Source organism: Carcharhinus amblyrhynchos, unplaced genomic scaffold (assembly GCF_965287045.1).
Source record: "Carcharhinus amblyrhynchos unplaced genomic scaffold, sCarAmb.v2.hapA scaffold_900, whole genome shotgun sequence".
NCBI classification, from domain to species: Eukaryota; Metazoa; Chordata; class Chondrichthyes; order Carcharhiniformes; family Carcharhinidae; genus Carcharhinus; species Carcharhinus amblyrhynchos.
In genome coordinates, this window is record NW_027650640.1 from 1 (window position 1) to 55949 (window position 55949).

Here is a 55949-nt window from a genome sequence, read left to right on the forward strand (position 1 = left end):
TGCCCCTCCCCATCTCCCCCAGCCCTGCCCCTCCCCCACCCCCAGCCCTGCCCCTCCCCCCCACACCCCCAGCCCTGCCCCTCCCCCACACCCCAGCCCTGCCCCTCCCCCACCCCAGCCCTGCCCCTCCCCACCCCCAGCCCTGCCCCTCCCCACCCCCAGCCCTGCCCCTCCCCCCCCACCCCCAGCCCTGCCCTCCCCCACCCCCAGCCCTGCCCCTCCCCCCCCACCCCCAGCCCTGCCCCTCCCCCACCCCCAGCCCTGCCCCTCCCCCACCCCCAGCCCTGCCCCTCCCCCACCCCAGCCCTGCCCCTCCCCACCCCAGCCCTGCCCCTCCCCCCACACCCCCAGCCCTGCCCCTCCCCCACACCCCAGCCCTGCCCCTCCCCCACCCAGCCCTGCCCCTCCCCCACCCCCAGCCCTGCCCCTCCCCCACACCCCAGCCCTGCCCCTCCCCCCACCCCCAGCCCTGCCCCTCCCCCACCCCAGCCCTGCCCCTCCCCCACCCCAGCCCTGCCCCTCCCCACCCCAGCCCTGCCCCTCCCCCACCCCAGCCCTGCCCCTCCCCCCCACCCCCAGCCCTGCCCCTCCCCCACCCCCAGCCCTGCCCCTTCCCCCCACCCCCAGCCCTGCCCCTCCCCCACCCCCAGCCCTGCCCCTCCCCCACCCCAGCCCTGCCCCCTCCCCCACCTCCAGCCCTGCCCCTCCCCACCCCAGCCCTGCCCTCCCCCACCCAGCACTTTTTGCCCCTCTGCCTCGCACTGCCCCCCTCGCACTGCCCCCCCTCGCACTGCCCCCCCTCGCACTGCCCCCCCTCGCACTGCCCCCCTCGCACTGCCCCCCCTCGCACTGCCCCCCCCTCGCACTGCCCCCCTCGCACTGCCCCCCCTCGCACTGCCCCTCCTCGCACTGCCCCCCCCTCGCACTGCCCCCCTCGCACTGCCCCCCCTCGCACTGCCCCCCCTCGCACTGCCCCCCCTCGCACTGCCCCCCCTCGCACTGCCCCCCCCTCGCACTGCACCCCCCTCGCACTGCCCCCCCTCGCACTTCCCCCTCACCCCCCCCACCTCTGTGGGTTGACCTGTGATCTCTTGTGTTTGTGTGTGTTTCCCTTTCTCCCTTTGACCTTTAACCTCTGACCTGCCACCATGAGGGAGAGTGGAGAGCGATGGCTGGAGGGGAATGGGTTTTGTTTCTTGGCTACTTGACCCTCCCCCCCCCCTCCACTCTTACCGAGCACTCTAACACCCGGGGGGGCGGGGTGGAAGGGGTGGGGGATGTGGGACTGAGCCTGGATGATTTGGGGCAGAGATGGGGTCAAAGGTCAAGCATGGAGGGACTTTGAAAAGAAGTCTTGCATTTCTATAGCGCCTATCTCATCCCAAAGAGCTTTACAACCAATGAATTAACTTTAAAGTATGATCATTGTTGTAATGTAGGAAAATTGGTCACTAATTTACGCACAGCAAGGGGAGACGGGGAGGGGGGGTGGGGAGACGGGGAGGTGGGTGGGGGAGGCGGGGGGAGGGGGAGGGGGGGATGCCAGGAAGTGTTTTCTCACACAGAGCGGAAGGGAATTCTGGAACCTTCTCCCAGGGTGGTGCTGTTGAGGATGCAGGGGAGCTGGTAGATATTGTCAGGAGTCAAGGGGCTGAATGGCCTCCTGGTGTCCCTGTGAGTTGTGAAGGTGAGGGGATTGGTGCAGGGAGGAGAGGGAGCCCGATAGTGAATCCACTCTGCAGTGTCCACACCGGAGCCTCAGCTGGATCCCCCCCCCCCCCATTGGGCCACAGGAGAGGATGGAGCAGTGGATGTGGGTGGGGGGTGCACGGGGGTTGTGGGTGGGTGGGGTCTGGGTGTGGGTGGGGTATGGGGGCTTGGGTGAGGGGTGGTAGTGATTGCAGCAATGTAGGGAGCCCCAGTTAGAGATGGCCTGAGATTTCCCAATCCCCATCCCTCACCTTCCCCCACACCCCCTACACCCCTCCCCCACCCTGTCCCCCTCCCCCACACCCCCTACACCCCTCCCCCACCCTGTCCCCCTCCCCCACACCCCCTACACCCCTCCCCCACCCTGTCCCCCTCCCCCACACCCCCTACACCCCTCCCCCACCCTGTCCCCCTCCCCCACAACCCCTACACCCCTCCCCCACCCTGTCCCCTCCCCCACACCCCTACACCCCTCCCCCACACCCCCTGTCCCCATCCCCCACACCCCCTACACCCCTCCTCCACACTCTCCCCTCTCCCACACTCTCCCCCCTCACCCACACCCTTTACATCCCTCCCCCACAACTGTTCCCCACTCCCCTCTGCCCAATCCAACCCCCCCCCCACCCCCTTATCTGACAATGGATCTGGGGTCAGTGCATTACGGTGCGACACGGGGCACATATCCCCCCCACCCCCTCCCCCACCTCCCACCCCCACCCCCACCCCCACGCCCCTACCCCCACGGCCCTACCCCAACCCCCCCCCCCACCCCCCCCCACCCCCACACCAATGGCATCATTGAGAAATGTTCCATATGTTGTCGTCATAGTTACAGTGCAGAGTGCTCTGTGATTGGTGCTTTCATCTATCTGCCTATACTGGTTGCTATTGTGTTTCTATGGATACCGCAGGCCTGTTGCTCTCGTGATGGTTTTTTTCTGCTTATTATGGGTTGTTAAATATTGATCTGGATTGTACCATTGGTCAGGGCTGCCCCTTCCTGGGATTATCTGGGGGTTGATGGATATACCCTGCTTGGCAATGCCTTCAATGCTGCACCTACCCTGCTGCCTGTCTATCACAGCGGCCAGTCCCAAACACCCCCTCCAGACACACGGACTGACCGAGCCTCTGTCCAGTAACTGGGTGTGAACCATGTGAGAACCCCAGCCTTACACAGACAAACTGGCCTGTCTGAATTGACATCGCTGACCTGTAATGTTCAACTCAGGTCAGGAACCACAATCAGAACAGGAAAATTATACATATCAAACCAGAGGCATTGCTAACGGACACTGGGTAACGGGCACTGGGTAACGGGCACTGGGTAATGCGAGCGGACACTGGGTAATGGGCACTAGGTAACGGACACTGGGTAATGCGAGTGGACACTGGGTAACGGACACTGGGTATCGCGAGTGGACACTGGGTAAGGGACACTGGGTATCGTGAGTGGACACTGGGTAAGGGACACTGGGTATCGTGAGTGGACACTGGATAACGGACACTGGATAACGGACACTGGGTAACAGACACTGGGTATTGTGAGTGGACACTGGATAACACGAGTGACTCTGGGTAACAGATACTGGATAACGGACACTGGGTAATGCCAGTGGACACTGGGTAACGCAAGCGGACACTGGATAACGGACATTGGGTAACGCGAGTGGGGACTGGCTAACACGAGTGGACTCTGTATAACGGACACTGGATAGCGGACACTGGGTAATGCGAGTGGACTCTGGGTAACGGACACTGGATAACGGACACAGGGTAATGCGAGTGGACACTGGATAACGGACACTGGATAACGGACTCTGGGTAACACGAGTGGACTCTGGGTGATGCCAGTGGACTCTGGGTAATGTGAGTGGACTCTGGGTAACGGACACTGGGTAACGCGAGTGGACCCTGGGTAACGGACACTGGATAACGGACTCTGGGTAACGCGAGTGGACTCTGGGTGACGCCAGTGGACTCTGGGTAATGCGAGTGGACCCTGGGTAATGGACACTGGATAACGGACACTGGGTATCGCGAGTGGACACTGGATAACGGACACTGGATATTGTGAGTGGACACTGGATAACAGACACTGGATATTGTGAGTGGACACTGGATATCACGAGTGGACTCTGGGTAACGCGAGTGGTCTCTGGGTAACGGACACGGGATAACGGACACTGGGTAACGCAAGTGGACACTGGATAACGCGAGTGGACTCTGGGTAACGGACACTGGGTAACGCGAGTGGACATTGGATAACGCGCGTGGATTCTGGGTAATGGACACTGGATAACAGACACTGGGTAATGCGAGTGGACACTGGGTAACGGACACTGGATAGTGCGAGTGGACACTGGGTAACGACACTGGTATCGTGAGTGGACACTGGGTAACACAAGTGGACTCTGGATAATGCGAGTGGACGCTGGGTAACGGACACTGGGTAACGCGAATGGACTCTGGATAATGCGAGTGGACACTGGGTAACAGACACTGGGTAATGCGAGTGGACACTGGGTAATGGACACTGGGTAACACGAGTGGACTCTGGGTAACGCAAGTGGACACTGGGTAACGGACACTGGATAGTGCAAGTGGACACTGGGTAACGGACACTGGGTATCGTGAGTGGACACTGGGTAACGCGAGTGACTCTGGATAATGCGAGTGGACACTGGGTAACGGACACTGGGTAACGCGAATGGACTCTGGATGATACGAGTGGACACTGGGTAACAGACACTGGGTAACGCGAGTGGACACTGGGTAATGGACACTGGGTAACGGACACTGGGTATCGTGAGTGGACATTGGGTAATGGACACTGGGTATCGCGAATGGACACTGGGTGACAGACACTGGGTAATAGACACTGGGTAATGGACACTGGGTAACGGATACTAGGTAAAGTGAGTGGACACTGGGTGACGGACACTGGGTAAAGTGAGTGGACACTGGGTGACGGACACTGGGTAAAGTGAGTGGACACTGGGTGACGGACACTGGGTAATGGACACTGGGTAAAAGACACTGGGTAACGGACACTGGGTAATAGACACTGGGTAAAGTGAGTGGACACTGAGTAACAGACACTGGGTAACGGACACTGGGTAAAGTGAGTGGACACTGGGTAACGGACACTGGGTAAAGTGAGTGGACACTGGGTGTCGGACACTGGGTAATGGACACTGGGTAAAAGACACTGGGTAACGGACACTGGGTAATAGACACTGGGTAAAGTGAGTGGACATTGGGTAACAGACACTGGTAACAGACACTGGGTAAAGTGAGTGGACACTGGGTAACGGACACTGGGTAAAGTGAGTGGACACTGGGTGTCGGGACACTGGGTAATGGACACTGGGTAAAAGACACTGGGTAACGGACACTGGGTAATAGACACTGGGTAAAGTGAGTGGACATTGGGTAACAGACACTGGGTAATGGACACTGGGTAACGGACACTGGGTAACGGACACTGGGTAACAGACACTGGGTAACAGACACTGGGTAAAGTGAGTGGACATTGGGTAACAGACACTGGTAATGGACACTGGGTAAAAGACACTGGGTAACGGACACTGGGTAATAGACACTGGGTAAAGTGAGTGGACATTGGGTAACAGACACTGGGTAACAGACACTGGGTAAAGTGAGTGGACACTGGGTAACAGACACTGGGTAACGGACACTGGGTAAAGTGAATGGACACTGGGTAACAGACACTGGGTAACGGGCGCTGGGTAAAGTGAGTGGACACTGGGTAACAGACACTGGGTAACGGACACTGGGTAAAGTGAGTGGACACTGGGTAACAGACACTGGGTAACGGGCGCTGGGTAATGGACACTGGGTAACGGACACTGGGTAACGGACACTGGGTAAAGTGAGTGGACACTGGGTAACAGACACTGGGTAACGGGCGCTGGGTAAAGTGAGTGGACACTGGGTAACAGACACTGGGTAACGGGCGCTGGGTAATGGACACTGGGTAACGGACACTGGGTAAAGTGAGTGGACATTGGGTAACAGACACTGGGTAATGGACACTGGGTAACGGACACTGGGTAACGGACATTGGGTAATAGACACTGGGTAAAGTGAGTGGACACTGGGTAACAGACACTGGGTAATGGACACTGGGTAACGGACACTGGGTAACGGACATTGGGTAATAGACACTGGGTAAAGTGAGTGGACATTGGGTAACAGACACTGGGTAATGGACACTGGGTAACGGACACTGGGTAACGGACATTGGGTAATAGACACTGGGTAAAGTGAGTGGACATTGGGTAACAGACACTGGGTAATGGACACTGGGTAACGGACACTGGGTAACGGACATTGGGTAATAGACACTGGGTAAAGTGAGTGGACATTGGGTAACAGACACTGGGTAATGGACACTGGGTAACGGACACTGGGTAACGGACATTGGGTAATAGACACTGGGTAAAGTGAGTGGACATTGGGTAACAGACACTGGGTAACAGACACTGGGTAAAGTGAGTGGACACTGGGTAACAGACACTGGGTAACGGACACTGGGTAAAGTGAATGGACACTGGGTAACAGACACTGGGTAACGGGCGCTGGGTAAAGTGAGTGGACACTGGGTAACAGACACTGGGTAACGGACACTGGGTAAAGTGAGTGGACACTGGGTAACAGACACTGGGTAACGGGCGCTGGGTAATGGACACTGGGTAACGGACACTGGGTAAAGTGAGTGGACATTGGGTAACAGACACTGGGTAATGGACACTGGGTAACGGACACTGGGTAACGGACATTGGGTAATAGACACTGGGTAAAGTGAGTGGACACTGGGTAACAGACACTGGGTAACAGACACTGGGTAATGGGCGCTGGGAAATGGACACTGGGTAACGTGAGTGGCCCAGGCAGTTGTTTGAGCTTTGACACTGGCATTGAGTTAAAAGGAACGGGGCAGAAAGGTGAACGTGAGCTCAGTGAGATCACGTCCAATAACTGAGTGTCCACGCTGTGACTAACAGCAAACTGGCCCCGTGCCTGCTGATTCCAATTCTGATTTGATCATCCACTGTCTAGACTTCCCACTGCCTCGGCAAAGCAGCCAGAATAAATAAGGACCCCCCCCCCCCCGCCCGCCACACGCACCCCGGACATTCTCGCTTCCACCTTCAGTCAGGGAAAAGGTACAAAACTCTGAGGTCCCGTACCGACCGACTCAAGAACAGCTTCTTCCCTGCTGCTGTCAGACTTTCGAATGGACCCACCTCGCATTAAGTTGATCTTTCTCTACACCCTCGCTGTGACTGTAACACTACATTCTGCACCCTCTCCTTCTCTATGAACGGTATGCTTTATTTGTACAGAACACAAGAAACAATACTTTTCACTGTGTATATGTGACAATAATAAATCAAATCAAAACCCAGTGGGTGCAAGGGGATGGGTGTGAGAGGGTGCTGTGGGTGTGTGGGGGGGGGCGGTGGTTATTAGTGGGGGTGTGGAGCTGGGAGCAGTGTGTGCGTTGGGTGCGATGGAGACCAGCTGCTGGTACCGGCTCTGAGGTGGGTTTACAATCTGTGATTGGCAGGTTGAGTGCACACTGTCTGGCTTTTGTCGATTCTGTATCTGTTATTTTTGTGATAAATGTTGAGACGTTGAAATTATGGGATGTTCTGATATGTGTGCAAATCGATCCATTGCCCTGTGCCGGCTGATATATCACCGAGAAGTTTATCAAATAAATCAATGTGTAAATAGACCCCGTGGAAACGTTTCTGTCTCTCTGGGTTCGTTCTGATTCCAGTTAGTGACCCCGGGGCGGGGGCAGACGGGGGGCTGGGGGGTCAAAACCAGCTCCAGAATTTCATCAGAATCTTCAGCCTGGATTATCCCAGTGAGGATTGGAGAGAATTCCACACATGGAGCAGCTCCAATTGGGAGTGAAGGGGAAGGGAGAGTGATTGGGAGTGAAGGGGGTGGAGGGGAAGGGGATCGAGGAGGAGAGGGGAAGGGGATCGAGGAGGCGAGGAGAGGAAGAAGGAGAAAGTATTTGAGGAAGGGAGGGGAATAGAGGAGCGACAGGAAGGAGGTGAAGATGTTTGAGGAGGGAGAGAATTCAATGAGAGGAGGGGGATTGAGAGACGGAGGATCTTCAAGGGAAATTCCGCAAGGGCAGAGGGATCGGTCCAGGAGTTTTACTGGGCAGAAATCAGCATCAGAGCCAATCAAATGGATTATTTAACATGGGCTCCGGAATATTCCTCGTCTCAACTGACACTTGGACAAAGACACACAAACTCTTGAGTTCTCGGACAGCCAATCTCCTTTATTGGATTGGACCGTCACCAGGCATCAAACTTCACCACACACAGAGTAATGAACCTTACACACAATTATTCAAAATATATCAAAACTTCTCAAAATATCCAAACTCGTGACTTGCTGTTGGAGCTCCTCTCCACAGTGAAGTGAACGGATCAGATTCCCCGCTGATGGGTTTTGTTTTGGTGTCTGTGCCTCCCAGACTCGGGGCCTTGTTTCTAAGGATGTGGTCAAGAAGGCGTATGGTGTACTGGCCTTCATTAATCGAGGGATTGAGTTTAGGAGTCGGGAGGTAATGCTGCAACTTTATAAGTCCCTTGTCAGGCCTCATTTGGAGTACTGTGCGCAGTTCTGGTCGCCTCACTATAGGAAAGATGTAGAAGCTATTGAAAGGGTACAGAGGAGATTTACAAGGATGTTGCCTGGATTGGGAGGCATGCCTTATGAAGTTAGGTTGAGGGAGCTGGGACTCTTCTCCCTGGAGAGACGAAGGTTGAGAGGCGACCTGATAGAGGTTTATAAAATGTTGAGAGGAATAGATAGGGTGGATTCTCAGAGGCTATTTCCCCGGGTTGAAATAGAACATAGAACATAGAACATAGAACATTACAGCGCAGAACAGGCCCTTCGGCCCACGATGTTGCGCCGACCAGTTACAAAAACAATGACCCACTAGCCTATACCAATCCCTTTTCGTCCATAAACCTATCCAGAGATCTCTTAAACGCCCCCAAACTAGACGCATTTACAACTGCAGCAGGCAGGGCATTCCAATCCCTCACCACCCGCTGGGTAAAGAACCTACCCCTGACATCCGTCCTGTAGCTACCCCCCTTAATTTAAAGTCATGCCCCCTCGTGCTAGCTTTCTCCATCCGAGGAAAAAGGCTATCACTATCCACCCTATCTAAACCTCTAATCATCTTATATGTTTCAATAAGATCCCCTCTTAGCCGCCTTCTTTCCAACGAAAACAACCCTAAATCCCTCAGTCTCTCCTCATAGGACCTCCCCACCATACCAGGCACCATCCTAGTAAACCTCCTCTGCACCCTCTCCAACGCCTCCACATCCTTCTTGTAATGCGGGGACCAGAACTGCACACAGTACTCCAAGTGCGGCCGCACTAGAGTAGTGTACAGTTGCAACATTACACTGCGACTCCTAAATTCAATCCCCCTACCAATAAACGCCAAGACACCGTACGCCTTCTTAACAACCTTATCTACTTGATTCCCAACTTTCAGGGATCTATGTACACATACACCTAGATCCCTCTGTTCATCCACACTATTCAAAGTCCTCCGGTTAGCCCTATACTCGACACATCTGTTGCTCCTACCAAAGTGAATTACCTCACACTTCTCCGCATTAAATTCCATCCGCCACCTCTCGGCCCAGCTCTGCAACCTATCTAAGTCTCCCTGCAGACTATGACACCCTTCCTCACAATCTACCACACTCCAATTTTGGTGTCATCAGCAAATTTACTAATCCACCCACAACTATACCCTCATCCAGATCATTAATAAAAATTACAAACAACAGTGGCCCCAAAACAGATCCCTGAGGCACACCACTCGTAACTGAACTCCATGATGAATATTTACCATCCACCACCACCCTCTGTCTCCTATCTGATAGCCAATTCCTGATCCAACTTCCTAGATTACCCACAATCCCATACATCTGCATTTTCTGCAGAAGCCTACCATGGTGAACCTTATCGAACGCCTTACTAAAATGGTCGCTACGAGAGGACACAGATTTAAGGTGCGGGGAGGCAAGTACAGAAGTGATGTTAGGGGTAAGTTTTTCACTCAGAGGGTGGTGAGTGAATGGAATCGGCTGCCATCAGTGGTGGTGGAGGCGAACTCGCTGGGGTCTTTTAAAAGACTTCTGGATGAGTATATGGAATTTAATGGGGTTATAGATAGGTCTATAGATTGGTAGGTGTTGATGTGATCGGCGCAACTTGTGGGCCGAAGGGCCTGTTTGTGCTGTAGTGTTCTATGTTCTATGTTCTAAAGTGGTCGATCCAGGGTTACTGCTGCTGATATCCTGAAAGAAATCCTGCTGGTAGTATCCATGTTTCCAGGCACTTACTCCAAGCAGAGGCACTAATCAATCTCTGTCTCTTTAGTCATACATTCTAGAGTCGTGCCTCTGTCAGGGGGTTGTCATTCTCTCAGGAACACAACACACAGGACAGGCCAATCACTGTTTGTTCAAGGCATAGCAACAGCCAGTGTCCAATCAATTCTCATGTTCTTTCTATGGCTACACATCTTGTTCTTTGGTGCTCCCACAATCCTTAGCCTATCACAGAGTTAGCTCTTTGAACCAACAGGCTCTGCTGGTGTCTTTATGAATACTCATCAGAGTATAAAACCATCTCTGAACTTCCTCCAATGCTACTATACCCCTTCTTAAGTGAGGAGACCAAAATTGTATATAGATAGAGTAAAACATCCTGACTTTAATATTCCATTCCGTGTGCAATAAACAACATTCCAATTGCCTTGCTGTACCTGATTCATGTACCAGGACACCCAGATCCCCTCTGTACTTCAGAATTCCGCAATCTCTCTCCATTTAAACAATTTGCTGCTTTTCTATACTTCCTGTTATAATCCAGGTCAGAAACTCCAAAGTGTTTTATGAAATCCACATGGATTGTAAGTTTTGCAATTTGAATTTGTCTAGGAAATGCATGAGATGTTTCACTTCAGCTATGATTCAAACGACCCACTAGGGAGTTATTATCAAACAAAGTTTCTTTTAGAATATAGTTAACACAGAATAAGAAAAATTAGTAATAACTTCTACCAACTACAAACAAGGAAAAAAATGATGTTAGTGAATAAATCTTAACTAAATGCTCTGTTCCAATTCAACATACTTCTTGTAAACATACACCTGCCACAACTTTAACACAGAAAATACGAATGCCCTCCCTCAGTACTGACCCTCTGACAGTGTGGCACTCCCTCAGCACTGACCATCTGACAGTGTGGCACTCCCTCAGCACTGACCCTCTGACAGTGCGGCACTCCCTCAGCACTGACCCTCTGACAGTACGGCACTCCCTCATACTGACCCTCTGACAGTGCAACACTCCCTCAGCACTGACCCTCTGACAGTGCAGCACTCCCTCATACTGACCCTCTGACAGTGCGGCACTCCCTCAGCACTGACCCTCTGACAGTGCGGCACTCCCTCAGCACTGACCCTCTGACAGTGCGGCACTCCCTCAGCACTGACCCTCTGACAGTGCGGCACTCCCTCAGCACTGACCCTCTGACAGTGTGGCGCTCCCTCCCCAATATCCCCCTCCCTCCCCCATAACCCCTCCCCCTCCCCCCTCCCCCACCACCCCCCACCACCCTCCCCCCCCCCTCCCCATCTCCCCTTGCTGTGCGTAAATTAGTGACCAATTTTCCTACGTTACAACAATGATCATACTTTAAAGTTAATTCATTGGTTGTAAAGCTCTTTGGGATGAGATAGGCGCTATAGAAATGCAAGACTTCTTTTCAAAGTCCCTCCATGCTTGACCTTTGACCCCATCTCTGCCCCAAATCATCCAGGCTCAGTCCCACATCCCCCACCCCTTCCACCCTCCCCCCCCCACCGGGTGTTAGAGTGCTCGGTAAGAGTGGAGGGGGTGGGGGAGGGTCAAGTAGCCAAGAAACAAAACCCATTCCCCTCCAGCCATCGCTCTCCACTCTCCCTCAAGGCGGCAGGTCAGAGGTTAAAGATCAAAGGGAGAAAGGGAAACACACACAAACACAAGAGATCACAGGTCAACCCACAGAGGTGGGGGGGGGGGCAGTGCGAGGGGGGGCAGTGCGAGGGGGGGCAGTGCGAGGGGGGGCAGTGCGAGGGGGGAGCAGTGCGAGGGGGGGCAGTGCGGGGGGGGAGCAGTGCGAGGGGGGGCAGTGCGGGGGGGGCAGTGCGAGGGGGGGCAGTGCGGGGGGGGAGCAGTGCGAGGGGGGGCAGTGCGGGGGGGGGTGCGAGGGGGGGGCAGTGCGAGGCAGAGGGGCAAAAAGTGCTGGGTTCGGGTTAGAGGCAGGGCTGGGTGGAGGTCAAGTGCAGGACTGACCGTGGGGAGTGGCAGGGCTGGGAGTGGGGGAGGGGCAGGGCTGAGTGGGGGGGGAGGGGCAGGGCTGAGTGGGGGGAGGGGCAGGGCTGGGGGTGGGGGAGGGGCAGGGCTGGGGGAGGGGGAGGGGCAGGGCTGGGAGTGGGGGAGGGGCAGGGCTGAGTGGGGGGGGAGGGGCAGGGCTGAGTGGGGGGGAGGGGCAGGGCTGGGGGTGGGGGAGGGGCAGGGCTGGGAGTGGGGGAGGGGCAGGGCTGGGAGTGGGGGAGGGGCAGGGCTGGGGGTGGGGGGGGGCAGGGCTGGGGGTGGGGGAGGGGCAGGGCTGGGGGTGGGGGAGGGGCAGGGCTGGGAGTGGGGGAGGGGCAGGGCTGAGTGGGGGGGAGGGGCAGGGCTGGGGGTGGGGGAGGGGCAGGGCTGGGGGTGGGGGGAGGGGCAGGGCTGGGGTGTGGGGGGAGGGGCAGGGCTGGGGTGTGGGGGAGGGGCAGGGCTGGGGGTGGGGGGAGGGGCAGGGCTGGGGTGTGGGGGAGGGGCAGGGCTGGGGTGTGGGGGGAGGGGCAGGGCTGGGGTGGGGGAGGGGCAGGGCTGGGGGTGGGGGGGTGCAGTGGGTGATGGTGTGGGGGGGTGGGGGTGAACAGGTCAGGGTAAGGGGGCCTGAGGCCTGTCTATGGGGGTCCCACGGTGCTGACGGTGGTATAGCTGAACTTGGACATGGAGGTAGCAGTGGTTGCCGCCTCCTCCTCCAGATCCTTAAACACCCGGAGTGGACGCAGGCAGCGGGAGAAGGTGGTGAGGAAGGCCTTGCGGAAACGCTTGTTCATGAAGCAGTAAACCAGGGGGTTGACGCAGGAGGAGGTGTAGGACAGGAGGTGGATGAAGGAGATGGGCGCACCGGACAGGCGGCGAATGGCATTCAGATCGTCAAAGGCTCGCCAGGTGTTGACGCTGTAGATGGGCATCCAACAGATAAAGAACATCACCACAATCACAATCAGCATCCGGATCACCCGCTTCTTGGCCACCAGTTTGGACTCCGAGGCGTTACTGCGGACATGGTCCAGCTTGGCACTGCTGCTAGGGGTCAGGGTGGCCATCTCCATCGAGTTCCGCCTCTTACCCACTTGCAGGTAGCAACCGTCACTGTCCTCGTAGTGAGGGACACTGGCAGCTCCGTTACTGTGAGCTAGAAATAAAACATTCCGACAGGTTAACGGGGGAGAACAGACCCGAATAATCAAAACACTCATCCCATTCATCACCTCACCACAAACCAGCACATCCCACAGTGCGGCACTCCCTCAGCACTGACCCTCTGGCAGTGCGGCACTCCCTCAGCACTGACCCTCTGACAGTGCGGCGCTCCCTCAGCACTGACCCTCTGACAGTGCGGCACTCCCTCTGCACTGACCCTCTGACAGTGCGGCGCTCCCTCAGCACTGACCCTCTGACAGTGCGGCACTCCCTCTGCACTGACCCTCTGACAGTGCGGCGCTCCCTCAGCACTGACCCTCTGACAGTGCGGCACTCCCTTTGCACTGACCCTCTGACAGTGCGGCACTCCTCAGCACTGACCCTCTGACAGTGCGGCACTCCCTCTGCACTGACCCTCTGACAGTGCGGCACTCCCTCAGCACTGACCCTCTGACAGTGCGGCACTCCCTCTGCACTGACCCTCTGACAGTGCGGCACTCCCTCAGCACTGACCCTCTGACAGTGCGGCACTCCCTCAGCACTGACCCTCTGACAGTGCGGCACTCCCTCTGCACTGACCCTCTGACAGTGCGGCACTCCCTCAGCACTGACCCTCTGACAGTGCGGCACTCCCTCTGCACTGACCCTCTGACAGTGCGGCACTCCCTCAGTACTGACCCTCTGACAGTGCGGCACTCCCTCAGTACTGACCCTCTGACAGTGCGGCACTCCCTCAGTACTGACCCTCTGACAGTGCGGCACTCCCTCAGCACTGACCCTCTGACAGTGCGGCACTCCTCAGCACTGACCCTCTGACAGTGCGGCACTCCCTCAGTACTGACCCTCTGACAGTGCGGCACTCCCTCAGCACTGACCCTCTGACAGTGCGGCACTCCCTCAGCACTGACCCTCTGACAGTGCGGCACTCCCTCTGCACTGACCCTCTGACAGTGCGGCACTCCCTCTGCACTGACCCTCTGACAGTGCGGCGCTCCTCAGCACTGACCCTCTGACAGTGCGGCACTCCCTCAGCACTGACCCTCTGGCAGTGCGGCACTCCCTCAGCACTGACCCTCTGACAGTGCGGCGCTCCCTCAGCACTGACCCTCTGACAGTGCGGCACTCCCTCTGCACTGACCCTCTGACAGTGCGGCGCTCCCTCAGCACTGACCCTCTGACAGTGCGGCACTCCCTTTGCACTGACCCTCTGACAGTGCGGCACTCCCTCAGCACTGACCCTCTGACAGTGCGGCACTCCCTCTGCACTGACCCTCTGACAGTGCGGCACTCCTCAGCACTGACCCTCTGACAGTGCGGCACTCCCTCTGCACTGACCCTCTGACAGTGCGGCACTCCCTCAGCACTGACCCTCTGACAGTGCGGCACTCCCTCAGCACTGACCCTCTGACAGTGCGGCACTCCCTCTGCACTGACCCTCTGACAGTGCGGCACTCCCTCAGCACTGACCCTCTGACAGTGCGGCACTCCCTCTGCACTGACCCTCTGACAGTGCGGCACTCCCTCAGTACTGACCCTCTGACAGTGCGGCACTCCCTCAGTACTGACCCTCTGACAGTGCGGCACTCCTCAGTACTGACCCTCTGACAGTGCGGCACTCCCTCAGCACTGACCCTCTGACAGTGCGGCACTCCCTCAGTACTGACCCTCTGACAGTGCGGCACTCCCTCAGCACTGACCCTCTGACAGTGCGGCACTCCCTCAGTACTGACCCTCTGACAGTGCGGCACTCCCTCAGCACTGACCCTCTGACAGTGCGGCACTCCCTCAGCACTGACCCTCTGACAGTGCGGCACTCCCTCAGCACTGACCCTCTGACAGTGTGGCAAGCTGTTACGCTTGGTGAGTTGTTGCTGTGTATATTGTACGTGGTATTTGTTTAGTTCTGGATCAGACTCCCCGAGGTTTATTTTGAAGCCGGACCCCAAATTTACGATTTTGCCATTAGTGTGGGGATTGGATGCTTCACTTTAGGTGAGATTCTATTGACCGACTGGGAGGCTTTTAACAAAACCAACATTATTAAATAGCACAGTTTAACTATAACAAATGAGTTAGATTAACATTTAACAATTGAACAGTACTGATATAAACAATTCTTAACTGCTAACCGATCACTGAGTTCCAATTCATGAAAAGTTCTGTTACAGACTTGGATCATCTGTTTAAAACTAATTCGCAAAACACAGGTGCATTTGCTTGTCTCAAGTTAATGGCCCCAGAACTTACAGAATACGTCTACAGAGACAGAAAGAGAGAGAGAGACAGAGAGAGAGACAGCGAGAGAGAGAGAGACAGAGAGAGAGAGAGAGAGACAGAGAGACAGAGAGACAGAGAGAGAGACAGAGACAGAGAGAGAGACAGAGACAGAGACAGAGAGAGAGAGAGAGAGAGGGGGAGACAGAGAGAGAGAGACAGAGACAGAGAGAGAGAGAGAGGGAGAGCAAGAGATATTTTGCTTCTTTCACAACCAGGAAGTAACTTTTTGTTTTTATGATGACAGAGAAACTGTGTTTTTCTCTGCAAATGTAGCTCCTCCCACCAAACACATGACCTTGCCCCTGTTAATCACCCTGTTAATCAACCTAATCAAATTGCTGTGATGAAACCCTTGGGGTACCTAAGTAAACACAAATGCATTAGCTTTGCTTAATCACTCTGGAATTTTACCACCCGCCATGGGAATCAGAGCAGGCGAGAGGGTGGACCATGAAAAGGTTCATTGACCTCAGATGGGATTTTACAGTTTTGGGAAGAGTAAGGCTATAAAATCCTGCCTTCCTTGTTCAAAATGAATACTTCTCCTGTGCTGCAAGCTACTAATTTAAAAGATTTCTTAGACAAATCGACACCCTGCAAAACAGATCTGAATTTTAAACATACCCCTTAAAAGAACATAATCTGAAATATATTCATTAATGGCACAGTATCATCACAGTACACATGATAACACTGAGACTCAGTGATGGAGGGAGTGGATGTTTGTAGATGGGGTGCCAATCAAGTGGGGCTGCTTTGTCCTGGATGGTGTTGAGCTTCTTAAGTGTTGGAGCTGCACCCATAAGAACATAAGAAATAGGAGCAGGAGTAGGCCATCTAGCCCTTCGAGCCTGCCCCGCCATTCAATAAGATCATGGCTGATCTGTCGTGGCTCAGTTCCACATTCCCGCCCTCTCCCCATAATCCCTTAATCCCCTCTCTTATCAAAAACCCATCTACCCGCGTCTTAAATATATTTAGCGAGGCAGCCTCCACCACTTCAACGGGCAGAGAATTCCAGAGATTCACCACCCTTTGAGCGAAGAAGTTCCTCCTCAACTCCGATCTAAACCGGCCCCCCTTTATCTTGAGGCTGTGCCCTCTAGTCCTACCGTCCTTTCTAAGTGGGACAAGTGGCGAGTATTCTATCACACTCCCAACTTGTGCCCTGTAGATGGTGGACAGGCTTTGGGGAGTCAAGAAGTGAATTACTCGTGGCAATATTCCTGGCCTCTGACCTGCTCTTGTAGCCACTGTTTATGGTGGTGAGTCCAGTTGAGTTTCTGGTCAATGGTGACCCCAAGGATGTTGACCGTGGAGGATTCAGTGACGGTTACACCATTGAATGTTAAAGGGCGGTGGTTAATGTATCTCTTATTGGTGATGGTCATTGCCTGGCATTTGTGTGGCACAAATGTTACTGCCACTTGTCAGCCCAAGCCTGGATATTGTCCAGATCTTGCTGCAATTGAACATGGACTGCTTCAGTATCTGAGGGGTCGCGAATGGTGCTGAACATTGTGCAATCATCAGCGAACATTTCCACTTCTGACTTTATGATGGAGGGGAGGTTATTGATGAAGCAGCTGAAGATGGTTGGGCCCAGGACACTATCCTGAGGGAGTCCTGCAGAGATGTCCTAGAGCTGAGAGCCTGACCCTCCACAACCATCTTCCGATGTTGAAAGCGAAACATTGCAGTCAAATCCTGCCTTAATGTCGGCAGCAGGTCACCCTCACCTCATCTTCAACATTTCGATCACGTTGCTCCAGAATTTGTGTTATTCCAATGGGACTGATTCAGTTGTTAAGTTTTGTTAACTCTCCATATCCAGTTTCGAATGAATCTGTGTATGTGTGTGTGTTATTTCCCTCGATGGGAGATGAGTATTCAGTGCGGTGTGCAATGATGCCTACAGGTTGTTATTCGCTGCTCGTTATTCCTTTACCGTCTGTAGTTTTTCACATCAATCTGATTTGTTAGCTTTGTCACCTCGGGGATAGTTTTTAATGTTCCGTGAAGGAGCTAAGCTATTAAACCATAATGACCAGAATGTACAAGTGCTGAATATCTGACTGGTTCCTTGATCAGGACTCATTTATCATGAATGAGAAATGAGAAACTCGGCTAATGTTCTGGGGAGCCGGGTTCGAACCCCGCCATGGCAGCTGATGGAATTAGAATTCAGTGAGAAAGATCTGGAATTAAGAATCTACTGATGACCATGAAACTGTTGTCGATTGTCAGAAAAATTATCTGGGTCACTAATGTCCTTTAGGGAAGGAAATCTGCCGTCCTTACCCGGTCTGGCCTACATGTGACTCCAGAGACACAGCAACGTGGCTTTTCACTGTAAGTTAATACATGTGACAATAAATTAAATCGAATCAAAATTCGCTCTATAACCCTCCCCTCTCTATCTTACTTTCTCCTTTGACGATGGTTCTGAAGAGTGACTTCTTTGACTGAGCTTGTGTTTTCCTGAGGGAATATTTGTTGACAGTTCCGATGTGTGAAATTATATTTAATGGCCACACCTGAGATGTAACTATGATGTCTTGCAGCATGTGAGGCGCTACAAGAATGCAGACTGTGGCAGCTTCTTGCCTGTACATCCTGAGAGAGGATCCGAGTGTGAAGAGAGATTCTTACGGCTGTTGCCAGAATTCCCGGGGTGTAAATTTAAACTCTTAACCTATTCCTCATCACAACAAAACAACTCAATGGAAATAACTGACATTAATGCATCATCTTCTCTCCGAGAAGCTATTTAAAAATCTGCTCGCGCTCATTCGCAGATTAGCCGCAGAATAAACAACACCAGCGTTTCAGTTTAAAATAGGAGAGTCATAAAATCATCCCTAATATTTTTCCGATGTGCAGACTCTGTGCCTCTCGCTGTCCTGCTCTTTCTGACACTCTCTCACTGAGGAACTGAGCCTCACAGAGAGGGGAAAGGGCAACACACTGAGGTCAGGGCTCAGGGGGGCCAGGTTTGATTTTGCAAAGTGCATCGGGCAAGAGGGAGGAGCACAGATCAGCGAGACTGGTAATATCTTTCCCCAAAGGTCAGGGAGTCTAAAACTAGAGGGCAGAGGTTTAAGGTGAGAGGGGAGAGGGTCCAGAGGGGGTAACTTTTTTCACACAGAGGGTGGTGAGTGTCTGGAACAAGCTGCCAGAGGTAGTAGTAGAGGTGGGTACAATTTTGTCTTTTAAAAAGCATTTAGATAGTTACATGGGTACGATGGGTATAGAGGGATATGGGCCAAATGTGGGTAATTGGGATTAGTTTAGGGGTTTTAAAAAGAAGGGCAGCACGGACAAGCTGGGCCGAATGGCCTGTTTCCGTGCTGTAAACCTCTGTGACTCTATGACTGAGATTTTGGGGGGAGGGGACAGGGGATGAGGAGGCGGTATACAGGAGGGAGGGTGGAGTACAGGAGAGGGGGCAGTGTACTGGAGGGAGGGCAGTGTATCGGGGGAGGCAGTGTATCGGGGGGGGGGGCAGTGTATGGGTGGGTGCGGCGTACAGAGGGTGCGGCATACAGGAGGGAGGGGGTAGTGTACAGGAGAGGGGGGGCGGTGTACGGGGGGGTGTGGTGTATGGGGGGGTGCGGTGTATGAGGGGGGCGGTGTACAGGGGGGGCGGTGTACAGGGGGGGGCGGTGTACAGGGGGGGCAGTGTACGGGAGAGGGGGCGGTGTGGGGGGGGGCGGTGTGCCGGGGGGGGCGGTGCACAGAGGGGGCGGTGTACGGGAGAGGGGGCGGTGTGGGGGGGGGCGGTGTACAGGGGGGGCGGTGCACAGGGGGGGCGGTGCACAGGGGGGGCGGTGTAGGGGGGGCGGTGTATGGGGGGTGCGGTGTATGGGGGGGGCGGTGCACAGGGCGGGTGTGGTGTACAGGGGGGGTGCGGTGTACGGGGGGGGGCGGTGTACAGGGGGGGGGCGGTGTACGGGGGGGGCGGTGTACGGGGGGGGGCGGTGTACGGGAGAGGGGGCGGTGTACAGGGGGGGGTGGTGTACTGGGGGGGCGGTGTACGGGGGGGGGGGGCGGTGTACGGGGGGGCGGTGTACAGGGGGGGGGCGGTGTACAGGGGGGGTGGTGTACGGGGTAGGGGGGGTGTATTGGGGGGGTGGTGTACGGGGTGGGGGGGGTGTACTGGGGGGGGTGTACTGGGGGGGCGGTGTATGGGGTTGGGGGGGGGTGTACGGGGGGGGGTGTACTGGGGGGGCGGTGTATGGGGTTGGGGGGGGGTGTACAGGAGATAATGAGCAAAGCGAATGGGACGTTGGTTTTTATTCCAGCTGTGGTGGGGCAGGGGCAGTGATCCCTCGGTTGGTCACAGCCCTGGAAAGGCTGGACACAACCCCTGCCCCCTGACAACAATTCCAGATGTGGAGATGCCGGTGTTGGACTGGGATGGGCACAGGAAGAAGTTTCACAACACCAGGGAAAAGTCCAACAGGATTATTTGGAATCACGAGCTTTTGGAGCGCTGTCCCTTCGCCAGGTGAGTTGTGAGTGACAATTCCAGGGTTTCCACCCTCTGGATATGGACGATTAAGCGATGGTCTGATGTGATCGTGTTTAAGATGATCGGGGGGCGGGGGGGGGGGGGGGGGGGTGTCGAGGGGGCAGGGGTAGTGGTGGGGGGGGCGGGGGTAGCTGGGGGGGGGGGGGGTGGTGGGGGGTGCGGGGGAGAATCCAGAACAAGGGAGCAGAACCTGGAAATTCCAGACTGACTGTCCGGGGGGGATGTCAGGAAGCATCTTCCTGAATCTGGGATCGGCCTGAGGTTGAAGCGATGCACAGAGTTTCCTGTAACTCTCACCCATGGTCTTACTGAGGGAATGGGAAAGGTGCAGCTTGTAACTGGGATCCAGCCTCTGAGCAGCGCCCGTGTTAGTCAGGGTCTCAGTACTGGAGCCCGGGTCTTCACTCAGCAATAACTTTCATTTATATAGCACCTTTAACGTAGTATCCCAAGATGCTTCGCAGGAGCATCACAAACTCAAATTTAACACCCAGTCACCGAGGGAGATACTCAGGTCACCAAACACTTGGTAAAGAGGTCAGAGAATAACGGTCTTCCCAATATTGAACTGGTGGAAATTCCAGTCCATCCAGCGCTGGATGTGGGATAAACAGTCGGATCATTGAGCTGCGGTGGAGAGATGGGGGGGGGGGGGGGGTGGAGCTGGGGGGGGGGTGCAGCTGAGGGGTGGAGCTGGGGGGGGTGGTCTTTAGCGTCCGGGTGAAAACTAACACTCTGCTTCTGGGTGTTGTCATTGAGGAGGCAGTGAGTGGGTGAGGAATGGGAGGGTCCAAGGATGGATCCTTGTTGGGGGTTGGGGGGTGGTCACCACAGGGAACGGGACGGGGTCAGGAACAGAAGCCATTGATTAGATGCCAATCACTCCAAATCTTCACTTTGAGACTTGAAATAACTTCAATATTTCCACAATTAAACAGAAACCTTTTCAATGTAAAGAATCTTTAATTGAACGGCCACCGTGGGCATGGAGAATGGGTAATAAACCCCCCCCCCGAGGGGGCTTTCCTGATTGTGAGTGGAGCTCAGCCATTGGGAAATGAGCAGTGGGAGTTAGATCCCGGATGGGGTGTTATAGATCCGGAGTACAGGAATTGTGTTGCTGTAAGTCACGGGAGTGGGTTTCATGTTTTATAAAGCAATGTGATAATGGAAAACTGCCTCTGGCCAGATTATTAAGTTGAGCACAATTGTCTCTGACCCACGTTTCTCACTCTCAAACCGAATGCAAAATTCTACCATGTTGTGATCACTGTTTCCTTGGGGACCATTTACTCTGGGATTGTTTACTAAACCTGCTTCATTTTACATTCCAGATCCAATACAGCCTGATCCCCAGCTGGATCCACTACACAGTGCTCCAGGAAATTGGCCCAAACCCAATCTATGAATTCTTCCTCAGGGCTGTCACTGTTAGTTTGAGTTTCTCAATCCACAAAAAGATTAAAGTCCCCAGTGACTCGGGTCCTGCCTTTCTAACATTCCCTCATTAACCTCCTGAAGTGTTGGACTGGCTGACAAACACTTTGGAGGGTGCTTTGTAAATGCAGTTCTATCACTTTCCTCTGCATAATCAGGGACTGTTGGTGTTACATTAAGTCAATCCCATCCAGCTCCCATCAAAGACCCAAATAATCCTTTAAAAGCCGCTGGCTGTTGGAAATCTCGACCCTGCCCCCCCACCTCGTCCTTGTCCTCGTTGAACTCGCCATTGACCCTATAAAGGTGACGACAGTGACCTCTGCCCCACACTCTGTCCAATCGAATGGCCTCGCTCTCTGACCTCAGAGGGAACCTGGTTTGAACCCCTCCAGAGGTTCAGCAAACATTCCAAATTCCCTCCGAACATTCCTAACCCTGGAATCCAATCCAATCCAAACTGGGATCCGATGTTTGGGATCAAGAATGGAATGAACAGTTCATTCGCAACCTGAGTTTTAAACATTGGTTTTTATGAGGTAAAGTCTGTACAGAACTGTCCTCACTATCACATTGCAGAATAATATTTAGCTTTAGGAAGTTTTATTGCAGTGCTAAAGTTAAACAGCATTTTATTGCAGTTTGCTGGTGTGAAGAGAGCCAAGGGATTGAGAGACAACATTGAGGGGAGCGAACCCTGTTACCCACTGAACCCCACAGAGAAACACCCCCCTTCACTGTAAAACCCGTAATAATCTGACCTGTAATAATCTGACCCTGTATAACCTGACCTGTAATAATTTGGCCTGTAATAATCTAACCTGTAATAACCTGACCTGTAATAATCTGACCTGTAATAATTTGGCCTGTAATAATCTAACCTGTAATAACCTGACCTGTAATAATCCGACCTGAAATAATCCAACCTGTAATAATCTGACCCGTAATAATCTGACCTGTAATAATTTGGCTTGTAATAATCTGACCTGTAATAATCTGGCCTGTAATAGTCCGACCTGTAATAATCTGACCTGTAATAATCCGACCTGTAATAATCTGGCCTGTAATAATCTGGCCTGTAATAGTCCGACCTGTAATAATCTGACCTGTAATAATCCGAACTGTAATAATCTGGCCTGTAATAATTTGGCCTGTAAACGTAGAAGTAGGAGGAGGCCATTCAGCCCTTTGGACCCTGTGCCACCGTTCATTTTGATCGTGGCTGATCATCGAGTTCAATATCCTGACCCCCCCCTCCCCCCCACCCCCCATTATCCCTCGATCCCTTTTGCCCCCAAGAGCAAAATCTAATTTCTTCTTGAAATCAGACAATGTTTTGGCCTCAACTTCTATAATCATCTGACCTGTAATAATTGGACCTGTAATAATTGGACCTGTACTACAGAATCCCTATGGTGCAGAAGGAGCCATTCGGCCCATCGAGTCTGTACTGACCATAATCCCACCCAGGCCCTATCCCCATAACCCCACGTAATGACCCTGCTAATCCCCCCCCCGACACTGAGGGGCAGTTTAGCATCGCCATCGACCTAACCCTCACATCCCTGTTAATCTGACCTGTAATAATCTGGTCTCAATCCTGGCATTGGTTCTGAGACGGATTTAGTATTATTGAGGAGTTGGTTATCTTGTTCATTCTGCGGTCACACACGGACTGCAGGCTGGGGAAGGACAGCAGATCGCTTTCCCTAAAGAGCAGCTGGGTTTTTCCAACAATCGTTTCCTGATCAACATTCAACTTTTAAATCAGATTTTTATGGATTCAAATTCCACCATCTCCGGTGGGATTTGGACCCGGATCCCCAGGGTATTTTCCCGGGTCTATGGAGTACCCACCCAGTGACAATCGCACTGCCAGTCCCGGTGATGCAGCAGCTCAGCTCGGGGGCATTCAGCTGGTCCAAGGTGCAGTTGTTGATGGTACTGGGAGATGGGGGAGACTGGCTTCAGACACAGGCTGTCCCCACACGGACGGGCGTGAGTCCAGTAGCAGCCGATCGGGACGGTGAACCCACTGCCGATATATTCCCACACCCACTGCAGTTTCACACATCAAAGGGTTTAAGGTGATTGAAGAATTTGACTGGGTCGATCGAGAGAAACTATTTCCTCTGGTGGGGGAAGTCCAGAACAAGGGGGCCAGAGTCTTCATCGTGGAGCCAGGCTGTTCGCCCGGGGGGGGGGATATCAGGAAGTCAGATGGGGTTTGGGAGTGGGAATCGGGAACTCTTTCCCACTGTAGAATCTGGGAGGGAGTTGGGAACGTACTGACTGGGATTGAGAGATATTTTGTGTAACGTTGAGGGTTATGGAACGCGGTGAATGGAGTTAAAATATAAATGAACCTGGATCGAACTGAAGGCATGAACAAGCCCAGAGGGGCGGAATGGCCTCCTCCTGTGGGGGAAGGGGGTAGGAAAGGTAAATGGAAATGTTTCAGAGGAATTGTTAGAATGGACTCAGCCCCCATCTCCACCCACAAGGCCAGTTGTGGGCGTTGGTGGGGAGATGGGGGAAGGATATTCCAGATGATTGCACAATGTTCAGCACCATTCGCGACCCCTCAGATACTGAAGCAGTCCATGTTCAATTGCAGCAAGATCTGGACAATATCCAGGCTTGGGCTGACAAGTGGCAGTAACGTTTGTGCCACACAAATGCCAGGCAATGACCATCACCAATAAGAGATACATTAACCACCGCCCTTTAACATTCAATGGTGTAACCGTCACTGAATCCTCCACGGTCAACATCCTTGGGGTCACCATTGACCAGAAACTCAACTGGACTCACACCATAAACAGTGGCTACAAGAGCAGGTCAGAGGCCAGGAATATTGCCACGAGTAATTCACTTCTTGACTCCCCAAAGCCTGTCCACCATCTATAGGGCACAAGTTGGGAGTGTGATAGAATACATCACACTTGCCTGGATGGGCACAGCTTCAGTGATACTGTACAGTCGGTCAGGAGTTAGTACTGCCGCACTGTCAGAGGGTCAGTGCTGAGGGAGTGTCGCACTGTCAGAGAGTCAGTGCTGAGGGAGTGCCGCACTGTCAGAGGGTCGGTGCTGAGGGAGTGCCGCCACTGTCAGAGGGTCAGTGCTGAGGGAGTGCTGCACTGTCAGAGGGTCAGTACTGAGGGAGTGCCGCACTGTCAGAGGGTCAGTGCTGAGGGAGTGCCGCACTGTCAGAGAGTCAGTGCTGAGGGAGTGCCGCACTGTCAGAGGGTCGGTGCTGAGGGAGTGCCGCACTGTCAGAGGGTCAGTGCTGAGGGAGTGCCGCACTGTCAGAGGGTCAGTGCTGAGGGAGTGCCGCACTGTCAGAGGGTCAGTGCTGAGGGAGTGCCGCACTGTCAGAGGGTCAGTGCTGAGGGAGTGCCGCACTGTCAGAGGGTCAGTGCTGAGGGAGTGCCGCACTGTCAGAGGGTCAGTGCTGAGGGAGTGCCGCACCGTCAGAGGGTCAGTGCTGAGGGAGTGCCGCACTGTCAGAGGGTCAGTGCTGAGGGAGTGCCGCACTGTCAGAGGGTCAGTACTGAGGGAGTGCCGCACTGTCAGAGGGTCAGTGCTGAGGGAGTGTCGCACTGTCAGAGAGTCAGTGCTGAGGGAGTGCCGCACTGTCAGAGGGTCAGTGCTGAGGGAGTGCCGCACTGTCAGAGGGTCAGTGCTGAGGGAGTGCCGCACTGTCAGAGGGTCAGTGCTGAGGGAGTGCCGCACCGTCAGAGGGTCAGTGCTGAGGGAGTGCCGCACCGTCAGAGGGTCAGTGCTGAGGGAGTGCCGCACTGTCAGAGGGTCAGTGCTGAGGGAGTGCCGCACCGTCAGAGGGTCAGTGCTGAGGGAGTGCCGCACTGTCAGAGGGTCAGTGCTGAGGGAGTGCCGCACTGTCAGAGGGTCAGTGCTGAGGGAGTGCCGCACTGTCAGAGGGTCAGTGCTGAGGGAGTGACGCACTGTCAGAGGGTCAGTGCTGAGGGAGTGCCGCACTGTCAGAGGGTCAGTGCTGAGGGAGTGCCGCACTGTCAGAGGGTCAGTGCTGAGGGAGTGCCGCACTGTCAGAGGGTCAGTGCTGAGGAGTGCCGCACTGTCAGAGGTCAGTGCTGAGGGAGTGCCGCACTGTCAGAGGGTCAGTGCTGAGGGAGTGCCGCACTGTCAGAGGGCCAGTGCTGAGGGAGTGCCGCACTGTCAGAGGGTCAGTGCTGAGGGAGTGCCGCACTGTCAGAGGGTCAGTGCTGAGGGAGTGCCGCACTGTCAGAGGGTCAGTGCTGGGGGGGGGTGCCGCACTGTCAGAGGTCAGTGCTGAGGGAGTGCCGCACTGTCAGAGGGTCAGTACTGAGGGAGTGCCGCACTGTCAGAGGGTCAGTACTGAGGGAGTGCCGCACTGTCAGAGGGTCAGTACTGAGGGAGTGCCGCACTGTCAGGGGTCAGTGCTGAGGAATATTTCTGCTGACCATCTGGTGAATGTTTATCTTGGATCCAACCCGATTGGAATGGATTAACTGGTTAAATTGTCACGTTGCTGTTTGTGGGATCTTGCTGTGTAGAATTTGCTTGCTGCGTTTCCTGCAGGTGGGCTCTGATTGCACGGAGCGTCTCCGCAGGCCCTGACGTGCTGAGGAAGTGGAGTGGGTGGGGGAATGGGAATCCGCGGCGTGAGGAATCTGTTCTCCGTGAGCTGGTGGTGAGATCGGAGTCGGATTCTTCCCGCTGTGAGCTCCTGTTCCGATCAATCTCTGCTCCCCCTCCGACACTCCCTGCTGCTCTCAAACCCATCAGTATCAGAGTCAGACCCTCGGCAGCCAGGAGAATACTTTTACACGACTCTCCTTCATTCGAATTCTCAGGAATCACGCTTGGTTATTTTAAATCAGCTCCAGCTGAGTCACGGACAATGTTCCTGTGTATTGTGTGTGTGTCCCCAGCCCCGTCACTGAGGGATCAAGAATTACTCAAATGTCTGGTGTCTCCGCAGGGACTGAGTGAGTCACCGTCAGAAGGATGCAGGTTCACTCTGTGGGTTGTGTTCTGACTCTCTCAGCACCTTCCCACCTCACACCCTCCGACTGACCAGCTCTCTACTGTCTCAGACCCCAAGTTCATTCACCCGATACCCCAAACCCCCCTGCACTAACCCACACCGTCCTCACAGCGCTACCATTCCAAAATCCACCTCCTCATTTCCAAACCCCTCCATGGCATCACCCCCTCCCTATCCCTGGAATCCCCTCCACCTTCACAGCCCCCTGGGGTCTCTGCGCCCCTCTGGTTCCGGCCTCTTCGAACAAAAACAATGAACGAGGAAAATTCCAGCACAGGAACAGGCCCTTCGGCCCCTCCAAGTCTGCACCGACCATGCTGCCCCCGACTGAACTAAAACCCCCTCCCCTTCCGGGGACCATATCCCTCTATTCCCATCCTATTCATGGATTTGTCCAGATGCCCCTTAAAAGTCACTATCGTATCCGCTTCCACTCCCTCCCCCGGCAACGAGTTCCAGGCACCCACCCCCCTCTGTGTAAAAATTCTGCCTTTTACATCTCCTTTAAACCTTACCCCTCACACCTTAAACCTGTGCCCCCCGAGTAATTGACTCTTCCACCCTGGGAAAAAAGCTTCTAACTATCCACTCTGTCCATGCCTCTCATAAATCTTGTAGACTTCTATCAGGTCTCCCCTCAACCTCCGTCGCTCCAGTGAGAACAAACCAAGTTTCTCCAACCTCTCCTCATAGCTAATGTCCTCCATACCAGGCAACATCCTGGTAAATCTTTTCTGTACCCTCTCCAAAGCCTCCACATCCTTCTGGTAGTGTGGTGACCAGAATTGAACACTATATTCCAAGTGTGGTCTCACTAAGACTCTGTAAGTTGCAACATGACTGGCCAATTTTTAAGCTCAGTGCTCCAGCTGATGAAGGCAAGTATGCCGTATACCTTCTTGACTAACTCTCCACCTGCGTTGCCACTTTCAGTGACCTGTGTACCTGTACACCCAGATCCCTCTGCCTATCAATAGTCCAAAGGGTTCTGCCATTTACTGTGTATTTCCTATCTGTATTAAACCTTCCAAAATGCATTAACTCACATTTGTCCGGATTAAACTCCATCTGCCATCTCTCCGCTCAAGTCTCCAACTGATCTCTTGACCATCCTGACTTGCGTTGTAACATTGGCTGCCGTGCCTTCAGCTCCCTGGGCAGAAGCTCTGGAATTCCCTCCGTAAGCCCCTCCCCCTCTGTCCCCTCTCCTTTCAGCTGCTGACTGCCGCCTCCCAAGAATTCACCAAGGTTTAGGTCAGCTCGGAGGCATTTGATAAGCTGGCAAATCAAAGGTTGCTGTGGTGTAGGGAATGATATATCAGTGTGGATCGAGGATTGTCTGGCCAACAGGAAGCACAGAGTAGGCATAAATAGGCGATTTTCCAGTTGGCAGGATGTTGTGGGTGGAGTGGCACAGGGATCAGTGCTGGGACCTTGATTCTTTACAGTTTATATCAATAACTTGGATGAAGGGACTGATCACTCACTGATCACTTGCTGTCCCTGCACACCAACTTTCCCTGATTCATGTATCTGAACACCCAGATCCCTCTGTATCTCAGAGTGCCTCAATCTCACTCCATTTCAATAAGTTGCTATTTTTCCAAATTGGACACTTTATATTTTCCCATATTACACTCTGCCAAAATTCTCCCCGCTGATTTAACCCGTCTATATTCCCTTGCTGAATCCTGGTGTCTTCTTCACAACTTACTTTCCTGACCATCTTTGTGTCAGCAGCAAATTAACAACAATCCCTTCAGTTCCCTTATCCAACTCATGTGAGGGAGGGTTGTGTGACTTTGGAACTCTTTAGCTCAAAGGGAGGTGGAGATTGGAGAGCTGGGGGGGGCAGCGGTGGGGGAGTGGGGGGGGGGGTGGGGAGTTGGGGGGTGGGGAGTTGGGGGGGGTGGGGAGTTGGGGGGTGGGGGAGTTGGGGGGGTGGGGAGTTGGGGGGTGGGGGAGTTGGGGGGGGTGGGGAGTTGGGGGGGTGGGGGAGTGGGGGGGGTGGGGAGTTGGGGGGTGGGGGAGTTGGGGGGGTGGGGAGTTGGGGGGTGGGGAGTTGGGGGGTGGGGAGTTGGGGGGGGGTGGGGAGTTGGGGGGTGGGGGAGTGGGGGGGGTGGGAGTTGGGGGGTGGGGGAGTTGGGGGGGGTGGGGAGTTGGGGGGTGGGGAGTTGGGGGGTGGGGGAGTTGGGGGGGGGGGTGGGGAGTTGGGGGGTGGGGGAGTTGGGGGGGGGTTCACTGAATATATTTAAGATGGAGTGAGATAGAATCCTGCCTACAGCACCTTCCATGCAATCGTAAATCCTGCCCCTTTACCTCCTCCCTGCTCACCGTCCCAGGATGGCAAACATTCCAGGTTGCTAAAGGAAGTGGGGCTGGAGACACTGGAAGAGATTGCTATAATTTTCAATCCTCCCCAGATACCGGAGTGCTGGAGGATGGAGAGTGAGAGAATCTTATCCAAGAAAGAATGTAAATATGTTGAATAACGAACAGAGCAGTCACTTTAACATCAGTGATGGGCAAGGATTTAAAAACAGCAATCAGCGAGAAATACTGCAACAGGTTTGAGTTAATTAGTTAATTGAGTTAATAGTGGCACAGTGGGTTAGTGCTGCCGCCTCACAGCGCCAGGGACCTGGTTTCGAATTCTCGGGTAAGTGTCTGTGAGGGTTTCCTCCGGGTGCTCCGGTTTTGGAAAGACACGCTGGTTAGGGTGCATTGACCCAACAGATGCCAGAGTGTGGCGTCTAGGGGAATTTCACAGTAACTTCATTGCATTGTTAATGTAAGCCTACTCCTGACTAATAAATAAACTTGAACTTTAACTAATTAAGGAGAGCCAGTGTGGATTTGTACAGGGCTGTGTTTGGCTAAATGAAGGGAAATGTGGGAGGTTGTGTGTATGGATTTGAAGAAAGTCTTTGACAAAGATTCACATGAAAAGCTGGTTTATAAAATCGAGCTTTATGGAACCGAGAGCCAGTCTCAGCTTGGATAAAATAATCGGCTTCAGGGCAGGAACCTGTGGGTTGGGGTGAGTGGTTTTGTTTTAGGCTGAAGGGTGATCTGGTGTTCCCCAAAGCTTGGTGTATTTTTGTTTGATATAAATGAGTTGGATCTTGGGAAACGGAGTAAGATTTCAAAGCTTGATGGAGCGATAGGCTGTGAGAATGATACCAATCCGCTGTGTGACTGGGCCACTGAGACAGGCAGACACACGGCAGGTCTCACTTTACTACAATAAAGTGTCGGGTTTCTGCTGGAAGGGATTAGGAAGAGGCAATATCGATTAATGGCCCAATTCTGGAGAGGGTGCAGGGACCCCGAGAGCTGGGGGTTCAGGAGCACTGATTCCTGAGGGTATCAGGACACATTGTGAGAGTGGTTCACACAGCATAAGGGATCCATAGAAACATAGGAGATAGGAGCAGGAAGAGGCCATTCAGCCCTTCGAGTCTGCTCCACCATTCATTACGATCACGGCTGATCATCCAACTCAATAGCCTGATCCTGCCTCCTCCCCATAACCTGTGACCCCATTCACCCCAGTCCAGCCGCCCATTGAATATATTCATCAATATATTGGCATCAACTCTTCCCATGGGAATGAATTCCACAGGGACACCCCTCTGTGGGCCCTATTTTACCATTTTGATTCTAAGTGCTGTGTGGACTGTGATCTGGAAGTGTTTCAGATCTGACTTTTAGACCAGTTCTCAGGTGCCCCCATATGCACTCTGCCTGAAAAAATATCAGTGATTCTGAATCGTGCTGCAGAAGCTGTGGGCAAGGCTTATCGTGTCCAAAACCCTGCAGCTCCGATCGGCACCTCCAACTGCACATGCACAAAAAGAGAAGAGCACTCCCCTGCCACATCACTCCTGGGCCAGGTGATGCCTCCCCCTGCCTCCCCACAGACACTGCCTCACCCCCACAACATTACTGACCCCCTTATCCCCCCACCTCCCCACTACCCAGACTGCTCGTGGCCCCCTGCTCCCCCCCCACCCCACCAATCGCTCACAGATTGGCAGTGGGCTGTCTGCCCCCCTCCACCCCCCCCACCACCGATAGCCATCTGACCCACTCCCCTCCCCCCTCCCACCGATCGCCATCTGACCCACTCCCCTCCCCCCTCCCCCCTCCCACCGATAGCCATCTGACCCAGCCCCCCCTCCCCCCCCCCCCCGATCTGAGTCAGGGAGCTGCCGGGAGCTTTTACCTCCCCAGAATCTGGAGCCCCCGGGTATTCGGACCTTTGTGGACCATGTTGTCTCGCTGTGCTGAGCCCAGACAGGCGAGGGTGGGGATAGAGGGGGAAGTGCCGGTAAGTTTGGGAGTGCGGTCCATGTGGTCAGTTTAATTCTGGTGCGGTTCAGATGGTTTTTCAGTGGTTGGTAAAGGGGGGAATGGGTGAGGAGGCAGGTGTGGATCACACCACTCACCTCACACCCAAACTTACCACATTTTCACACCTGAAAACTTGATGGTAAAATCAGATGAAGAAATATCTCCTCATCTCCGTCCTAAATGGTCCACCCCAGATCCTCAGGCTGTGACTCCTGGTTCTGGACTCCCCCCACCATTGGGAACATCCTCCCTGCATCTATCCTGTCTAGATCTGTTAGAATTTTATAAGTCTCTAGGAGATTACCCCCCATTCGTCTGAACTCCAGTGAAAACAATCCTAACCTGGCCAATCTCTCCTCATACATCAGTCCCACCATCCCCGGAATCAGCCTGGACTGGAAGGTGTTTGATATTTTATTCAGCTGATTATTGAAGCCTTTTCCCCCTCAGATTGAGAACAGTTTGATCGTCTGGAAACTCACGGGCATTGTGGTGGGAAGCTCTTGGTCCCAGATACTTTTATCTTGTGTGGGTTGTGATTGGCAGATACAATCGGCTCTTTAACCAGAGACCCGGGTGGATTTTACATTTCGTTCAGGAGCTCAGGGAACCGAGAGGGCAACTGGAGGATAGTTTTGTTTAACTGGGGCAAAGCAATGCCCCAATGCGGTGAAGTTTACCTCACTCACAGTTAATATCAGTGCACAAAACAGATTGTACTGATTGGATTAGTAGAAAGTAGAAATGGTCGAGAGCTTCAAGTTTTTAGGTGTCTGGATCACAGCAACCTGTCCTGGTCCCCCCAACGCTGACACTATAGTTAAGAAAGTCCCACCAGCGCCTCTATTTTTTCAGAAGACTGAGGAAATTTGGCATGTCCGCTACAATTCTCACCAACTTTTACAGATGCCCCATAGAAAGCATTCTTTCTGGTTATATCACAGCTTGGTCTGGGCTCCTGCTCTGCCCAAGACCGCATGGAACTATAAAAGGGTCATGAATGTAGCCCAATCCATCACACAAACCAGCCTCCCATCCATTGACTCTGTCTACACTTCCCGCTGCCTCGGGGAAAAGCAGCCAGGATAATTAAGGACCCCACACATCCCGGACATTCTCGCTCCCACCTCCTTCCTTCAGGATAAAGATACAAAAGTCTGAGGTCCCGTACCGACTGACTCAAGAACAGCTTCTTCCCTGCTGCTGTCAGACTTTTGAATGGACCTACCTCGCATTAAGTTGATCTTTCCCTACACCCTCGCTGTGACTGTAACACTACATTCTGCACTCTCTCCTTTCCTTCTCTATGAAGGGTATGCTTTGCCTGTATAGTGCTCAAGAAATGATACTTTTCACTGTATGTTAGTACATGACAATAATAAATCAAATCAAATACATTGAGTAGATCTGATTGTAGTCGTCACTTTGTGAGTTGGATATGGTTCATGTTCAATCTCATCTCACCAACACCACCTGCCTGTGCAGAGATTGGAAAGCCATGTGGAGTTGTTCTGATACGAGTGATTCTGGTAGTGGATTCCAGTGTTAGATATAATATGGTGCACTCTGTCCTTCAAACTGTCGCCTGACCAGGTGGGTGGAAGATCAGAAATCACAGGTAAGAGGAGATTGATACAGAGATACAGATGCATTGCTGTTGTGTGTTCACATTCTGAAAGGCCTCAGTAATGAAGTGAGTTTGCAGCAGTTGTGTTTGACATCCTGTGTTGTAAACACTGGCCAGGTGCCCGGTTACAGGAGCTCTGACTGTCCTGTTCCTCCCCGTTTATCCAATCACAGATTGAGTCACTCGGGACACTCCGGACCACATTAAGGAGCGAGGGGCAACGTTGTCCACAAGGAACCCACCAAGGCAGCACACTCCACGGTTAAAATCTCCAGATTATAACCACTGGTTACAACCTGAACATGGCAAATTATTAACTGAACACATTATCTATACTTCTCTTTATAGATAAAATGTGAGTGAGTGAGTGAGTGTGTAGGTGAGTGAGAGAGTGAGTGTGTAGGTGAGTGAGTGAGTGAGTGTGTAGGTGAGTGAGAGAGTGAGTGTGTAGGTGAGTGAGAGAGTGAGTGTGTAGGTGAGTGAGGTGACTGAGTGAGTGTGTAGGTGAGTGAGTGTTTGTATGTGACTGAGTGTTTAGTTGAGTGAGTGTGAGTGAGTGGTTATGAGAGTGAGTGAGTATGTGAGCGAGTGAGTGAGTGATTATGTGAGTGAGTGAGTGATTATGAGAGTGAGTGAGTGAGTGATTATGTGAGTGAGTGAGTGATTATGAGAGTGAGTGAGTGATTATGAGAGTGACTGAGTGAGTGATTATGTGAGTGAGTGAGTGATTATGAGAGTGAGTGAGTGATTATGAGAGTGAGTGAGTGAGTGAGTGATTATGTGAGTGAGTGAGTGATTATGAGAGTGAGTGAGTGAGTGAGTGATTATGAGAGTGAGTGAGTGATTATGAGAGTGAGTGAGTGATTATGTGAGTGAGTGAGTGATTATGTGAGTGAGTGATTATGTGAGTGAGTGAGTGAGTGATTATGTGAGTGAGTGATTATGTGAGTGAGTGAGTGAGTGATTATGTGAGTGAGTGATTATGTGAGTGAGTGATTATGTGAGTGAGTGAGTGAGTGATTATGTGAGTGAGTGAGTGATTATGTGAGTGAGTGAGTGAGTGAGTGATTATGTGAGTGAGTGTGTTCCCTAATCTCTGTAATGAGTGTTAATTAACTTGCTGTTTGCTATCAGCTTGACGACACTATTACAATGTTTAAACACCAAACATTGTGTACAGGAGACAATAGTTAATTATAATCTCAGGGTCCAGTTATCTCTCTGAGTCTTGACCTGAGATTAAATCTCCATGTTGATGGCACCCATTGGAAGTGTCATTCACTGAGAGGCCAGAACCTGTTCTCTGATTAGTTACAGTTTCAACAAAACCACTTTGTTCCTCAGCTTCTGTCTGAATGTTCTTTCTTCAGCTGTTGTTTGGTCTCTCTCTTGTTTTTGTTTGGTCTCTCTCTTTCTCTCTGTCTGTCTCTCTCTTTCTCTGCCTCCGTCTCTCTATCTCCATGGCCAGGTAGGTAGTACAGGGAGTGAGAGGGCACCTCACTCTCCAACCCAGGATTCCATTCTGGAGAAGTCACACAGACTCCAAAAGTTAAAGCTGGTTAGCAGATAGGAAGCAAAGAGTTGGCATAAATGGGTCTTTTTCTGATTGGCGGTCAGTGACTAGTGGGGCTCCACAGGGATCTGTGCTGGGACCCCAACTGTTCACATTATATATGAATGATTTGGAAGAGGGAACTGAATGTATTATCTCCAAATTTGCAGATGATACAAAGTTGGGTGGGAGGGTGAGCTGTAAGGAGGATGCAGAGATGCTTCAGTGTGATTTGGACAGGCTGAGTGTGTGAGCATATGCATTGGCAGGTGCAGTATAGTGTGGATAAATGCAAGGTTATCCACTTTGGTAGCAATAATAGGAAGACAGATTATTATTTGAATGGGTGTAAGTTGAGAGAAGTGGATACTCAGCGAGACCTTGGAGTCCTTGTGCATCAGTCACTGAAAGTAAGCACACAGGTACAGCAGGCAGTAGGGAAGGCAAATGGTGTGCTGGCCTTCATAGTGAGAGGATTTGAATACAGGGATAGGGATGTTTTGCTGCAATTGTACAGGGTGTTGGTGAGGCCTGGAGTATTGTGAGCAGTTTTGGTCTCCTTATCTGGGGAAGGACGTCCTTGCTATCGAGGGAGTCCAGCAAAGGTTTACCAGGCTGATTTCTGGGATGGCAGGTCTGGCATATGAGGAGAGATTGAGTCGGTTAGGGTTATATTCACTAGAGTTTAGAAGAGTGAGAGGGGAATCTGATAGAAACTTATAAAATTCTAACAGGATAGATTCAGAAAGAATGTTCCCGATGGTGGGGGAGTCCAGAACTAGGGGTCAGAGTGTGAGGATAAGGGGTAAACCTTTTAGAACTGAGGTGAGGAGAAACTTCTTCACCCAGAGGGTGGGGAATGTGTGGAATTCACTCCCACAGAAAGGAGCTGAGGCCAAAACATTGTCTAATTTTAAGATGAAATTAGATTTTGCTCTTGGGTTTAAGGGGATCGAAGGATATGGGGGGGTGGTGGGGAAGGGGGAAAACCAGGATATTGAATTCTATGATCAGTCACGATCGTAATGAATGGTGGAGCAGAGTTGAAGGGCTGACTGGCCTCTTCTTCTAGTTTCTATGTTCGATGTTAACTCTGTTTCTCTGTCCACAGATGTTGAGTTTATCCAATGTTTTCTATTTTTGTTACAGTTTGGAATAAAGATCGGATGGTTGGTTTGTCTGAGCTGTATAACTAAAGCCTTGTCCATGGCACCATAGCTGGCACAGCTGTACGGGGTGGAGGGTGGGGGGGTAGGAGGGTGAAGGGTGGGGGGTAGGAGGGTGAAGGGTGGGGGGGTAGGAGGGTGAAGGGTGGGGGGTAGGAGGGTGAAGGGTGGGGGGGTAGGAGGGTGAAGGGTGGGGGGTAGGAGGGTGAAGGATGGGGGGTAGGAGGGTGGAGGGTGGGGGGGTAGGAGGGTGAAGGGTGGGGGGGTAGGAGGGTGAAGGGTGGGGGGTAGGAGGGTGAAGGGTGGGGGGGTAGGAGGGTGGAGGGTGGGGGGGTAGGAGGGTGGAGGGTGGGGGGTAGGAGGGTGAAGGGTGGGGGGTAGGAGGGTGAAGGGTGGGGGGGTAGGAGGGTGAAGGGTGGGGGGTAGGAGGGTGAAGGGTGGGGGGTAGGAGGGTGGAGGGTGGGGGGGTAGGAGGGTGGAGGGTGGGGGGTAGGAGGGTGGAGGGTGGGGGGGTAGGAGGGTGAAGGGTGGGGGGTAGGAGGGTGGAGGGTGGGGGGGTAGGAGGGTGAAGGGTGGGGGGTAGGAGGGTGAAGGGTGGGGGGGTAGGAGGGTGAAGGGTGGGGGGTAGGAGGGTGAAGGGTGGGGGGGTAGGAGGGTGGAGGGTGGGGGGGTAGGAGGGAGAAGGGTGGGGGGTAGGAGGGTGGAGGGTGGGGGGTAGGAGGGGGTTATTGAAAATCAACAGTGCAAGGAGATTGGATAGTTAGGGGAATGGATGGACCTTTCTGTGGTATGACTCCAGGATGCTGTGTTACCTTCTTGGTGGCAGGGTCAAGGATGACATTGTGCGACCGCAGAGCATTTAGAGAGAGGAGGGTGAACAGCGAGAGCTTGTCGTGTACATCAGCACCAACAACATTGCTGGAAAGTGGGATGTGCAGGCAGAGTTTAGGGAGCCAGGAAGGAAACTAGCAAGCAGCATCTGAAAGGTAGTATTACTCCCCATCCAGTGTCAGTGAGGGGAAATAGAGAAGGATGGAGCAGTAAAGTTCATGGCTATGGACATAGCTCATTGGGACCAGCTCTGGGGAAATAGAGAAGGACAGAGCAGTCAGGTTCCTGGCTATAGAAACAGCGCAGGAAGAAGGACTTTAGACTCACTCACTGGGACCAGATCTGGGGAGATGGGACTTATACTGGCAGCTCCGCCTGTCTCTGTCTCTCTCCATCTGTCCCTATCTCTCTCCATCTGTCTCTGTCTCTCTCCATCTGTCCCTATCTCTCTCCATCTGTCTCTGTCTCTCTCCATCTGTCCCTATCTCTCTCCATCTGTCTCTGTCTCTCTCCATCTCTCCCTGTCTCTCTCCACCTGTGTCTCTCTCCATCTGTCCCTATCTCGCTCTATCTGTGTCTATCTCCATCTGTCCCTGTCTCTCTCCATCTGTCCCTATCTCTCTCCATCTGTGTCTCTCTCCATCTGTCTCTCTACCTCACAGAGTTCAGTGCTGGGATCCTTGTTGTTCACAATCTCTATCAATAGTTTGGATGTGGGAAACAAATGTAATATTTCCAAGTTTCTTGATGACACAGAGCTTGATGGGCTGTCACCAATGACCCCTGACCTGAGGTTCTGTCTATTCTGCAGTAATGTCCTAACCGTGTTAAGTTGTGGGTTATTTCACAAAGGGAAAGATGTGGTTTGTACATAACAACAGCAGTGATATTGAGGAGCTGTCCCCTGTACAAAACAAAATACACAGGGGCCTGTGAAAGCCCCAATGACATCACCATCAAATCATGTCACTGTCTCCTGAAGCAATCAGGCAAACATTTAAATATATAACACCTTCCCAATCGATGCAATGACTCAATGTCTACTATATTGAAGGTGTTTTCTCCCTGGATCTGTCAGTCAGTAGAAAGAACTGACTCACTGGCCATTGCCGCTTCGCTGTCTCTGGGATCTTGCTGTGCAGTAATGGTACAGAAGTGAGCACACTCCATTGGCTGTGATGCTGTTTGGGGTGTTGGAAGGTGAATCATGGTGCTATATTTTGTCAAAGTTGCTTTTTAGTGGTTTGGAACATTGCAAAAGTGTTTTTACTTTGGCAGCTCATCAAAGGAAGTAATTAAAACTCAAAGGATTGTTATTTAAATGATTCATAGTAAAGTCATTATTTAATTTCAGAAATTGACTTCTCTGGCTTCAAGTCAAAGCGATGAATCAGGATCGAGTTCTCCAAGTCACATTTACCTTTTCTAAGAATTTGGAGACAAAGGATTCTGTGGGAAGATGAATAAATAAATCCAAAATATTCTTGTGTAGGAGGGAGTCTGCTGTTCAGAGACTGAGTGAGTTTGTGTTAAAAATCTACAATCCATCAGAGCCATTAACTCTTTATCTGGTGTTCACTCACAAGCCTCTCTGTTACAGACCAGAGAGGTCAGGTTGCTTGTACAAAGCAATGATAACAGAGTGAAAAGGTTCTCACACGCCGGGTTATTTAATCAGTTAGTGGAGTTTTATTCACTTGGTATTGTTTGATTATAGTCCAGGATGCAGAAGAGAGCTAAACCCACAAATGTCTCTGAGAATGTCACCATTCACACAGAGACACATTGGTTTACTTTCTATAACATCCCTCCCCCTTCACTTCAGTGTTTAATACAGAAAATCCCTGCCCCTTTGAAGAGGGAAATTACTCACCAGTGAATAAGATTTCAGACAGAACCCACAAAGCACTGACAGCACGACCAGCACAGAGTGAAATAATTCTCAAAACAAAGTCAATAAACTCATGAAACAAATAGTTTATACATATGAGGATGCAATAAGAGAATTAAATCAGTAATTATGATTGTATAACATATATGCTGATATTTTAAATGTATTTTAAGTATTGAATGAATCAATGTGCATTTCAGCCAATAGCAGATTGCTGCAAGGTATGATGGTAAACACAAAGAGTTCGGAGCCAAAGGCCTGGGAACCCCGGCAATTGGCAAAATTCACATCAGAAAGTGGGAACACATTTTGCAACTTTATAAACAGGGGTATTCATTGTCTAGACATAGAATAGATACGTACCTGGACGCAGGATCATGTGTCTATCCAGTTTGGCAATGAGCCAGTGAGAATGTTCACTTTGACCTCTACGATGAGCATCGTTAGTTACATAGCAACAAGGAAGTGAGCTTGGCCAAAATGGGAGTCAGCATTCGGATTAAGTGGACAAATGAGATATCATTATGCTGGATGGTAAAATGTGATTGGCTGAGTTATTTGTTAGGAATTATTATTGATGTATGTTTACTAAATGTAATTGATTTTAAATTAATAAGAGGTGGGACTGATCGCTAAGAAAATCTATAATTGATTTGTTTTTGATTGTACACGTTAGCTTCATCAGAGAGGTTCTGCCGCTCCAGCTCAGAGCTACTTTACCCTTTTGGTGATCTCCAAGCAGCTGTTTGCTGTGTTTCTGTTTTAAATAAATGTTACATCTTTATACAGAGATATCTGCCTCGTGAGGTTTGTATTGTCTGTAGTTAAAGACAGAACTAACCATCTTAACTCAATACTCTTCAGGATTTAATACATAACGTCCTGTTGCTCCTTAATTCAGCCGTATAACAACTGACATTATGTTTAACTCTTATTCATTGTGAATAATAATTATTTTACCAATATCCTGATATCCCGTGTTAACCACGCTCTGTACCAAAGTCTTTAGGTGGACGTTGCTTCCACTTTGGCAGAATTCACTGTTCAGGAGTTTTTTTTCAGGCTCCCATTTATTCACCATTTGGTTCAGACACACTCGATATCGCTGATTCTTTCTCAGCCTCTACAGAGGCTGTTGGCTCAGCTGTGCAGCATCAGAATTCAATTTGATCGTGATGGTAGGTTCAGGGATTTCCAAACTGTGAGGATCAGACGCTGCTCTTTCTGATACTGACTGCAAATTCTCTTTCTGAAGGGAGGATTTGATCTCCAAACTCTCCCACCATCAGTTTGCACCGTTTAGAAATTTTCCCGGTCTTTGTCAGTGTTGAGGCAGGGACCCGCTCCTTAGCTAAAGAGTGAATCTTGCTCAGCGTCTTGCTTGCGATGTCTGTTCACGGTGAGTGGTTCACTTTTATTGCTGCTCTGCGATGGTGGAAGTGTCAGGCAGTCAGAGCAAATCAAATCTAGTTCTCAACTTCCTTTCTAAAAACAAGATTCCCGGTGGGTTTTGGGTAGTCAGATGGGCTGTGGTTCTGTTGAATATGAGAAAGGTGGTTGATGGGTCTTTGATATGTTAATATCTTCAGTGACTCAGCAGCCTCTCTGCCAACCCATTAGTGGAAGGATGATGAGGCACAGTTTTGATGCCATGGTTCTTGAGGTAGAGGAGCTCCCTCGATGTGAACCCAACCTCATTATTGATGATTGCTCCCATTTGTCACATCTTACAAATACTTTTTCTAGTCGTCTAATCATCTTTTCAGCAGTTGTTGACTTCACCATTGAGATTTTGGGCCATTTGGAATGTGCTCCCACTAGGACAAGCAACACATTTCCCTCGATTGGTTCCGTCGAGTCAGTATGAAGTCTTTGCCTATGTTGTCTCAACCAATCCCATGGGTAAAGTGGTTGACGAGGTGAAGTGTTTTGTATCTGAGCGTAGGACTGACGCTGTCCCTCTCTCCTTCCATCTGAGAGTCTAATCCTGACCATCAGAAAGAACTCTCCATGAACTCTTTCATATGTATATCCAGTGGAACACTCTGGCAGCGCGGAGGAATGCCCCCCTAGCCCCCCCCACCATGGCAGCACTCCGCTTTGTACTGATAACTGAAATTCTCTTCTTGGGTTCTGGGTTCCTCCTCTGTTTATTCAGTGGAATTCCTTTCCGGATGTTTCTCTGACCTCTCCCATCACTGGATCTGATCTGGTGTGTTTTTACTCTCGAGAGGCTGTGATAGGTACAACACCAACCTGGGAAAATGTACAAGATGTTCACATCGTTCTCCATGATTTGCTTTTGTCTGTAATTAGTAGACATGATTGAGCGTCAATGTTGGCAGCTTGCTCTGATCTTCTGTATTGAATCTGGTGATTAGGTGCTGATGAGATAAGGGGCCATCTCTGTAAATACCTCACAGTTAGAGATGGAGATCCTCTGTCTGGACCAGAGATTGTTGTTAAAGGTCTCTGGTTGGTTAATAAGGCAAATTCTCTTCCAGACAGGCAGGGATGAAATCTCCTGATTCCAGAAACTTCTCCGAGCTTCCTTTTCCAATTGAACAAAATGTTCAGCACTTAGAAAGCAGCCAGCGTAATTAAAGACCCCACACACCCCGGACATTCTCTCTTCCACCTTCTTCCATCGAGGAAAAGATACAAAAGTCTGAGGTCACATACCAACTGACTCAAGAACAGTTTCTTCCCTGCTGCTGTCAGACTTTTGAGTGGGCTTACCTTGCGTTAAGTTGATCTTTCTCTACACCCTAGCTGTAACACTACATTCTACTCTCTCTCCTTTCCTTCTCTATGAATGGTGTGCTCTGTATAGCGCACAAGAAACAATACTTTTCACTGTATGTTAATACAAGTGACAATAATAAACCAAATCAACATTCTCGAAGCAAAAGTTATTGGTCTTTCGTATCCATTTGGCCGAGAGATAACTACACCCATCCTATAGGGTGCTGTGTAACATGTGAGTTGTATTTCTAAATTTGGGTCGAAATGAACTAAGATTTTTGAGTTTGTTTGCATATATTTGACTTCATTATTTGCCTTTTCACAGTCTTTTATCCAAGTTCATTGTTGATTTGCTATAATAATTTGGGAGGTGGTTTTAATATGGCAGCCAGATTTAGAAGTAGTTGATGAATATTAATGAAGCTCTCAGTTATGATATACTCTGTAGTCGATGTACATCTAAAATCAAAGTCATTTTCCAAGGTCCCTTGTTGATCCTGTCCTTATCAACCACATGACCCAGATAGTTTATTGAGAACTTGACAAATTCACATCGTTTCTTTACACAGAGATGTTTCTCCAGATATTTCTTCTACATTTTTGTAAATGTTCCTGTTCAGTTTTGCTAAGTTTGATTAGAATGTCACCCAGACTGGACACTGTTAAGATCACTCAGGATTTTTGATGTAAAGCCAGTGCCAATGTTATTCCGAGCAGCAGGTATTTATACTGGAACAACCCTTTGTGGGTAACAATTGTTAACAATAATTGTGACTCAGTTGCTACTTTCATTTGGAGGTGTGTTTGGGGCAGGTCTATCTTACTGAACTGCTGACCTCCAGACAACCCAGTGAACAGGTCATTAGTTATTGTAAGGGGATCTAGTCAACGTACATTGGATTTATTGTCACTTTGAGATCACTGCAAATTCTTACATATCTATTGGGTTTACTGACAAGAATAATTGGAGTTACCCAGTCACTCATTGTCACTGCATCTTTGAATAATTTCTCAAGTTCCACTTTATCTCTTGGTTTGATAGTGTGAGGGACAGTCTGGGTTTATGTCAGGTTTATTTGAAGTTATTCTCAACTTTAGTCATTTCCCTACAAGTCTTTTCAGATAGCTTCTTGTTTCTGGAACGTGTCCTTTCCAGATTGGTTAATTGCTTGTGAATTTAGTTTGATTTTATGTAATCCGAAGAGTGCGGGAAAATTTCCTTTCGCAATGTGGGATCACCATTTTACAAATTGCCCAAATGCTTCAACTTACATCATTTTACAACCTTTCACTGGAATCACCTTCCGTGGACATTCTCAGCCTTTAGGAGCTTTAGTGGTACATTCCTGAGCTTTCATTGAAAATATTCTCAGAGATCAGAGGCACAGTGACTCCCGTAGCTACTTCTATTTTAATATTTTCCCCTCCAGTTTTGGATAATCACAAAGGACGGGATTTTACATTCTCACTCAGACGGAACTCGTAAAATCCCAGTCGAGGCCAATGGAGAATTCTGGTCTGTGAGCCTCGCCCAGGGTGGGTGAGGCAGTAAAATTCCAGCCCAAATCTCTGTATCGCCTTGCAGCAATAATACAGCGAGTTTTAGTTCTTCGGTTGGTGTAGATGTTGCCTCTCCCTGTGAATCCTCACTGTCTTTGGTTATTGTGTAGATGTTTTGTCGATTTGGGTGCATTCTTACATTTATCTTTCTTCACGGTTTGAGAATTCAGTCCAGTCCAACACACATTGCTTATGTAACCTGTCTGGGCACAATTACATCTGTTTTCTCAATCTGTCCATTCTATGGGGAGTGTACCACCTGAGCACACCACTGGCTCACTGGCTGGGCACACTGATGGCACTCTGGATGGGCACACACTGGCACACTGGATGGGTACACACTGGTGCACTGGCTGGGCATACTGCTGGCACACTGGATGGGCACACCGCTGGTACACTGGACAAGCACACCGCTGGCACACTGGCTGGGCACACCGCTGGTACACTGGACAAGCACACCGCTGGCACACTGGCTGGGCACACCGCTGGTACACTGGACAAGCACACTGCTGGCACACTGGATGCTGAGAGATTTTTCATCGTATTTTGGTGTCAGTTTCAATTTGAAAAGCTGCTTTTGGCCAATTCCGTGGGAACTGAAATCTCAGCAGTAAGTTTCAGTGTTAAAGAATTTTTAGTGAGAAATAATAGCACAGAAGGTTAAAGAGAACATATTAAATAGCAAAGGTAGCATCAGTAATCCTAGTTATAATGTGGAGATGCCGTTGTTGGACTGGGGTAAACACAGTAAGAAGTCTCACACCAGGTTAAAGTCCAACAGGTTTATTTGGTAGCAAAAGCCACTAGAACATAGAACATAGAACATAGAACATTACAGCGCAGAACAGGCCCTTCGGCCCACGATGTTGCGCCGACCAGTTACAGAAACAATGGCCCACTAGCCTATACCAATCCCTTTTCGTCCATAAACCTATCCAGAGATCTCTTAAACGCCCCCAAACTAGACGCATTTACAACTGCAGCAGGCAGGGCATTCCAATCCCTCACCACCCGCTGGGTAAAGAACCTACCCCTGACATCCGTCCTGTAGCTACCCCCCCTTAATTTAAAGCCATGCCCCCTCGTGCTAGCTTTCTCCATCCGAGGAAAAAGGCTATCACTGTCCACCCTATCTAAACCTCTAATCATCTTATATGTTTTAATAAGATCCCCTCTTAGCCGCCTTCTTTCCAACGAAAACAACCCTAAATCCCTCAGTCTCTCCTCATAGGACCTCCCCACCATACCAGGCAACATCCTAGTAAACCTCCTCTGCACCCTCTCCAACGCCTCCACATCCTTCTTGTAATGCGGGGACCAGAACTGCACACAGTACTCCAAGTGCGGCCGCACTAGAGTAGTGTACAGTTGCAACATTACACTGCGACTCCTAAATTCAATCCCCCTACCAATAAACGCCAAGACACCGTACGCCTTCTTAACAACCTTATCTACTTGATTCCCAACTTTCAGGGATCTATGTACACACACACCTAGATCCCTCTGTTCATCCACACTATTCAAAGTCCTCCCGTTAGCCCTATACTCGACACATCTGTTGCTCCTACCAAAGTGAATTACCTCACACTTCTCCGCATTAAATTCCATCCGCCACCTCTCGGCCCAGCTCTGCAACCTATCTAAGTCTCCCTGCAGACTATGACACCCTTCCTCACAATCTACCACACCTCCAACTTTGGTGTCATCAGCAAATTTACTAATCCACCCAACTATACCCTCATCCAGATCATTAATAAAAATTACAAACAACAGTGGCCCCAAAACAGATCCCTGAGGCACACCACTCGTAACTGTACTCCATGATGAATATTTACCATCCACCACCACCCTCTGTCTCCTATCTGATAGCCAATTCCTGATCCAACTTCCTAGATTACCCACAATCCCATACATCTGCATTTTCTGCAGAAGCCTTCCATGGTGAACCTTATCGAACGCCTTACTAAAATCCATGTATACCACGTCAACTGCCTTGCCCCCATCCACCTCTTTGGTCACCTTCTCAAAAAACTCAATAAGGTTAGTAAGGCACGACCTACCCGCTACAAAACCATGCTGACTATTTCTAATCAATTCATTACACTCCAAATAACTATAAATCCTATCCCTAATAATTTTTTCTAAAACCTTGCCCACAACAGAAGTAAGACTCACCGGTCTATAATTCCCGGCAAAGTCTCTGTTCCCCTTCTTAAACAGTGGGACAACATTCGCTATCCTCCAATCCTCCGGGACTACACCAGAGACCAATGACGACCTGAAGATCTGAGCCAGAGGCTCTGCAATCACCTCTCTAGCCTCCCAGAGAATCCTAGGGTAGATCCCATCCGGACCAGGGGACTTATCTATTTTCAGCCCCTCAAGAATTTCCAGCACATCCCCTTTATCAACCGTAATACTGACTATTTTACACCCCTGCAACCCAATGTCCTCCTCAGCTATATTCATGTCCCCCTGCGTGAACACCGAAGAGAAATATTGGTTCAATACTTCTCCAATCTCCTCCGGTTCCACACACAACTTCCCCCTGCTGTCTGTAACTGGCCCTAATCTTGCCCTGACCAACCTTCTGTTCTTGACATACCTATAGAACGCCTTAGGATTCTCCTTAATCCTATCAGCCAAAGTCTTCTCATGTCCTCTTTTAGCCCTTCTCAACTCACTCTTCAACTCCCTCCTAGCCAATCTAAAGCTTTCTAGTGCACTATCTGAGCCCTCCAATCTCATCCGAACATAAGCCTCCTTTTTCTTTTTAACCATCGACTCAACTCTTTTAGTGCACCACGGTTCCCTAGATCTACCAAATCCACCATGCCTGACAGGGACATACCTATCAAGGACTCGCAGTAGCTGCTCCTTGAAAAAACTCCACATTTCAGACGTTCCCAGTCCCTGTAATCCCCTAATCCAATCCATGCTTCCTAATTCACTCCTGATAGCCTCATAATCGCCCTTACCCCAGCTAAAATTGCTGACCCGAGGTTCATGTCTATCTCTTCCCATCACTAAGGTGAACGTAACCGAATTGTGGTCACTATCACCAAAATGCACACCAACTTCCAAGTCTAGCACCTGGTCTGGCTCATTTCCCAGCACCAAATCCAATATAGCCTCACCTCTAGTTGGCCTGTCTACATATTGAGTCAAAAAACCTTCCTGCACACTTTGTACAAACACTGACCCCTCTAGCGAGCTAGAACTATAGCAACTCCAATCAATATTCGTAAAGTTAAAGTCCCCCATAACAATTACCCTATTACTTTCACTCCTAACCAGGATTGTCTCCGCAATCCTTTCCTCAACCTCTCTAGAACTTTTAGGAGGTCTATAAAAGACTCCCAACAGGGTGACCTCTCCTCTCCTATTTCTAATCTCCGCCCATACTACCTCAACTGACAAGTCCTCATCAAACTTTCTCTCCGACACTGTGATACAATCCTTGACTAGCAATGCTACCCCACCCCCCCTTCTACCTTCTTCTCTACTCCGACTAAAGCATTTGTACCCCGGAACCTGCAACATCCATTCCTGACCCTGCTCTATCCATGTCTCAGAAATGGCCACAACATCAAAGTCCCAGGTACTGATCCACGCTGCAAGTTCATCCACTTTATTGCGAATACTCCTCGCATTAAAGTATACACATTTCAAACCCTGCTCCGCCCCACCCCCACTATGCCGTGCCTTGCATTCCCCAACTATGCCCCCCTCACTTTCACCCCCTTTCCTCACTATCCCTCCCCCCCTCCGAATCAGTTTAAACCTTCCTGCATCGCTTTTGCAAATTTACCCCCCAGGATATTGATTCCCCTCTGGTTCAGGTGGAGACCATCCCTCTTATAGAGGTCCCACCTTCCCCAGAATGAGCCCCAATTGCTCAAGTACCTGAACCCCTCCCTCCTGCACCATCCCCTCAGCCACGAGTTCAAACTTTCCCTCTCCCTATTCCCGCTTAATATCCCCTTCCCTTAATCTCCCTATGTCATGTGTCCCCACATGAACTATAACTTGGGGTTGATCTCCCTCTCCCCTAAGAGTCCTGAATACTCTGTCCGATACATCCCGGACCCCAGCCCCTGGTAGGCAACACACCAGCCCAGAGTCCCTACCCTTACCTCCAACTCTCCTATCCGTCCCCATAACTGTGGAGTCCCCAATCACGAGGCCCAATCTCTTACCCCTAACCACCTGAGGCTTGCCAATAGGCTCACCCCCAGAGACCTGCTCCCTTTGGCTATCCCCAGTTGATTTCTCCTCAACTGTAGCCTCCAGGACCGAGAACCTATTTTGGAGGGGAACAGCCCCAGGGGATTGTCCCCCCAACTGCTTTTTGCCCCTCTTCCTGGCAGTGACCCAAGACTTATTCCTAGGAGTGACTATCTCCTTATAACTCCTTTCTATGTCCTGCTCCACTTCCCGAATTATACGGAGCTCCTCTAATTCCCCTTCCAGCTCCTTTACACGCTCCTCCAGAAACTGCAATCTAACACACTTCCCACAAGTAAAATCACCTGAAACACTGTGGGAGTCCCTCACCACATACATCCCACAGGAGATGCAGCTTACAGCCTGAACTGCCATCCCTGAATCAATTACCAGCAGAAAAGTAAAAATATAAAAAAAAACTTCCCTCACACTTATAATTAGGTTAGAGGAGGTGGAAGGGTGGGATTCTCTACCAGTGTAGAGAATCGGGAATCCTCTCTGCACTAATTTATAGTGTTAGGGGCACGAGAAAAAAAAAACTACAACTACCGGTAAGCGTCCTAGTGACGACTTCTGGTTTCTAACTAATTTAAAAAAAAACCGCCGAAACTCGTGACTTAGCACTAAAAATAAAAAGTTAAACGGAATAAACAGAAAAATATACCTTGTTTTTGCCTCCTCGCACGCCCAAAAATCGCTGCCTCTCGACTCTGCTCCACAGGAACAATGAACATAGAACATAGAACATAGAACATTACAGCGCAGAACAGGCCCTTCGGCCCACGATGTTGCGCCGACCAGTTACAAAAACAATGACCCACTAGCCTATACCAATCCCTTTTCGTCCATAAACCTATCCAGAGATCTCTTAAACGCCCCCAAACTAGACGCATTTACAACTGCAGCAGGCAGGGCATTCCAATCCCTCACCACCCGCTGGGTAAAGAACCTACCCCTGACATCCGTCCTGTAGCTACCCCCCCTTAATTTAAAGCCATGAGCTAGCTTTCAGAGCGCTGCTCCTTCATTGGGTGAGTGGGAATTCTATTCACAAACAGGGTATATAAAGACACAAACTCAATTTACAAAATAATGGTTGGAATGCGAGTCTTTCCAGATAATCAAGTCTTAAAGGTACAGACAATGTGAGTGGAGAGAGGGTTAAGCTCAGGTTACAGAGATGTGTATTGAGTTGATGGGTGTGTTCTTTGGTCGGATCTGTGGGTAACCGTCTGTAATGTTCCTCATTGTTCAGTTGTTGGTACACTTCTTTACAGTAATCCGTTTTGTTCAGTATGACGATGGCCCCTCCTTTGCTGGTTTGATGACAATGTTGTGGATGGTTTTGAGAGCGTGGATGGTGTTGCGTTGCGCTTGGGTGACGTTCGGGGCTGTCTTGTGACTGCGGCTGATGAATCTTGTGTTGACGCACCTCCTGTTGGTTTGGGCATATGACTTGCCTGGGTTTGTAAAATCTCACTAACTGTCCTGTCTGGAGACAATACCCATCCCTTTAACCTGTGCTTAACCCTCTCTCCACTCACATTGTCTGTACCTTTAAGACTTGATTATCTGTAAAGACTCGCATTCCAACCATTATTTTGTAAACTGAGTTTGTGTCTTTATATACCCTGTTTGTGAACAGAAATCCCACTCACCCAATGAAGGTGCAGCGCTCCGAAAGCTAGTGGCTTTTGCTACCAAACAAACCTGTTGGATTTTAACCCGGTGTGAGACTTCTTACTCAGTTGTCCTAGTACAAACAGATCAGGCAAAAGCAAGACACAGAGCAAGGGAAATCCAGATTAAACTGCATTTATTTCAAGGCAAGAAGCCTGATGGGGAAAATGAACTCAGGGCATGGATGGGTACTTGGGATTGGGATATGATAGCAATTACTGACTAAGGCAGGGGCAGGACTGGCAGCTCAATGTTCCAGGGAACAAATGCTATAGGAAAGATAGAACAGGAGGTAAGAGAGGAGGGGGAGTTGCACTTTTGATTAGGGAAAGCATCACGGCCGTACTGAGAGGGGATATATGCGAGGGTTTGCCCACTGAGTCTACATGGGTACAACTGAGAAATAAGAAGGGTGAAATCACGTTGTTAGGTTTGTACTATAGGCCCCCAAATAGTCAGCAGGAAATCAAGGAGCAAATATGTAAGGAGATTACAGATAGTTCCAAGAAAAATAGGATGGTGATAGTAGGGGATTTTAACTTTCCCAACATTGACTGGGACAGCCATAACTTGGATGGAGAGAAATTTGTTGAGTGTATTCAGGAGGAGTTTCTCATTCAGTATGTGGATGGCCCGACTAGACAGGGGTCAAAACCCGACCTCCTCTTGGGAAATAAGGAAGGGCAGGTAACAGAAGTGTTAGTGAGAGATCACTTTGGGACCAGTGACCATAATTCTGTTGGTTTTAAGATAGCTATGGAGAATGATAGGTCTGGCCCAAAAGTTAAAATTCTAAATTGGAGCAAGGCCAATTTTGATGGTATCAGGCAGGAAGTTTCAAAAGTTAATTGAGGGAGACTGTGGGAAGGCAAAGGGACATCTGGTAAGTTGGAGGCTTTCAAAAGTGTGTTAACCAGGGTTTGGGGTAAGCACATTCCTTTTAGAGTGAAGAGCAAGGCTGGCAGAAATAGGGAACCCTGGATAACTCGGGGTATTGAGGTCCTGGTCAAGGAGAAGAAAAAGGAGACACTTAACATGCATAGGCAGTTGGGATCAAGCGAATCCCTTGAAGAGTGTAAGGGGTGTAAGAGTAGAGTTAAGAGAGAAATTAGGAGGGCAAAAAGGGGATATGAGATTGTTTTGGCAAATGAGGCAAAAGAGAATACAAAGACTTCTACAAATACATAAAGGGCAAAAGAATAACAAGGGAGAGAGTAGGACCTCTTAAGGATCAAAAAGGTCATCTGTGTGCGGATCCACAAGAGATGGATGAGATCCTAAATGAATACTTCTCATCAGTATTTACTATTGAGAAAAGCATGGATGTTAGGGAACTTAAGGAAATAAATAGTGATGTCTTGAGGAGTGTCCACATAACAGAGAAGGAGATGCTGGAAGTCGGAAAGCGCATCAAGGTAGATAAATCTCCGGGACCTGATGCAGCGTATCCAAGGACATTGTGGGAGACTTGGGAGAAATTGCAGTTCCCTAGCCAAGATATTTGAATCATCGATAGTCACGGATAAGGTGTCTGAAGCTTGGAGAGTGGCACATGTTGTGCCTTTGTTTAAAAAGGGCTGCAGAGAAAACCCTGAGAACTACAGGCTAGTGAGTCTCACATCTGTGTGGGTAAGTTGTTGGAAGGTATTTTGACAGACAGGATCTACAGGCATTTAGAGATGCAAGGACTGATTAGGGACAGTCAGCATGGCTTTGTCAGTGGAAAATCATGTCTCATAAATTTGACTGAGTTTTTTGAAGGGGTAACCAAGAAGGTAGATGAGGGCAGTGCAGTTGATGTTGTCTACATGGACTTTAGCAAGGCCTTTGACAAGGTACCGCATGGTAGGTTGTTGCACAAAGTTAAATCTCACAGGATCCAGGATGAGGTATCTAAATGGATACAAAATTGGTTCTTGACAGAAGCTAGAAAGAGGGTGGTCGTAGGGTTGTTTTTCAAACTGGAGGCCTGTGACCAGCGGTGTGCCTCAGGGATCAGTACTGGGTCCAGTTATTTATCATGTATATTAATGATTTGAATGAGAATATAGGAGGCGTGGTTAGTAAGTTTGCAGATGACACCAAAATTCGTGGCATAATGGACAGTGAAGAAAGTTATGAAGATTGCAACAGGATCTTGCTCAATTGGACTAGTGGGCTGACAAATGGCAGATGGAGTTTAATTTAGACAAATGCGAGGTGATGCATTTTGGTAGACTGAACCAGGGCAGGACTTACTCAGTTAATGATAGGGCATTGGGAAGAGTTACAGAACAAAGGGATCTAGGGGTACATGTACTTAACTCCTTGAAAGTGGAGTCACAGGTGGACAGAGTGGTGAAGAAGGCATTCGGCATTCTTGGTTTCATTGGTCAAACATTGAACACAGGAGTTGGGACATTTTGTTGAAGTTGTACAAGACATTGGTAAGGCCACACTTGGAATACTGTGTGCAGTTCTGGTCACCCTATTTTAGAAAGGATATTATTAAATTAGAAAGAGTGCAGAAAAGATTTACTAGGATGCTACTGGGACTTGATGGATTGAGTTCTAAGGAGAGGCTGGATAGACTGGGACATTTTTCTTTGGAGCGTAGGAGGTTGAGGGGTGACCTTATAGAGATCTATAAAATAATGAGGGGCATTGACAAGGTAGATAGTCAATATTTTTTCCCAAAGGTAGGGGAGTCTAAAACTACAGGACATAGGTTTAAGGTGAGAGGGGAGAGATACAGAAGTGTCCAGAGGGGCAATTTTTTCACACAGAGGGTGGTGAGTGTCTGGGACAAGCTGCCAGAGGTAGTAGTAGAGGTGGGTACAATTTTGTCTTTTTAAAAGCATTTAGATAATTACATGGATAAGATGGATATGGAGGGATATTAGTCAAACGTGGGCAATTGGGATTAGCTTAGTGGTTACAAACAGGGCAGCATGGACAAGTTGGGCCGAAGGGCCTGTTTCCATGCTGTAAACCTCTCTGTTTTCTATATATTCATCTTTGAATTGCTTCAGTCCAAAGCCCACAAACAAGCCTGTCTCACAGTGTGTCTTTGAGGATCGGCCCAAACCCTCAATTCTTTTGTCCGTTTCCACAGTTTGGCTCCAAATTATGGAATATTTTCACCTCCTCTCGGATCCGTCGGTGAAATTTGAATCTCTTTGCAATAATTCACACGGTTGTGAGAAGTGTCCTTCAAGCGTCTCATTCAATGTGTAGTAAGTTTTTATGCAAGAACGAACAAGACTTTGTAATAGACGGGAGGTTTCCCAGCCTATTACACTCAGGAGAGCTACAGCTTCAGTTTGCAGCAAGGTCGTGTTCAAACCTCTCTTTATCGGTACTCCACCATTCCACATTCTCATTGAATTGGTGTAGATAGGACAGCACGGTCGGTACAGGATTGGTGGGCCGAAGGGCCTGGACTTTTCTTTGTTCTTTCCCACCTTCACAGATCACAGTTTCTAAGTTGTTGAGCTTTCTTTAACTTTCCCTCCACTCAAATTCCTTTTCTCTTCCAATTCAGTTTGTATTTCCTCAGTTGTTTATTTTAAAAACAATGTTTTTTTTCTGCTGTTGGGCTATCTTTAAGAAAAAACATTTTGAACTCCAATCTCTCTCCGAACTGGGAGATTCCAGTTTCCATTCTGCTGATTTGTGGTTAATATTACATTGTTCATTTTCCTTTTGCGGGAGTTTCTCCTCCAAACTCAGCTTTCTATTTCTCTCACTCAGAGAACAAAGAAAATTCCAGCACAGGAACAGGCCCTTCGGCCCCTCCAAGCCTGCACCGACCATGCTGCCCCCGACTGAACTAAAACCCCCTCCCCTTCCGGGGACCATAAATAGAACATAGAACATTACAGCTCAGAACAGGCCCTTCGGCCCACGATGTTGCGCCGACCAGTTAAAAAACAATGACCCACTAACCTAAACCAATCCCTTTTCGTCCATAAACCTATCCAGATCTCTTAAACGCTGGGTAAAGAACCTACCCCTGACATCCGTCCTGTAGCTACCCCCCCTTAATTTAAAGCCATGCCCCCTCGTGCTAGCTTTCTCCATCTGAGGAAAAAGGCTATCACTATCCACCCTATCTAAACCTCTAATCATCTTATATGTTTCAATAAGATCCCCTCTTAGCCGCCTTCTTTCCAACGAAAACAACCCTAGATCCCTCAGTCTCTCCTCATAGGATCTCCCCTCCATACCAGGCAACATCCTAGTAAACCTCCTCTGCACCCTCTCCAACGCCTCCACATCCTTCTTGTAATGTGGGGACCAGAACTGCACACAATACTCCAAGTGCGGCCGCACTAGAGTAGTGTACAGTTGCAACATTACACTGCGACTCCTAAATTCAATCCCCCTACCAATAAACCATATATATATATATATATATATATATAAAATACCATATCCCTCTATTCCCATCCTATTCATGGATTTGTCCAGATGCCCCATAAGACAGAGTGGATAGTCAGAAGCTTTTTCCCAGGGTGGAAGAGTCAATTACTGGGGGCACAGGTTTAAGGTGTGAGGGACAAGGTTTAAAGGAGATGTACGAGGCAGATTTTTTACACAGAGGGGGGTGGGTGCCTGGAACTCGTTGCGGGGGAGGGAGTGGAAGCGGATACGATAGTGAGTTTTAAGGGAGTGTCTGGACAAATCCATGAATAGGATGGGAATAGAGGGATACGGTCCCCGGGAGGGGAGGGGGTTTTAGTTCAGTCGGGCAGCATGGTCGGTGCAGGATTGGAGGGGCCAAAGGGCCTGTTCCTGTGCTGGAATTTTCTTTGATCTTTGGCACGGTGGCACAGTGGGTTGGCGCTGCCGCCTCACAGCGCCAGGGACCCAGGTTCAATTCCCAGTTTGGGTCACCGTCTGTGCAGAGTTTGCACATCCTCCCCGTGTCTGCGTGGGTTTCCTCCGGGTGCTCCGGTTTCCTCCCACACTCTGAAAGCTGAGCAGATTCGGTTGATCGGCTGTGCTAAATTGCTCCTCGGTATCAGGGGAATTAGCAGGGTAAGTGTGTGGGGTTACGGGGATAGGGCCTGTGTGGGATTGTGGTGAGTGCAGGCTGGATGGGCTGAATGGCCTCTTTCTGCACTGTGGGGTTTCTGTGATTCTAATTTGTCCTCAGCAAAGGCTGAAAACTCATTTCCCGCGGTCACATCCACTGCTCCTCAATCGATGCTGGAATGGTCTCCAGAAAATCAACCTTTCACTCCAGCTGAATTGTTTCTTCCCATTTTCAACTGGAAAACCAATAAAAGTTTTACATTTTACTTCGGAAGGAGCTCTTGCAAAATAAATTCTCTGCTTCATTCATCCAATATCATGTCCAAACGATGCCCAACAACTGGACCCAGCTGACTGACACCCTGATAAAGTGATGTGGAGATGCTGGTGTTGGACTGGGGTGGACACAGTAAGAACTCTCACAACACCATAGATCATAGAACCATCAAGCCCTACAGTGCGGAGCCAGGCCCTTCGGCCCATCGAGTCTGCACTGACCACAATCCCACCCAGGCCCTATCCCCATATCCCTACACATTTACCCACTAATCCCTCTAACCTACACATCCCTGGACACTAAGGGGCAATTTCTTAGCACGGCCAATCAACCTAACCTGCTCATCTTTGGACTGTGGGAGGAAACCGGAGCACCCGGAGAAAACCCACGCAGACACGGGGAGAATGTGCAAACTCCACACAGACAGTGACCCGAGCCGGGAATCGAACCCAGGTCCCTGGAGCTGTGAAGCAGCAGTGCTAACCCACTGTGCTACCACGCCACCAGGTTAAAGTCCAACAGGTTTATTTGTAGCAAATGCCACAAGCTTTTGGAACTGGCTGTTCCTGTGTCAGGTGAGTGGGAATTCTGAACTGGACCAGGATCCAGCTCTCTGACACCCTGGTAAAGTGGCCAGCTGACTGCGGGAATGAGGACAAAGGATGGAAAAGTTGTCCCAGGGTGGGGATGACACCAGTTAGTGGAGTGTTATTGGATCGGGGGGACTGACTCCCCGTCCCAGCTGGGAGAGAGGGTACATCTCCCCAACCCCTCTGACAATGTCACCACCTAATCATGTGACACACAACACAGCCATGCATTGGTTTAAAATAAATAACACCGTCCAATCCTGTGGTGGAGGTGGAAGCTGAGCCAATGAACATTGTCGCTGTGTGTGACTGACTCTGCCATTGCGGAGGCTTCAACAAGAGACGTGTGGCTGTGTGTGTGTGTGTGTGTGTGTGTGAGTGTGTGTGTGTGTGTGTGTGTCTGTGTCTGTGTGTGTGTCTGTGTGTGTGTGTGTGTGTGTGTGTGTGTCTGTGTGTGTGTGTGTGTCTGTGTCTGTGTGTGTGTGTGTCTGTGTGTGTGTGTGTGTGTGTGTGTGTGTGTGTGTGTGTGTCTGTGTGTGTGTGTGTGTGATGTGTGTGTGTGTGTGAGTGTGTGTGTGTGTCTGTGTGTCTGTGTCTGTGTGTGTGTGAGTGTGTGTGTGTGTGTGTGTCTGTGTCTGTGTGTGTGTGTGTGTCTGTGTGTGTGTGTGTGTGTGTCTGTGTGTGTGTGTGTGTGTGTGTGTCTGTGAATGTGTGTGTGTGTGTGAGTTGTGTGTGTGTGTGAGTGTGTGTCTCTGTGTGTCTGTGGCTGTGTGTGTGTGTCTGTGTGTGTGTGTGTGTGTGTGTGTCTGTGTGTCTGTGTCTGTGTGTGTGTGTCTGTGTGTGTGTGTGTGTGGTGTGTTGTGTGTGTGTGTGTGTGTGTGTGTGTGTGTGTGTGTCTGTGAATGTGTGTGTGTGTGTTGTCTGTGTCTGTGTGTGTGTGAATGTGTGGGAGTGTGTCTGGGGTGTGTGTGTGTCTGTGAATGTGTGTGTGTGTGTGTGTGTGTGTGTGTGTGTGTGTGTGTCTGTGAATGTGTGTGTGTGTGTGTGTGTCTGTGTCTGTGTGTGTGTGGTGTGTGTGTGTGAGTGTGTCTGTGTGTGAATGTGTGTGTGTGTGTGTGAATGTGTGTGTGTGTCTGTGAATGTGTGTGTGTGTGTGAATGTGTGGTGTGTGTGTGTGCGTGTGTGTGTGTGATGTGTGTGTGTGTGTGTGTCTGTGTGTGTGTGTGTGTGTGTGTGTGTGTGTGTATGTGTGTGTGTGTGTGTGGTGTGTGTGTGGTTGTGTGTGTGTGAGTGTGTGTGTGTGTGTGTGTGTCTGTGTGTGTGTTGTGGTGTGTGTGTTGTGTCTGTGTGTGTGTTGTGTGTGTGTGTGTGTGTTGTGTGTGAATGTGTGTGTGTGTGTGTGTGTCTGTGTGTGTGTCTGTGTGTGTGAATGTGTGTGGTGTGTGTGTCTGTGTGTGTGTGTGTGAATGTGTGTGTGTCTGTGTGTGTGTGTGTGTGTGTGAATGTGTGTGTGTGTGTTGTGTGTGTGTCTGTGTGTGTGTGTGTGTGTGAATGTGTGTGTGTGTGTGTGTGTGTGTCTGTGTATGTGTGTGTGTGTGTGTGTGTGTGTGTGTGTGTGTGTGTGTGTGTGTGTGTCTGTGTGTGTGAATGTGGTGTTGTGTGTGTGTGTGTGTGTGTGTGTGTGTGTGTGAAATGTGTGTGTTGTGATGTGTGGTGAGTCTGTGAATGTGTGTGTGTGCTCGTGTGAGTGTGTGTTGCTGTGTGTGTCTGTGTGTGTGGTGTAACTGGGGGGGGGAGTCTG

At 50.4% G+C, this 55949-nt stretch overlaps 1 protein-coding gene across 1 annotated transcript; it reads right to left on the minus strand.

Moving 5' to 3' along the window:
- Positions 1 to 12787: 12787 nt before the first annotated feature.
- Positions 12788 to 22757, minus strand: LOC145340287 (cholecystokinin receptor-like). Its single transcript, XM_080184728.1, has 3 exons — positions 22474 to 22757; positions 18032 to 18222; positions 12788 to 13321 (listed from the first exon to the last, which is right to left on the minus strand). Exons 1-3 carry the CDS (start codon positions 22755 to 22757, stop codon positions 12804 to 12806), a joined length of 993 nt encoding a protein of 330 aa, XP_080040854.1. The 3' UTR covers positions 12788 to 12803.
- Between the last annotated feature and the right edge of the window lie 33192 nt (positions 22758 to 55949).

Excerpts from the sequence above, each read along its gene's own strand:
- LOC145340287 (XM_080184728.1), bottom strand. The coding sequence starts at position 22,757 with ATGGCCTCCTCCTACTTCTACGTTTACAGGCCAAATTATTACAGGCCA. Across the intron at positions 18,223-22,473 it reads TTCAGGTCGGATTATTACAG|GATGTACAGGCAAGAAGCTG; the intron begins GTCAGGTTATTA and ends ATCCTCTCTCAG. Across the intron at positions 13,322-18,031 it reads AACCATCGTCAAAGGAGAAA|CTCACAGTAACGGAGCTGCC; the intron begins GTAAGATAGAGA and ends TTTTATTTCTAG.